General features: G+C 52.5%; 1 protein-coding gene across 1 annotated transcript; it reads right to left on the bottom strand.

Moving 5' to 3' along the window:
- Nucleotides 1–24,049: 24,049 nt before the first annotated feature.
- On the bottom strand, nt 24,050–41,721 carry LOC135192831 (scavenger receptor cysteine-rich type 1 protein M130-like). Its single transcript, XM_064176206.1, has 24 exons — nt 41,604–41,721; nt 41,072–41,377; nt 40,584–40,904; nt 40,185–40,499; nt 39,516–39,830; nt 39,011–39,073; nt 38,612–38,926; nt 38,153–38,217; nt 37,224–37,311; nt 36,714–36,797; nt 36,342–36,494; nt 31,571–31,711; nt 29,922–30,230; nt 29,387–29,692; nt 28,899–29,219; nt 28,500–28,814; nt 27,777–28,145; nt 26,915–27,376; nt 26,485–26,520; nt 26,065–26,202; nt 25,527–25,622; nt 25,017–25,100; nt 24,645–24,797; nt 24,050–24,415 (listed from the first exon to the last, which is right to left on the bottom strand). The coding sequence occupies exons 1-24, from the start codon at nt 41,719–41,721 to the stop codon at nt 24,231–24,233; spliced, it is 5,058 nt and encodes a 1,685-aa protein (XP_064032276.1). The 3' UTR covers nt 24,050–24,230.
- Between the last annotated feature and the right edge of the window lie 29,075 nt (nt 41,722–70,796).

The following is a 70,796-nucleotide window of genomic DNA, read 5'->3' as shown; positions in this document are numbered from 1 at the left end:
GAATTGAGGGGCCCAGAACTGGACACAGCACTTAAGGTGTGGCCTGACCAGTGCTGAGTACAGGGACAGAATAACCTCCCTTGTCCTGCTGGCCACACTGCTCCTGATGCAGGCCAGGATGCCATGTCACAGCCCTCAGCTGTGGGCAGGTAACACTCACAGAACATCCTCCTGTAATCCAGAGGGAAAGTGATTGGTCACTCTGGTGGCCAAAGAGGCCATTCATCTGTGCCCACAGTCCATACAGGTGGGTGCACAGAAGAACCACGTGCTCTGTTCAGCTCAGCTCAGCTCTCTGACCCACCTGCAAGGATCAGACACAGATTCTGACCTTCACCTGGAGCGCTCAGCTGCTCATACTCACACTTTTGGAAGCCATTGCATAGCTCTGATGCTCTCTGAGGCTCAGACCTCATGCATTGATCTCAATCACAGCTTATCTGTCTGCATACCTTAGATGCAGAGCTCATTTAAGCCTGCACATTTATATATATATATAAGGAGCCTGCAGCCTCCTAAACCAGCTGTGCACATCTGCAAGCTATATTGCTTTATCTTTGGAGCTCAGTCTCCCAGCAGCCTGGCACACTTTGCATGCCTGCTGCTTATTGCCTGGAGAGAACCAGGAAGCAGACTTCTGGACTGTCTGCTAACACACCCACGGCCTGAACCCGTGAAGGAATCATGCCAGAGACTGCACAGACATTCTTCTCCTGTTCCTGTAATCCTGCCAAACTGATAATCCCTGGACATGGCACCCAGAAGAAGACAGCAGCATCGAGGCAGAGATCATCCCACACCAGGAGAACAAAGGTTAGAAAACCTAAGACCCCAGAGACTGGGAAGATTCACCTATCTCCCCTCAAGCCAGGAAGATTCCAGCATCCGAGTCCACAGGCAGAGCCCCTGAAGTCTGGACAATGAGCACAGGCTGTGGCACAGCCCCAGGAGGGTGATTAATAATTAATAATAGGACTTGTGAGTAAAGCTTTAATCCCTCTGTAATATAAGTTATCTCTGCCTTAGAGCAGAAAGAGTTTCAGCCCACCCTGCTGGGCAAAGAGCATAAGCTCCCAAGTGGCACTAAGCCAAAGGGGCAACTCCTCTCTCTGTCTATAGTTTGAATGTTTTGCCAGTTAAATAACCAAATCCCTGTATATATTCTGTCCTAAATTGTTTTCATAACCTTGCACAGAACTAAATTTTAATACACAGTGGTTGGGGGTGGCAGAGTTCATAAATATTGAATTTAATCAATTATATTTTTATATACAATTTATACTGCCTCAAATTAATTTCTCACCTCTGCCAAATAGGCATAGGGACAGAAATCCCCCTCTGCAACACTGGTCTTGAACACCTCCAGGGAGAGAGCAGCCACAACCTCCCTGGGCAATCTGTGCCAGTGTCTCACCACCCTCACTGTCAAGAACTTCTTCCTAACATCCAGTTTAAATGTCCTCTCTGCTAGTTTAAGCCCAATCCCCTTCATCCTGTCGTTACAAGACTTTGTCAATAGACCCTCCCCAGCCTTCCTGTAGGGGCCCTTCAGATCCTGGAAGACCACCACAAGGTGTCCTCAAAGCCTTCTCTTCTCCAGGCTGCAGAGCCCCAACTCTTACAGCCTGTCCTCATAGAAGAGGTGCTGCAGCCCTTTGAGCATCTTGGTGCCTTCCTCTGGACTGACTCCAACAGTTCCATGTCCTTCTCGTGTTGTGTGCTAGTTAGAAGCAAGCTGGAATGTTTTGGTAAAAGAACTAGATAACAGGCAGTGGAATGAAAGCATGGTGTCTCCTTCTCTCACAGTCACGCTGAGAACTCTGGGAAGAAGAAGTAAACTTTCTCCATTTTGTCTTTCACTTCTGCCTTTGGCTTCAGACCTAGTCACATCTCATTAACCTTGCTCCTCCTAACCTTGCTCCCTAACCTCTTGGCTGCACCTCTCTTCTTCCTGAGAACTGGGGTAAGGTTGAGAGGGCAAGGGGAGGTGTTGGGGGGTGGTTTGAATGCCCCTCCTGGGGACTCAGGTTTCTGAGAGGGGAGTTGTGCTTCTGTATTGTTTATCCTTTGTATATTTCTGGATATAATTGTATATAACTGTATATATTGTAAATAGCTGCTTGTAAATTCTGCTAGCTGTAAATAAATTGCTTCATCTATATTCCCAGGGTCCGTCTGAGTTAGCTGGGTATCTACAAGTGTGGGGGGGTGGGGTAAACCCCAAACCATCACATTTTTATTGGCACCCAAAGTGGGGCTAGATAGATTTGAGTGATTGGAAATTAGCTCTGGGAATTAAGATGAAGCTAATCAAGCAGCTATTGTATTTGGTTGGGGCATTGCTCTGGTCTGGTTTTGTTTTCTTGGCATACAATTGGATCAAAGATCAAATTGGTTATTTCTTGCTTCATGTAGTTTTTAAGAAGGTCAAAGCTAAGCTTTCAAGCATGTTCTGGAGCTGGGGTGATTTTATTCTTGGTTATGCTGGTTTTAGTGTCACTGAGAATATTACTAGTGATATTGCAGGAGCTTTTGTCAATAATGTGACAATCAATCAAAATTCTGCTTTATCTACTGCTCTCATGAGGGTCATCCAGCCCCAAACTGAAATGCCAAGTCCATGCAAGGATTTTTACAGAAAAGAGATTGTGGCGGGGTTGGTGTGCAGTGATCTGGCTCTTATGATTTTAATTTTCATATTAATTTTGGCATTATGTGTGAAAAATTCAAAACCAGCTTCTGTAAGAGCTAGGAAAAATTCTGTCTCAAAACCAAATTCAGTAACAGTTTCTCAGCAATCTTCTTCCCCCCAGGCAGTGTCTGCACCCTCCTCTGTAGGTTCTGGGAATTCTGCCAATATTCCTGGAGGGAATGTAAATAACAATAACGGGCAGAGTTTGGCAGGAGTCCCAGGAGCACAGACAGGTACCCAAAATCAGAATGTTCCTAGCAACAATGATAACACATCAGGGTTGGCAGGCATCCCAGGAGGACAGGCAAATAATCCCACTAAGCTAATAACACTGCTAATGCTGGGAACACTAACCCAGTCAGTCCAAATCCTAATGACACCAGCTCAGCCAATTCGAACCCCCAGCCAGCAGACCAGAACCAAAATCCTCCTGTTAAAAGCAAGGCAGATTTGAACTCACAAGCTCCAGGTCAGACCCCTAATGATTCAAATGCTCCAGGTCAGACCCCTAAGGATTCAAACCCTCCAGGTCAGACCCCCAATGATTCAAACCCTCCAGGTCAGACCCCTAATGATTCAAACCCTCCAGGTCAGACCCCTAATGATTCAAACCCTCCAGGTCAGACCCCCAATGATTCAAACCCTCCAGGTCAGACCCCCAATGATTCAAACCCTCCAGGTCAGACCCCTAATGATTCAAACCCTCCAGCGGACACATCCAAGTCTGTTGCTGTTCAGGCCTTTCCGGCACCTGCTAAGGCAAAAGCTAAGACAAAGTGTGGTTCACAGGAGGATGGAAAAGAGGGGACCTCTGGTGATCAGCAAGAGGAGGAGGAGATAGTTAGTCTGTGAGACCTTGCAGATGTGCTGAGACAACAATACTCAAGTGAGAGGAGTGCTGTGAGGTTAGCTGCCAGGAGAGAGGATGGTTCCCATGAGTTTAGGAATGCTATGAGGAAGATTGTGTTAGGCCAGGCACCACCAGAACAACAGGGGGAAGAGGAGGTGGAAGATGACATCCAGGGCTCCAAGGATCCACTCAGAGAGGTCAGGGAAGTTAGGAAGGAATACTCAAGGGAATCAGGTGAGCCAATCCTAAGCTGGCTAGTGAGATGCTGTGGCATTGGTGCTAATGCCCTGCAGGTAGGAGACAAGTCTGCCAAGCAGCTGGGACCACTCACCAAGGAGAGTGGAGTGGACAAACACCTAGCAAGTCCTCTTGGTAGGGTTAGCTTGTGGACATGCCTTCTGTTGGCTGTGGCTATGAGATGTCCTTCCCGAGATGATTTGCCATGGGCTGCCAAGAAGTGGAACACCATTGAGCAGGGAATTAAGCTTCTGAAGGAGTTTGCTGTGAAGGAAATGCTTTATGGAGATCATGGCACACATGAGCCTGATGATATTCCTTTGGGAACAGGTCTCATGAAGAAGCTGATTAAGCTTGCTCCTTTATCCTATGCTAACATCTTGGCCAGTAAGTTTCTAGCAAGGAGTGATAATGGAAGATCTTTCACTGTTGGTGAATTCACTGACCAGCTCAGGCAGATAGAGGACAGCTTGTCACATTCTGGTTTAGTCTGTGCCATACAGACTATGACTTCTGAGATGAAGGATAGCACTGAAGATGGCTTTAGAAATGGCATGAAAGAACTGAAGGAGGATCTCAAAAACATTACCAATCTGGTCAAGGATACCATTCCTGCATCATCTGAATGGGTGCATGTTTCTGCAGTCAGGAACAGACGCCCACCTCCTGCAAGGCAATTCCAGCCCAGGAGGAGACAAATTCCACCCAGACAGCAGCAATCACGTGCGTCACTGTGGATACTTCTGCGTGACACATACGGTGAGAACATGAACAAATGGGATGGTAAACCTACTTCAGCTCTTTCAAAGAGAGTCAGAGAACTGCAGAGTGGCAGAAACAGAGGCAATAATGCCAGGAAAGTAGCTGTCACTTCTTCAGCTCCCGAGAGCAACTGCAATTGTTCCAACAGTTGCAATTCCTCTCACAACAACACCAATCACTGTGTACACCCTACATACCATGTTCAGCATTAGGGGTGCCCTGCCTCCAGCCAGGAGGAGGAAAGGGATAGTGGAGAGAACCGAATCTATTGGAATGTATTCATTAGATGGCCTGGCAGTTCAAGAGTTCGGAAATACAGGGCTTTAGTTGACACAGGAGCTCAGTGTACTTTATTGCCATCTAATTGCAAAGGGACAGAGTCCATATCTATTTTTGGAATCACTGGTGGATCTCAAGAGTTAACTAAGATACAGGCTGAGATCAGTTTAACTGGTAAAGAGTGGAAGACACATACTATTGTAACTGGTCCTGATGCGCCTTGCATTCTGGGAATTGACTTTTTGAGACAAGGTTGTTTCAAAGATCCTAAGGGTCATAAATGGGCTTTTGGTATAGCATCTGTAGAGATTGAGGATGATAAATTGAAATTGTCCATTAGACCTGAACTTTCTGATGAATCTGCAGTTGTGGGACATCATGACATAGAGGACCTGGAAGTGCCAATTGCTACTCAAACTGTTCATCATAGGCAGTACAGAACTAACTGTGACTCTTTGTTGCCCATTCATCAGCTGATTCGTCAACTGCAGAGTCAGGCTGTCATCGAGAAAGCTCATTCACCTTTCAACAGTCCCATCTGGCCTGTGCGCAAACCTACGGGCGACTGGAGACTCACAGTTGACTTTCGTGCCCTCAACGAGGTGACGCCACCCATGAGTGCAGCTGTGCCGGACATGCTGGAACTCCAGTACGAGCTGGAATCGAAGGAGGCTAAATGGTATGCAACCATAGACATTGCTAATGCTTTCTTCTCTATTCCCATAGCAAAGGAGTGCAGGCCTCAGTTTGCATTCACCTGGAGAGGAATCCAGTACCAGTTCAATCGTTTGCCTCAGGGGTGGAAACACAGCTCAGCCATCTGTCATTCAGTCATCCACAATGCACTGGAGAAAGGTAAAGCTTCAGAGCACATCCAGTACATCGATGACATCATTGTGTGGGGCCAAACTGCTGAGGAAGTCTTCGAGAAAGGTAACAAAATCATTGACATTCTGTTGCAAGCAGGTTTTGCCATGAAGAGAGACAAGGTCAAAGGACCTGTCAGAGAAATTCAGTTTCTGGGAGTGCGGTGGCAGGATGGTCGCTGTTGCATTCCTCAGGATGTGATTAACAAAGTCTCTACCATGGCAGTTCCCACCAGTAAGAAGTACACGCTATCTTTCCTTGGTGTGGTGGGATTTTGGAGACTACACATTCCTGGTTTCAGTCAGATTGTCAAACCTCTGCACGATGTGACTCGTAAGAGAAACAATTTTGAGTGGGGACTTGAACAACAAGCAGCCTTTGATCAGATCAAACGAGAAATAGTCCATGCAGTGGCCTTGGGACCTGTGAGATCTGGTCCGGACATTAAGAACATTCTGTACACGGCTGCCAGTGACAATGTCCAACTTGGAGCCTTTGGCAGAGAGCTCCAAATGAGACACGTGGTTGTCCTCTTGGTTTCTGGGGACGTTGTTACAGAGGTTCAGAGACAAATTACACTGCAACTGAGAAAGAGATTCTAGCAGCCTATGAGGGAGTGAAAGCAGTTTCTGAAGTGATTGGAACTGAGTCATAATTGCTTTTAGCTCCTAGACTGCCAGTTCTAAACTGGATGTTCAAAGGCAAAGGTTCATCACCGCATCATGCCACAGATGCAACCTGGTCTAATTGGATGGCTTTGATTCCCCAACGAGCACGAATGGGTAATCTTGATCCACCTGGTCTGGTGGAGGTGATCACCAACTGGCCGGAAGGCACAGACTGTTCCAAACCTCCGGAGGAGAAAATAACTCGTGCTGAGGAAGCTCCTCCCTATGGTGATCTCTCTGATCAGGAAAAGAACTATGCTTTGTTCACAGATGGTTCCTGTCGTCTTGTTGGGAACAAGCGAATATGGAAGTCAGCGGTTTGGAGTCCAACCAGGAGAGTTACCGAAACGAAAGATGGAGAAGGAGAATCCAGTCAGTTCACTGAGGTAAAAGCTGTTCAACTTGCTCTTGATGTGGCTGAACGTGAGAATTGGCCTATCCTTTACCTCTACACCGACTCGTGGATGGTAGCCAATGCTCTATGGGGTTGGCTGAAGGACTGGAAGAAGCATGGTTGGCAGAGGAAAGGAAAGCCTATTTGGTGTGCTGATCTATGGCAGGACATTGATGCACGGCTGGAGAGAACGCCAGTGAAGGTGGAGCACGTAGGCGCACACACGCCTAAGAGCAGAGCTACTGAGGAACATCAACACAACCAGCAGGCAGACCAAGCTGCTAAGATTGCTCAAGTTGATACCAACTCTAACCTTGACATTGACCTTGATTGGAAACACCGAGGTGAGCTGTTCTTAGCTCGGTGGGCCCATGACTCATCTGGACATCAAGGCAGAGATGGAACATACCGATGGGCTCGTGATAGGTCAATTGACTTGTCCATGGACGCTATCATCCAAGTCATCTATGACTGTGACATTTGTGCTGCTATTAAGCAGGCTAAGCGAATTAAGCCCTTATGGTATGGTGAGAGATGGTCAAAGTACAAGTATGGTGAAGCCTGGCAGATTGACTACATCACTTTACCTCGATCTCGTTCTGGCAAGCAGTATGTGCTAACGATGGTAGAAGCCAGCACTGGATGGTTGGAAACCTATCCAGTTCCACATGCTACTGCACGTAACACCATTGTTGGTTTGGAGAGACAAATCTTGTGGAGACATGGAACTCCAGAGAGAATCGAGTCAGACAATGGTACTCATTTCAAGAAAAATCTAGTGAAAAACTGGGCCAAAGAGCATGGAATTGAATGGATCTATCACATACCCTACTATGCACCAGCTTCAGGGAAGATTGAACGCTACAATGGTTTGCTGAAAACCACCCTAAAAGCCATGGGGGGTGGAACTCTGAAAAACTGGGACAAACATTTAGCACAAGCTACCTGGTTGGTAAATAGTAGAGGTTCAGTAAACAGAGCAGGACCTGCACAATCAGACTTGGTCCAAACAGTAGACGGTGATAAAGTTCCTGTTGTACGTGAGAAGAATCTGTTAGGGAAAACTGTTTGGGTATTTTCTCCTTCGGGCAAAGGGAAACCTGTCCGAGGGGTGGTATCTGCTGAAGGTCCTGGTCATACATACTGGGTAATGCAGGAGAATGGTGAAATCCAGTGTATTCCACAGAGAAATCTAACCTTAGCTGAGAGAGTTTAAATTCAAACTGTTAGGAGTTTTCTGTTCTAGGTAACATCGGCGCCCAACACTGAGAGAATCTACGATAGAATCTACAGTACGTGAGCATGAACCCAACATCACCTGGGAGTCCCTGTTCTGAGCTTTTGAATCACCTACATCTGATTGAAGTGTGAACTGAACTTGTATATATTGTTTTAGTGTAAATATTGGTTTAGATTAGATTGGATAATTCTCAGCGATACTCTGAGCGAAGTAGACAAGGGGTGGATTGTGCTAGTTTGAAGCAAGCTGGAATGTTTTGGTAAAAGAACTAGATAACGGGCAGTGAAATGAAAACAAGTGATGTCAACTTCTCTCACAGTCTCGCTGAGAACTCTGGGAAGAAGAAGTAAACATTCTCCATTTTGTCTTCACTCTTGCTTTTGCCTTAGACCTGGTCACATCTCATTAACCCTGCTCCTACTAACCTTGCTCCCTAACCTCTTGGCTGCACCTCTCTTCTTCCTGAGAACTGGGGTAAGGTTGAGAGGGCCGGGGGGAGGTGTTGGGGTGGTTTGAGAGCCCCTCCTGGGGACTCAGGTTTCTGGGAGGGGAGTTGTGCTTCTGTATTGTTTATCCTTTGTATATTTCTGTATATAATTGTATATAACTGTATATATTGTAAATAGCTGCTTGTAAATTCTGCTAGCTGTAAATAAATTGCTTCATCTATATTCCCAGGGTCCGTCTGAGTTTGCTGGGGCAAATTCAAAAGTGTGGGGGGGCGGGGTAACCTTAGGGCATGAATCCTGCTAGGCTAATTTGACCACTGCCCCTCCTCCTCCTCCCATTGTAGGGTCCAGGAGTTGAGGAGCAGACAAAACAAACAAGAGGTTGGCTCCAGGAAGGCTGCCCTAAGGTGCAGCTACTCAGCACCAGTGGTGCCAGGTGTCTTGTGCAGCCCCATACCTGCCTTATTCCCACCTGGGAGCTCCCATGAGGCATGATAAATTCTTTGTCTAAGACTTCTGGTGCTTGTGCCTGTTGGCCAGTTTGGTTTTCAAAATGTATTTAAGAGGGGAATGATTTCAAACCACCTTTCTGCAGCCTTTCTTCATCCTTTCTTCTGCCTTTCATAGCCTTTCTTCTACAACAGAGCTGTTCATAGTGTTGATAGCTCAGCAGCCACCAGTCTGCATCAGTAGCAGCTGACAGCGACTCAGCTTTCTTCTCCTTCCCTCTGCTTAGGAATTCTATTTTTCTGTTTTACCCTCAGGATTAGAGTTGCAGTTTTTGGAAGTGTCTGTACAGGAAATGTACCCTGAAAATTGACATCTGACTGAACATGAGCCAGCAGCATGCCCAGGTGGCCAAGAAGGTCAATAGCATCCTGGCCTGGATCAGGAGTACTGTGGTCAGCAGGACCAGGTATATCCTTCTGCCTTGTACACAGCACTGGTTAGACCACACCTCAGTTTAAGAAACACGTTGAAGGTGTCCAAAGAAGGGCACCAAGGCTGGTGAGTGGCCTGGAGAACAAGCACTGAGAGGAGAGGCTGAGCAACTGGGAGTGTGCAGCCTGAAGAAGAGGAGGCTCTGGGCAGACCTCACTGCTCTCTACAGCTGCCTGAAGGGAGGTTGTGGCCAAGTGGGGTTGGTCTCTTCTCCCAGGCAAGCAGGGAGTGAACAAGGGAGGACAGTCTCAAATTGTGCCAAGGGAGGTATAGGCTGGATGTTAGGAAGAAGTTCTTCACAACAAAAGTGGTTGGCATTGGGATGGGCTGCCCGAGGAGGTAGTGGAGTTCCCATCCCTGGAGCCTGCATGAGGCACTTGGTGCCAGGGCTTGGTTAATTAGAAGGTGTTAGGTGATAGGTTGGACTCAGTGATCTCAAAGTTCTTTTCCAACATGCTTAATTCTGTGATTCTGTGAAATCAGTGCTTGTTGTGAGTAAGATTTGGGCTCAGTCTTGTTAATCTCCATAAGTTAAGACCAGAGTTGTTTTGGGCTCACTCAAAAGCATTTGCTCCACCTCATGATCGTTGCAGGTACTGCTTTGTTGTTGCAGACTCAGCATTCTCCTCTTTCTGTGTTCCTGTTCTCCAAGTTCTGACTGCTTTAGACAGTTTGATTCTATGTTCATCCAGACTCTTTGTGTCAATGCCTGCAGTCGACTGAGCCAAACAGAATCCAGGCAAGATGCTGAAATTTGAGAATATTAACAGATAAAAATTATCACAGAATGACAGAAACATTCCAGTTGGAAAAGACCCCCAGGATCTCCAAAACCAACCCAAAACCCTACTCTGCAAAGTGCACCCTTAAACCATAGCCCCAAGCACCACATCCAAAGGACTTTTAGACACATCCAGGGTTGGTGACTCCACCACCTCCCTAGGCAGCACATTCCAATGCCTGACCACTCCTGCTGGGAAAGAATTATTCCTAATACCCAGTCTAAACTTACCCAGTGGCCATTCCCTCTTGTTCTGTCACTATATACCTGTGAGACTAGACCAGCAGCTGTCACCATGCAGTAGTAAAGGACAAAGCAGAGACAACTGTGGATGGATTTCTTGCTGACCAAGGACATGAGTTGACAAACATGAGCAACCAATCACAGTGTCACAGTATCATGAGGGTTGGAAGAGACCTCATAGATCATCAAGTCCAACCCTTTACCACAGAGCTCAAGGCCAGACCATGGCACCAAGTGCCACGTCCAATCTTGCCTTGAACAGCTCCAGGGACGGCAACTCCATCACCTCCCCAGGCAGCCCATTCCAGTGTCCAATGACTCTCTCAGGGAAGAACTTTCTCCTCACCTCCAGCCTAAATTTCCTCTGGCGCAGCCTGAGGCTCTGTCCTCTCGTTCTGGCGCTGGCCACCTGAGAGAAGAGAGCAACCTCCTCCTGGCCACAACCACCCCTCAGATAGTTGTAGACATCAATAAGGTCACCCCTGAGCCTCCTCTTCTCCAGGCTAACCTGCACTTCGAGCTGTGCTGTGAAGAGCGTCCTTGAGCCCATCTCGGAGGCAGGAACTAAGGCGATGAAGCAAACTCCCATGTCCAGCTGCAAAGGGTAGGATCTGCTGGCCACAGGAGGCTGACCCTACAATTGTTTTCTTTAAGCCTTAACCTGTCTGTGCCTTCCACATGTACCAGTCTTAGCCAGCTGAATACTCCTCCTCTAAGTTTGGCATAAAAGAAGCTGTATCACCGCAATAAAGGGAGCACAACTTTAACTGCATTGGTGTCTGCATTGTGGCTCTGGCCATGATTTTCACTGACAGACAACTTCTGCTTTCATGCAGGACCCCCTTTTATTACAGACAGAGCTACTTTTTATGCCATACTATGAAAAGAGCATGAACATTATACAAATGGTGTACAACCTTGCTTTTCCCCTTCATGTCTTGTTTTCCCCAGGCCACCTGCCCTGTTATTCTAGCTGCTGCTTCTCTCCCATGGGGGAGACGTCCTGTAGTGTGATGGTTTGGGTGTTACCTGCCCCCCACACTTTAGAAATCACCCAGACTAGTCTCAGTCGGCTCTGGGAATATAAATGAAGCTATTTATTTACAGCTAGCACAATGTACAAGCAGATAGTTGCAGTATATGCAGTTATACACAGAAATATACAAGGTAAAAGGTAATACAGAAACACAACTCCCCTCCCAGAAACCTGAATCCCCAGGAGGGACTCTCAACCACCCCTGCACCTCCCCCATCCCCTCTCAACCTTACCCCAGTCCTAAAGAAGAATAGAGGTTCAGCCAAGAGGTTATGAAGCAAAGGTGAGTGGCAGGTGAGGTTAGGGAGCTGCAGCTCAGTCAGAAGCCCAGCCAGAGTGAGATGAAATGGCCAGAGTGTTATCTAATGTTTTCCTTTCTTCTCCAACAAGACTCTGAGGGGAGTAGACATCACCATTGTTTTCCTTTCACAGCCTATGATCTACTTTTTCTCACCAAAACATTCTAGCTAGCTTCAAACTAGCACATGTAGCTTCTGGAAATCAAGGCTGGTCATGGCCACCTGTCCTGTTATTCTAGCTGCTGCTTCTCTCCCATGGGGGAGACTTCCTGCAGCTTCTGGAAATCAAGGCTATTCACTCTCCACACAGCTCACTACTTTGTTTTCTTGCAGTTCTTCTTGCATTCCCACAATTCCCCCTTTCTGTTTTAACAATTAAAGACAACCTGATTCGTTTAGGACTCTGTCTAACTGATCTTATGCAGTAAAATTCTACATTAAAAGCTACAATCAAATGATTAACAGAATAAAAGCAAGCCCCATAAAAATCCATGTTCTAAGGTTTAGACCAATAAACCAGATTTTTGGATTCATCTAAAACAGATCCTCCCCAGGAGTTTGAAGTACAGACTCAGTTTGCAGCTGTTACAGCTGCTGTAACTGGCTTTGAAGTTCTTGTTTTAAAGTAGACACACTACCTTTTAATGCCAAGTCAAAAGCTCCTGGTAAATGCAGTCTTAGGTTAGTTGACTCTAAGGTTTGTGTGCATGGCTGTCACTGCCATAGCCTTCACTGGCCACTGTCATCAAAGGAAGGGACTTCAGGTGCATGGGTGTCACAGGCCGTGCTGCCATAGCATTAGGGGGCTAATAAGAGACAGGGCAAGGGCCTGATACAAGCCAATCCAAATCCAAATCCATTTATTGCACTCCAAGCATGGGGTTATGTACTTTTCTATCACAAGGCTACATAAGAAGGTTACAAAGCCATCTCAGACTCCAGCTGGTTATGTGCACCTGCGTTAGGACTACATTGGGATTACACACTGCTTGGCAGACATTCATCATGTTCTCTCAACACCACCTATATTGTGTCTGACAACTCTAAGTCAGCAGAGATAGGCAAAAACCACAGACTCCAGGCTTACACTTGCTTACATTTGCTACACCATTCTCTAAGGTCATTCCAACCCTGCACTTTATCTCTAACTCAGCACTTACTGAACTCTCTCCTGTCCATGGCTGGACAATAGGTGCACCACAGTCACTCAATTCTATAAAATCACTGCATTTAATACTACCCTATCCACCATTTCCCCTTTTTCCTGTTTTATTAAAAAATAAAGGCAGTGTGGTGGAGGGGCCAAAGGCCTGAAAATAGAGGCCTCTATATGCCTCTACATGCCTGGACAAGTTGTTCTGCCAGGACCCATGGTAGTAAACAGGTTGTGTAACACACATACACCCAGTCTGTGCATCCCTGGGGTCCGCCCATGAGATCCCCATGTTTGGGAGGGTCCAGGCAAACAGCCTCTGGCAATTAAGGTAAGCTTTGGCTTACTGCCAACCTGATTGGTCACTTTGGATGGCCAAAGGGCCATGAATCTCGGCCCACAGTCTATAAAGAGGGGTGCAAAGGAGCACCATGTGTTCAGAGTGTTCAGACTTAGCTGTTCAGAGTATTCAGACTCAGCTGCTCAGACTCAGCTCTGGTCAGATCTGTTCAGATTCAGCTCTCTGACCCTGCCTGCAGTGCAGCTCAGCTCTCTGATCCACATAGCAGCATCCTGCTGCCCTGACTTGCTTGCAAGGCCTCGACATAGAGTCTGGCCCTCACTTGCATGCTTTCCGAGGCTCAGACCTCATGCATTGATTTCAATTCGCAGTTAACCTGTCTGTGTACTTTAGAAGCAGAGCACATTCAAGCCTGCACCTGATACATATATGGGGAGCCGATAGCCCCCTAAGCCTAGAGCCAGCTGTGCATACTGGCCACCTATCTTGCATTTATCTATGGAGCACAGACTCCCAGCTTTAGCCTGGAGAACCAGGACAGCAGAACTTTTAGATTGTCTGCAAGCCCACAAACACAGCCTGCTAGCTGTGAAAGGACCATGCCAGAAGCTGCACGGACAACATCCTTCTCCTGTTCCTGGAATCCTGCCAGCTGATCATCCCTGGATACAGTACCCAGCAGCATCGAGGCAGAGACCATCCCACACCAGGAGAAAAGGTTAGAGAAACCTGTTTACCCCAGAGACTGGGTAGATTTATCATCCCCTCTCAAGCCGGGAAGATTCCAGCCCCACAGAGATCCAGACACTGGGCACAGGCTGTGACACAACCCCGAGAGGGTGATTAATAATTAATGGCAACACTCCTAAGTGAAGCTTTAATTCCTCTGTAATATAAGTTATCTCTGCCTTAGAGCAGGCAGTTTCAGTCCCTGCTGGGCAGACAGCATAGTTCCCAAGCAACATTAAGCCTGAGAGAAATCTCTCTCTGTCTATAGTTGATAATTTAACAGTTATTAGCCAGATCCATATGTATCTCATATCCAAATTGTTTTCATAACCTTGCATTAGAACTACATTTTATTACACAGTGGTTGGGGGTGGCAAGAGTTTGTAAACATTAATTTTAATAAATAATTCTAATAAAAAATTAATACCTCCTCAAATTAATTTCTCACCTCCCCCTAATAAGGGAGGCATAGAGAAACCCCCCTGCAGCAGGCAGTGCTTCCTATCTTCCTGCAAGGGCCTTTTGCAAAAAGACAACAAGTACAGCACTTTAAGCACTGCTGACAAAACAGTTGTTTCCCATCTTTACCTGTGAGTGGGGATTGTTTGAAACACATGAAAATACCTAGATTAAGCCTGATCAAAACCTATGACCTGCCAGTGGAGCACCTGGGTAAAATGACTCTGGGTTCACCAATATGGTCAGATGGTTATAGTCTGCTTAGTTCTGGTCCTACAGAGCCTTAGATGCTTTCCTGCAAGAGGTGTGCACAACTAAGACTGGTTACATATAGAGGGTACAGGGTTACAGGTGAGGCATGGATAGGGTGACTTAACCATGACAACCTGAGGGTCAGCCTCTGGGGCTGGCTAACTCTGCCCATGTGCAGCTGGCACTCCACCCCCTGCAGCTGCATGTGGGGGGTTGGCTTGGGTTCTAATTTAAATTCCCAGAATTTGATAGAACCAACAACAATTTGTAGAGTGCCCTCCCCTCTTCCCCCTTCTTTCCCAAAGGAAGGGGTTATATATAGAGAGAAAGGTAAACACACCCAAACAAATCAATCTCACTCAATTTGGAAGTTAAAAAGAAAAGTTTAACAATAACTTAGAAGGGTATCTGAGGCAGGGAGGTTTCCAAAGGATAGGGAAGGGAAAAAATAGCAAAATACAAAATGTCTAAATCCAACCCGAGTTGTGTGATGGTGACTTTGCCTCGTGTCTGCCACGTGGTGTGGTGCTATGAAGGGAGAGATGTGCAGAGAGAAAGAGAGAGAGGAACAGGAAGTCCCCCTCCTTTTATAGCACAGAAAGTGGGGGGGGGAGTGGGCTAACCCCTGGGGAGGGTCAAGACCCCTAGGGTCAGGTTCAGGGTTACTCCCTCTGGAGTGTTAACCCTATACAGAGTTGCTACCCAGTGCCTGGTATCTTAACTCCCAAGATGGGTCCAAGGACACTTCTCAGCACAGGTTGCTCCAAAGAAAGAGAGGGAAATGTTGGAGAATTTCTTGCTAGCAGAGGACATGAAATGATAAACATGAGCACCATGTTTCCAGTACAGACTCTGGACAAATGTTCTCTAAGATTTTTTCTGGGTTTTTACAGTTTTGCTGAGCCCAAATTATATCAAGTCCTGTGATTAGGCATCCTTCACTGGGAAGAAATTCTACTGTTGAACTACCCTGCTTAAGCTGCACCATTAATGTTGTGAAGGCAGGGAATTAACGTGGCCGAGTCAGGAATATGCATAAAAATAGAACTAATTTATTTTCCTGAAACCCATCCCCCAAAAGTACACACAGAAATTAAGTGAGTTCAATCAGCAGCCTCAGTTTCATTGACAATATCTTACAAAGGCCACTACAGATAAACTTCACTATTTTAGAAGTCAGGAAATGGAAAAGGCTAAGCTACAAGCACAGCTTTTCCCCATCATTAATCAGGCTGAGCAGAAAGTTTACTCACAGGTGAGCCAGGCTGGCTGAGAGAAAGGGCACTCCAGATGCTTGTCCACTCACTCTCTTTCAAAAGACATCTGAGGCTCCTTAGGCCTATTAAGTTTGCATAAGAGGGGAGCTTACAATGGGGAGCTGTCCTAAGCAGGGGCTGCCCAGTCCCTCAGGAGCTTATTCTTCACAGCACCAGGGGACTCTCTCTCTGCAGGAACTATCCAGGCAGAGGCCACAACAACCCCATGCAGAGATACAGGCTAGGGTTGGAGTGGCTGAGAGCAGCCAAAGAGAAAGGGATCTGGGGGTGCTGATTGATACCCGCCTGAACATGAGCCAGCAGTGTGCCCAGGTGGCCAAGAGAGCCAGTGGCATCCTGGCCTGCATCAGCAATGGTGTGGCCAGCAGGAGCAGGGAGGTCATTCTGCCCCTGGACTCTACACTGGTTAGACCGCACCTTGAGTGCTGTGTTCAGTTCTGGGCCCCCCAGTTTAGGAGGGACATTGAGGTGCTTGAGCGTGTCCAGAGAAGGGTGACGAGGCTGGTGAGAGGCCTTGAGCACAGCCCTACGAGGAGAGGCTGAGGGAGCTGGGATTGTTTAGCCTGGAGAAGAGGAGGCTCAGGGGTGACCTTATTGCTGTCTACAACTACTGTGATACTGTGGTAACTCTCAGGCAGGAAGCCCAAGGTGGGAAGTCCCCCAGTATTTATACCTTTCCTAGGCAAAGAGTCAAGTTGCCGTTTCCTAGGCACGAAGAGCACAGCCAATCACCAGCCTGATTCCACAGCGGGCATCTGCATGGGGCACCCCTCTTGCTGGAAGGGCCCTTTGCTCCCCCCACACGTCAAGCCTGCAGGGCAGGGGGAAAATGCTTTTTGCGCCTTTCCTCTCCCATTCAAACCATAGAGGGAAGGGAATTTTGGAGTATCCAGGACTCCAGGACCTTACAGCAGCATTTCAGTATCTGAAGAGGGCTACAAGAAAGCTGTGGAGGGTCTGCTTCTGAGTGATTGTATGGACAGGACAAGGGACAGGGGTTTTAAACTAGAGCAGGACAGATTCAGATTAGACATTGGGAAGAAGTTCTTTACTCTGAGGGTGGTTTGAGCACTGAAATAGGTTTCCCAGGTTGCTGCTGGACACCCCACCCTTGGAAACATTCATGGTCAGACTTACAGGGGCTCTGAACAACCTCACATAGTTGGGAATGTCCCTGCTGACTGCAGCAGGTATGGGCTAAATGACCTTTATTAGATGTCCCTTCCAAAACAGTCCCATGTCTGATCCTCTGCCATGGAGGTGTCCTGGAGGGTGGAGCTGGTCATAACCCACCCCACAGCCAGGCTGAGCAGCCAGCACTGGAAATGAGCAGTGTGAGTGGCTGCCCTGTGTTTAGCCTGGAGAAGAGGAGACTCGGGAGTGACCTCATTGCTGCCTACAGCTACCTGAAGGGAGGCTGTAGCCAGGTAGGGGTTGGTCTCTTCTCCCAGGCAACCACCAACAGAACAAAGGGACACAGGCTCAAGTTGTACCAGGGGAGGTCTAGGCTGGATGATAGGAGGAAGTTCTTCACAGAGAGAGTGATTGGCATCGGAATGGGCTGCCCAGGGAGGTGGTGGAGTTGCCATCCCTGGAGGTGTTCAAGCCAAGCCTGGATGAGGCACTTAGTGCCATGGTCTGGTTGAGTGGATAGGGCTGGGTGCTAGGTTGGACTGGATGCTCTTGGAGGTCTCTTCAACCTTGTTGATTCTATCATGATTCTAAGTGTCCCTCAGCAGCTTCCCTGTGCATCCAGGGAGTGAATCACTCTCATCACAACAAGCTGCAGATATTATTGCCACCTGTCCAGCGTCTACCACAGGAATTTCAGGAGTGAACCCACACAGTCTTCAAAGCTTACAGCTTTGGCAAAGAGATGTAACTCATTTTGCTGAATTTGGCAATCCTAAATATGTGCATGCAGCTATTGGTACCTTCTCTGCTGCTCTTTATGCTTCTGGTCACTCTGGGGAAAAATCTAAAGATGTTCACAGACATTTTTTGTGAGCTTTTGTGACTTTAGGAATTCCTGAAAGCATTACACCTGACGAGGAGCCTGCCTGTGTCTTGGCAGCCACTCAGACATTCTTTTCTGCCTGGGGGATTACTCACATGACAGGCATTCCTCATTCCCTAACAGGACAATCGATTACTGAATGTGCTCATCGAACACTGAAGCATCTTTTGCTTAGACAGAAAGGGGGAATGGGGGCAGCCACCTGTGGAGGGCCTGGAGGCCTGAAAATAGGTTTTTTTATGCCTTGCCCTGCCTGCACATGTTTTCCTGCCTAAACCAGAGGTAAACACATAACGAGCACAAAGAGGGATGACAGACTTGGTGCCACGGAGTCTGGCCTGCTCAGGGTCTGTGTTGCATAAGGTGTTTGTAAACAGGTTGCGTAAGCCCCCACACACCCAGCTTGTGCTTTCCTGGGGTAAGCCCATGTGATCCCCATATCTGGGGAAAGTCCAGGCAAGTGCCTTTTGCCTATTGTGGTAAGGTTTGGTTGACTGCCAACCTGATTGGTCATTCTAGTGGCCAAGGGGCCATTTATCTCGGCCCACATTCAGTAAGTAGGGGTACTGTCTTGGGTTCTAATGCAAGTTCCCAGAGACTCTAATAAATTTGATAGACTCAATAACAATTTATAGAGTGCCCTCCCCTCTTTCCCCTCCTTTCCCAAAGATAGGGATTAGATATAGGGAGAGAGAGAGGTAAGCACACCCAAATAAATCAATCTCTCTCATTTGGAAGTTAAAAGGAAAAAAAAGTTTAACAATAACTTAGAAAAGGTATTGGAGGTAGGGAAGTTTACAAAGGATAGGGAAGGGAAAACAGCAAAATACAAAAAAGGATAAATACAACCCAAGTGGTGTGATGGTGTCTCTGCCTCGTGGTTGCCATGTGGTGTGTTGGTATGAAGGCAAAGCTGTGTGTAGTGTGTGTGTGTTGAGAGGGAGCAAAGCGAGAGAGAGAGAGAGAGCAGGAAACCCCTCTCTTTTATAGGACAGGAAGTGGGGGGGAGTGGGCTAACCATCACCTGGAGTGTGGCCCACCCCTGAGGAGGGGCCAAGACCCCTAGGGTCAGGTTCAGGGTTACTCCCCCTGGAGTGTTAACCCTATAGAGGTACACAGGTAAACAACCTGCTCGGACATCCCTGCTCACGCTCACTTGCAGCTCAGACTCCCCTGCTTGTGTACCTTAGTTGCAGAGCTCACTTAAGCCTGCCTATATATATGTGGAGCCCACAATCTCCCAGCCAGCTGTGCAGAGCTGAATGCCACTGTGTTATCAGGACCAGATCCTGTATTGCCTGCATTTACCTACAGAGCTCAGACTCCCAAGCAGCTGTGTACATCTTGCATGCCTGCTGCCTATCATTGCCTGCTGAGTGCCACTGCCACTGAGTTACCAGGAAGCAGACTCTGAATTGTCTGCACGTGATCGGCCTGCTAGCCACATGAGAACCGTGCTGAGACAGCACAGCATCCTACTCCTGCACCTGAGATCCTGCTAAGAATCCCTGGACAGAGCATCCAGAAGAAGCCAGGAGACAAGGGCAGAGATTGCATCCTTCGCCTGGAGAACCAGGTCAGAGACTGTCATTTCCCCTGAAGCCAGGAGGATTCCAGCCTCAAAGTCTGCGGGCAAAGACTCCCCTGAAGTTTGGACACTGGCATAGGCTGTGACATAGCCCCAGAGGGTGACTGATGATTAATCAGAGTTGTAAGTGAATGCTTTAATGCCTCTGTAATATCTCTTGTCTCTGCCATAGAGCAGAAAGAGTTTCCAGCCCTCTCTGCTGGGCTTATAGCCTATAGACCCCAAGCGGCATTAAGCCACAGGGAAAACTCCTCTCTCTGTTTATAGTCTGAATGTTTGCTGGTTATTAATGAGTTACTGTAGATACTTATCCTAGAACGTTTCCATAACCATGTAGAATCCATTTTCATGTTAATATACAGTGCTTGGGGGTGGCAGAGTTCAGAATATTGAGTTTAATAAATATCTATTTTTATAGAATATTGTCTCACCCCAATTAATTTCTCTCCTCTGCCACAACCAGCATAAGCGACAGAATCCCCCTCCACGACACCACCCCAGAAGAGATGTTACAAAAAGCCTTATCTGTTTTCAGGTATTTTAATTGCTCTCTCATGGATAAGGACCCCCCTGATCATTAGACACTTTAATGGCAGTGAATCTTTTGAGAAAAAAGAGAAGCCACCTGTTATGATTCCTCGCTTAGAGTCTGGGGAAAAATTTGGGTCCATATCTATTAGTAACTGTCACGGAAGGTAGTTTGGGAGGTTATGAGGGAAATACGTGAAGGCTCACTTGTGGATTTTAAGTGATTTATTGCTCAAACACGGAGATCCCCCACCCGAACTAAATTCCCCACGTGAATTCTTTTAGGATTGAGGTTGTAGAATAACAGTTCAGAAAATAGCAGATAAAGGAGAGTCTGTGATTTCTTTAGAGTTCTTTTGAGCCTTTAAAGTTATTCAGTCTTTAGGTGAGGAGTTCTTTCTTTGGTTTACTCACGATTCAGCGGTTCAGATCAGCAGGATTCGAAGTTTGGGCGGTGTCCCTTTGTTCGTCAGGATCAGGCCCAAGCGGGTTTCAGGCCTCTGCGGGCCCCTCGTCGGGCAGGGCCGATCAGAAATGAGAGGTCACCGCGGCAGGAGCGAGGCAAGCAGGCAGGCTAGCGAGCGAGCAGGTGGGAGCAGGTACCAGCAAGCTCAAGCAAGCAAGCAAGCAAGAGCTTCGATCCAGGCAGGCACACCATTTTTATAGTATTCAAAAGAGGTAACCCTCCAGTCTAGGCTATTTTATGTTATTCTTACAGATTGGCACAAATTACAATTAACCTGTATAATTGGACAGTCCTTACCAAAACAACCTGTAGGCCCACCCAAAGCTCGGCCCATCAGCAGGTGGTCAGTGTGCATGAGAACCAAGGCCGAAAGTTGGAAAACAAGGCCAATGTTTACCTTTTATCTCCTCTAGGGAGGAAACTTCTCATGGGACTAGAAGATTGTTTTGGTTTTATGATGCTTCTGGCTTAAAATGTGAGACACTGCAACTTTTACAACAGGGAGGCCTGCTAAGGGCTTCTGCTACCCTCCATGACAGTAACATGGGGCAAAGGTTATGCTGTGACTCTACAGAAAACAGACCACGGTGGCTTCTGGCAAAGAACATACATCCATTTCAAGAGAGACTGTTGAACACTGAAGACTGAACTACAGCACAGCCTCTGGACAGATGTTACCCACAGAAGAAAATTGTATTACATTCTATATCTTCTCTTTGTGTGCAAAAGAAACTTTTCTTTTCCCTTTACTTTCTTCTTTGCACAAAACCAATGTTTGGGTTACTCTTGCTAATGTAACAGGACAGAGTTCTCTTTGTTTAGCCACAGCATCCTCAGAAAATCCCTTTTCAACATGTCCGGTAGGATTGCAGAGCACTGTAAAAACATTAGTCTATGCTTTTGCTGTCTTTGCTTGTATTGTTTCTCTTTTTTCCATGCTTATTTCCATGGTCTGGTTGACTGGATAGGGCTGGGTGCTAGGTTGGACTGGATGAGCTTGGAGGTCTCTTCCAGCCTGCTTGATTCTATGATTGCAATGTATTCAGAAAATGATAGTACATTCCACTGCTGAATTTCTCTTTGTTCAACAGAGAGGGGGAGATGTTTGGTACAGTTATGTTACATACAGTGATTTTATAGTGATGTCTGAATTTGGTAGACTGACGCATGAGCCATGGGCTTGAAAGCAGGCTGCTGAGCTGGGTGAAAGTGTCTCTGAAAGAATCATAGAATCATAGAATCAACCAGGTTGGAAGAGACCTCCAAGATGATCCAGTCCAACCTATCCCCCAGCCCTATCCAGTCAACCAGACCATGGCACTAAGTGCCTCATCCAGTCTTTTCTTGAACACCTCCAGGGATGGCAACTCCACCACCTCCCTGGGCAGCCCATTCCAATGCCAATCACTCTCTCTGACAACAACTTCCTCCTAACATCCAGCCTATACTTTCCCTGGCACAACTTGAGACTGCATCCCCTTGTTCTGTTGCTGCTTGCTTGGGAGAAGAGGCCGCCCCCCACCTGGCTACAATGTCCCTTCAGGGAGTTGTAGACAGCAATGAGGTCGCCCCTGAGCCTCCTCTTCTCCAGGCTGCACACCCCCAGCTCCCTCAGCCTCTCCTCTTCCTGATGCAGGCCAGGATGCCATTGGCTCTCTTGGCCACCTGGGCACACTGCTGCCTCATCTTCAGCCTACTACACACCAGTACCCCCAGGTCCCTTTCCTCCTGGCTGTTTTCCAGCCACTCAGTCCCCAGCCTGTAGCGCTGCTTGTGGTTGTTGTGGCCAAAGTGCAGAACCCTGCACTTGGCCTTGTTAAATGTGGTTTGTAAAACAAGAGGCCTCCAGTCTAATTGTTTCATGGCCTTCACAGCCTGGTACCATTTGGTGCCTGTTTTCTTACTTAGACACCATAACTGCCTCCTTAGGATTAAGGTGATTAATCCTCTGAAGGACTAAGGTAACACAGCTTTGCTAAGAGAAGTTCTTGTGCCTTGTTGGAAGGTAAGAAATACGTAGCTGATATGTCCTAGCAATTGCTGTGTAACCCTAACGTAGTCCTAACCTAGATGTACATAACCAATCAGAGTTTAACATGATTTGTAATCCTCCTATGCAGCCTTCTGATAGAAAGTATCTAAACCCATGCTTAGGTGTCATAAACTGGAACTTGCTTATGTTAAGCCTTCTCCCCATCTCTTGTTACCCTATTACTGATGGTAACTGGCCTGTGGCAAAGCACCACACCAATCTTCTCTGCTGCACCTTCCTCACCTGATGTCTCTCCAACAAGTCCTTGCTCTGTACTATGAGTGCAGTGCTGTGAGCCCACACACTCCCTGCTCACTCTGAGAAGCTCAGTGCTCATCTCAGGTTTCCAGACAAGCTCAGCTGGTTCCAAGCTCTCCCCAGGACCTGCCACAGGGAGCTGCAGAGCTCTGGCATGTCCCCACACAGCCAGAGCTGCTCTGAAGGGCACAGCAGTCCTGGGAAGCTGGGCAGGAGGGGCATCAGGAAGAAAGTGCCATCCCTCCCCTCCCATCAGTGCCAAGACTGGAGGCCAGCACTGGCAGGAGCAAATGGATGCCAGAGACTGCCAACCATCAGCCAGCAATGTGCCCATGCGGACAAGAAGGCAAAAGGCATCCTGGGGTGGAACAGGGGGGCTGTGGTTAGAGTTTGAGAGAAGTTCTCTTTCTCAGGAATATTGTGCCCAGTGCTTGGACCCTCAGTTTAGGAAGAACCCCAGGGAACTGCTTGAAAGAGTCCAGTGCAGAGCCACAAAGATCATTAAGGCAGTGAAGCTCTCCCTGCTGAGGGCAGGCTGAGGGAGCTGGATCTGTTCAGCTCTGAGAGGAGGAGACTGAGAGGTGCCCTCAGTCATGATTCTATAGCTCTGCAGGGCAGAGTTAAAAGGATGGAGCCAGACTCTACTCAGTGATGTCCAATCACAGCACAAGGGGCAATGGCTGCCATCTGCAGCAGAGGAGGTTCCACAGGAACAGGAGTGTTTTTAACTGTAAGGGAGACAAAACATTGGAGCAGGCTCCTCAGATCTTGTGGAGTCTGTTTCTCTGGATACATTCAAAACCCTCCTGGATGTGTTCCTGTGTGACCTACTCCAGGTGATCCTGCTCTGCTGCAGGGCTTGGACTGGATGAGCTTTTGAGGTCCCTTCCACCTCTAAGGTTTTTGTGGTTCTGTGATTCTGCCTTGCCTCCAGGATCATCCTCACCCACACAGCTTTTGCCACTCCCTCCATTCCTTCTTCAAGACCCACTCCCAAGCACATCACTCCCTGGGGAGCATCACAGAGAACCTTTGCCGTTGGGACCTGTGACTGGCAGGATGGAAATGTCTCTGCCAGCAGGAACAGTGCCTGGGGACCAGGGGCTCTCATGGCCCTGCAGCCTCACCCTGAGCCTGCTATCCCCACACGTGTCCCTTCCCCACCACCATGTCTTTGTGCTCTGCTGATCCCAGGCAGCTCAGGCAAGCACCCACCCCCAACCCCCAGGCAGACAGCAGCAGCTCTGGGCCAATCTTCCAAAATCTTTTATTCAGAACCAGTGTGGAGGGCTCAGAGTTGGGGGGAAAGCAGAAGCATTGCCCTGCTGCCTCTGCTGGGAGCCAGAGCCAGTTCCTGGTGCCTGTGTCTCTCCCAGCTGCACAGAGTTCTCCTCCCTCACAGCTGCAGCCAGCCCAGTGGCAGGGATGGGCTCAGCTGGCTGAGGACTCAGGGAGCCTTGTGGCCTGATCTGTGCTGTTGCCCCCTGTGCCCTCAGGGGGATGTGCAGCAGGCAGCTCTTCAGCATCCTCATAGTCTGTGCTCTGAGGGGACAGGGTGCAGGTATCTGGCCCAGCTCCAGGGCCCTCAGCACTGCTCTGTGAGCACAGATCTGCCCCTGCAAGCAGCAAGACAGCAACTGGGCATTGGCCCAGAGGTGCCCCTCCTCCTCTGGGCATCAATTCTCTCCCTTCCTCCTTGCACTTCTGAGACATTCAGCTCTCTCACACCCTGATGCCAAGGAGAAAACCTGGGGCAGGTTTCCCCATGGGCTGCCAGCCTGATGGTGATTCACCTGGTTCCAGGAATGGCTCCCCAGGAGCCAGCAGCAATCTCTTACTTCTCACCTCCAGGTGTATCTCTGGGTCCTAATCCTTCCTCTGCCCCTCTGGGCATTTCCCTGGCTCCCTGCCCGAACACAGGAACCTGTGCAGGGTCAGAAATCTCCCTGGCATCATCATAGCCATCCACTGGGTCATCTCCAGCCAGGACAGAGACATCTGGAAGGAGAAAGGTGCTGGTGACAGTCAAAAGACAGATCCTGCTTAGGAGTGGACAGGAGGAAGTGCAGAGATCTGGGGCTCAGACATTGGTGTTGGCAGCACCAGAAGGCAGCCCTTCCCATGTCCTGCCCAGCTCCTGTGATGACACTCAGTGACACCACTGCTCTTCACCTGCCTGCAGGGAGCAGACACCAACCTCTCCCTGCCCCCCGTTACCTGCTGTTGACTCCAGGCCATCCTCCTCCTCTCTGTCACCAGGCTTGGGCTGCAGCTGACCCATGGATCCCTCTAAACAGGAGCCTGGAGAAGGTGCAATAGGCATCAGTGAGCACTCTGGGGACCTGGCTTGTGGGCAGTGCTGGCAATGTGGGAGCCATTGAGCCAGGGCTGAGTGAGGAGAAGTGCTCAGGGCTCACTGTGCTGCCCCAGGACAAATCCTGTCTCAGAAGGGCTCTGCAACTGCTCTGGGACAGCCTCTTGCCTTAACCCTTGGGTGCCACCTGGGGTGCATGGGCAGGCAGACAGAGCTTGTCCCTGGTGAGAACAGGCAGAAATGGTGAGGGGGAAACTTCTCACCCAGGTGCAGCCCCTGGCTCCTCTTCCTAGTGTCCTGGCAGCCCTTCAGCTGTAAGGACTAGGGTCCAGGGGGATACAGGAGCCAACCCGAGGAGAGGGGTATGGTAAAGAGCCCTGGAGATGTGTTCCCCATGATGGACACAGACTCACCTGAGTCACTGAACCTCTCCTGCTTCTCCCACGAAGGGCTGGATCCAATGTCCTCGTACACAGCCTCAGGGACGGGCTCCCAAGTGGTCTGGGCAGCTGGGGACAGAGTCAGGGCTAGCAGAGGTACAGGCAGGCAGGCTCAGGACCTCACTCTGCTCCTCTAGCCCTGTTCCCCAGAGGCAGCTCACAGCTGTCCTCACAGCAGAGCACTATTGTGGGGTTCTGCCACCACTGGCACTTCCTTAATGCTGGCAGTGACCACAAAGAGGTGACCTGAGGCAGCAACAGCCTTGCACATTCCCCCCAGGCACAGCCCTTGTGCCACTCTGGCTCCTGAATCAGGAGTGCTGGGGCAAGCTCCCACCTTTACGTCCTGCTCATGCTGCCCCCTCTCTGCTCCAGGGATCGGCACAAGCACCTGGGCAGGCAGCAGCACACACTCTGGTCACTGTTCTGCCCTTGCCACTCAGTGCCACACCACAGCACCCTTGGCCTTTCAGGAGGCATCTTGCCCTGGCACCACGGGGGAAGCACCAACCTCTGCGCCCAGCCCTGGCACTTTGCACTTGTCCAGCCAGGAGGGCCAGGAGCAGGCAGAGAAGGGCTCCCAGGACGATGCAGATGATGACAGGCACTGAGACACTGCTGCTGCTGGTCCGACGGCCCCCAGGGGCACCTGCATGGGCAGCAGCAGAGCAAGGGCAGCAGCAGGCCAAGGACAATGTGTGGCCAGCACACCCCAGTGCTTAACCCACTACACTGAGTGCAGACAACCGCAGGGGTGAGCAAAGGGAAAGCTCCCACCCTAGAGGGGAAGAGACAGCCCTGCCCAGCCCCACACCACTGCCCCAATGCCATCTTTGGAGATTTCACCCCCCAGAAAGGAGCCAATTCCCTCCTGATGTGGGTCAGAGCCTGGCCCTGGGCACATGCAGCCCTGGCAGGGAGGAGAGGTTACCTGCTTGGGGGGTTGGTGCTTCTGTGCTGGGTGCATCTGCAGGGGAGGAGAAGGAGAGCTGGGCTGAGAGGGTGCTTGTGCAGGGAGCAGGGAACCTCCTCTCTGACACACTGTGTGCAGGTGGGAACAGCCCTGACACATGCCAACAGAAATGCTCCTCCTGTGGGGCTGCTCAGGCTGCCCAGCACACAGCACTGGGCCCTGCTCCAGGTTGTGCTAAGATGGCACAGGCAGTGCAGGAACTGCCCGGGGGCTGCAGGGCTCTGCTCACAGAGGCTGGAGAACATCCAGCCAGACAGCAGCTGCTGCCCACTTGGCACCAGGCTGCCATGGCCTTGTTCTCTCTGGGGCCATGAAGGCACCCAATGGGGAAAATGCTTTCCCAGCTCCTTGCCCCTAGCCCAGAGAGGGCTCCCTGCCCCTCACTCACCTGAGCAGCTCACAGCAGCATCCTCCTTGTGCCGGCAGACACCGCTGTCCCCAGGCCGGGCCCAGCACTCCTGCAGAGATGGCTCTGTGCCCTGGCACTCCACCTGCTCCAGCCAGATGGGGCCTGTCCCCTCCCCAAAGGCAGCCTCCCCCGGGGCAGACAGCACAGGCCCACAGCCCAGCTGCCTGCATGCCACCTGGGCATCCTGCCTGTCCCAGGAGTCGTCGCACACCGTGCCCCAGGAGCCGTGCAGCCAGACCTCCACTCTGCCTGAGCACCTGTGCTGCCCTCCCACGGCACGAATCTTCTCCCTGGCTGGAGAAGGCAGAGCCCTGCCAGGGCAGCAGGAGAGCAGGCAGAGCCCTGCCGGCTGAGAGGGGTGTGCAGAGGAGCAGCTACCTGTGCAGTTCCTGGGGTCTGGGCATGGGGCTGAGAGATCTGCAGACACTTCTGGCTGTTTCCCTGCAGAAGGAAATGCTGCAGTGGAAGGGCTGCTGGACAGGGGTGCTGCAGCAGAGAGGGGGGCTGAGCTGAGCTCGTGATTCCCCTGTGCCTTCCTTCATGGCAGTAACTAAATGTGCGTCACTTAATGGGGACACATAGCATTGTGGGACCCCTGGTTCCCAGAGCAGTGACAGTGTGCTCATGAGTTTTCCTCAAATCCATGTCTGGTCTTTCCTGAGACATTGCCAGGAGACAACTTTGCCTCGCCAAGGTGGGTTTGGGGGAGTAGAACCCCAGCTAGGACCTGCTTGGGAAGGTGTTGGACTCTTGGAGCTGCAGTCCCAACTTTGCTACAAGCAGGAGAAGGATATGGGACACCAAGGGCCTCTCTTGGCCCTGCCTTTGTGCTTGTCTTTACCCAGTTGGGAGTAGAATCTGGGGGCATGCTGGTGCCCATCTAGCTCAGAATTACCATTGCAGATGATGTGGGTCTCATCTCGCAGGTCTTCACAAGAGTGCAGGTGCCAGGGAGCAGAGGGACACTGCCAGAAGGAGCTGTTTCTCTCCCCACACTGCACTCGATCCAGCCAGGCAGCAGTAGACACCCTAGCAGAGGGCAGGTTTGCATCCAGGTCCCCTGTGTCCCCACAGCCCAGCTCCTTGCATGCCAGTGAGACAGTTCTGGGAGTCATTGAGTTGGAGCAGACATTGCCCCAGGTGCCATTGTAGAACACCTGCAGGCGCCCGGAGCAGTTGCTGCTCTTCTCCAGCCTCAGGGCCATGAACTCTGGGAGGAAAGGGCTCAGATGGGACCAGGCTGGTCTGGGACTCTGGGAGCAGGGACACTCCTGCACCTCCCAGGCCCTCAGCCAAACGAAGTCACTGCTGACATCAACCCCTGGAAGTGTTAGGCAGAGAAAAGACCCTGAAAGACAGGGAATCCTGCACTCCCTGCTGGGCCTTGAGGACAGCTGATCTCATCAGGTTACCCAGTGGCACTGAGGGGACACCTGAGTGCAGTGGCATCCTCAGGCTTGGCTTGGGCAGGGGCACAGAGGCAGCAGGAAGAGCCTTGTCCATTGCTCTGCCCCTTCCCAGCCTGCCCAGGCCCTGTGCTCCCAGCACAGCTCCCAGCACACACCTGAGCAGATGACTCCGGCGTCCTCTTTGTGCCCGCAGTCGTGCTGCCCCCAGGGCCCTGCCGGGCACTCCCAGAGAGCAGCTTCGGCCCCGGAGCAGTTGACCCCATCCAGCCAGATGTGCCCAGAGCCTGCCCCGAAGCCAGCGGAGCCAACCGCCTGCAGCGCCCCTCCGCAGCCCAGCTGCTGGCAAACGACGCTGGCATCGGCCAGGTCCCAGCTGTCATCGCAGACGCTGCCCCAGCTGCCCTGCGAGTAGATCTCCACTCTGCCCTCGCAGCGCCCGCGGCCCCCTGCCAGCCGCACCTGCCGGCTCCCTGCAGCAGGAAGAAGCCCCAGCTGCTGTCAGGGGCTGCTGCCCAGCCAGCACACAGCCTGGGGGCCCTAGCAGTGCCACTCACCACTGCAAGCGACCCCCACATCCTCTGCAATGCCTGCTGCCAGCACGCTCTGGGGCAGGGAGGTGTTGCAGAGCTGTAGGCTGGCCTCGTGCCCTGCACACCGCACCCCTCGCAGCCCCACGGGGCCCTGCCCTCTCTCAGCCTTTGGCAGGGTGTAGGCTGCCTCTGCCTCTCCGCACCGCAGCTGCCGGCACACCACGCTGGCCTCCTGCAGGTGCCACTGCTCTGCCAGGACCCTGCCCCATGTCCCACGCCGCAAGATCTCCACTCGTCCATCGCAGCGGCTCCCTCCACCCACCAGCCGCAGGGAACCGGAGCCAGCTGGGCCTGGGGAGAGCAGCCCTGCAGCAGCCCTTGGGGGCACCCAGGAGCCCAGCAGCCTGTGCCACATCTCCATGCTCTGACACCACTGCAGGCCCTTGCAGATCTCCTGCCCTGCCTCAGGCAAGGGCAGACTGCAGCTCTGCCAGCATTTGGCCAGCGCTCACCTGAGCAAATGACAGCAGCGTCCTGCTCATGGGAGCACAGAGAGGCCCCCAGGCTGCTCACGGGGCACTGGCCCAGCTGGGCTTCAGTGCCAGCACAGTGGAAGGAGTCTCTCCAGACAGGGCCTGTGCCTCTCCCAAAGTGGCCTCCTCCAGGAAGAGACTCAGCAAAGCCACAGTTGAGGTGACGACAGAGAACGTGGGCGTCCAGCAGGTCCCAGTGCCAGTCACAGAGGGTGCCCCAGGTGCCCTGCACTTGGACCTCCACCCTTCCCTCACAGCCTCTGCTGCCATTCACCAGCCTGTATTCTGTGAAATCACCGACAAAGAAAGAGAGAAAGGGTGACTTTTGCTCTTGCACCCTCCAGAGCTGCAGGCCAGGGCACAGGGGCAGCCTGCCAGCCTCCTCCTGCTACCTGATCTTAGGGCTGCAGGCAACCTAATCCCCACTCCTGCCCTCACACTCAGCCCAGCACAGGCCCTGCTCGCCTTCCTCAGCACACTCTTGCTGTCCAACTCCAAAACCCTGAGTCCTTACGTGTGCAGGTGACTCCAACAGCATCTGCATGGCTGCAGGGCTGAGTCCTGGGGGATCCCCTGGGGCAGGATATAAGAAAAGATTCATTCCCCACACACTGCAGGTCTCTGTCCCACATGGGACCATCCCAATCTCCAAACTGAGCTGCCCCATGCACAGACAGGGCTGTGCCACACTGCAGCTCCCTGCAGATCACGTTGGCAGCTCTCAGATCAAAGGCTGAGGCACAGACAGGTTTCCACTCCTTCCCATCATCGATCTCCACACGTCCTGAGCAGGGACTGTCCCCTCCAACCAGCTGGGCAAAGCCTGGAGCAACCAAAGACCCCTGTGAGATCCCAGAGCCCTCAGGCACTTGGATGCTCACAGCCCATCTCGTAGTCATGGAGACCGAAGCAGAGCCACACAAACACCTCAGCTTCTCCCACTTGATCTTGGTGTCACAAATATATCAAAATGCCTCTTCTGCTCTGCAGCCCCTCCTCTGATAGCAGCACAGGAATGTGGTCCTCAGACAGGGTCAAAGGACAAGGCCAGACTGACAAATCCCCATCACTGGGTTGGCAGAGAGCAGGAGAGTAGGAAGGGGATTCCCCAGTGCAAGGACAGGCACCCAAAAAGACAGCAAGCACTGCCCAGTCCCTACTGGTGCAGGGCAGCCAGCAGATGGGCCAGGCAGCAGAGGCTGGGCAGCAGCTCAGCACTGCCTGAAGTGGGTCATATCCCTGTGGGCTGGCTCCCAGGGAGTGCCCCTGGAAGAGGGATGATGTGGCCATGGACCACCCTGTTCTTCTGCCTGAGCCTAATGACCTTCCCGTCTTAGCTGCCACTCTACTCTGGGGACTCGTTTCTATCAGGGGACAACCCACAAGTTCCTGATCATCTTGGGACCATCCCAGAACAGTTGTTGGCCCTTGGAGCCTCTGACATGGAGGGATCCAGTCCTCAGTGCTGCCAGATTGCAGCTGTATGTGTAAGGGATAAAACTGACTGCATGACCAAATTTCCCAGTCCCTGGCACTAACCAAGGGTGGATTGAGCCACACTGGGGGCACTGCCAGCAGACATCCCTCAGGATGCAGGGAAAGCAGCAAGGACAGTCTCAAGTTCTGCCAGGGTAGGTATAGGCTGGATGTTAGGAAGAAGTTCTTCACAGAGAGAGTGATTTCCCATTGGAATGGGCTGCTCGGGGAGGTGGTGGAGGCAAAGTCCCTGGGGGTCTTCAAGAAAAGACTGGATGAGGCACTTAGTGCCATGGTCTAGTTGACTGGATAGGGCTGGGTGATAGGTTGGACTGGATGATCTTGGAAGTCTCTTCCAACCTGGTTGCTTCTATGATTCTATGACAGCCCCAGCTCAGCAGTGTCAGCAGCTATACCAGGACCTTCTCCAGTGCCCCCTTGTTTCCCTGAGGGCACAGCCAGCTGTCATCCCCCATCCCAGTCACAAGGGGATGGAACAGGATGTCCCTGTACCTGAACAGGTCACTCCAGCATCCCAAAGATGGTTACAGACTCTCTGAGCCTCATTCGAGAATCTGCAGTCAGACAGGGCAGACTCAAAGCCATCACACTCAACATGAACCTCAATAATGGGGCCGCGTCCTGGCCCAAAGTGTGCATATGAATGAGCTTCCAGAGCAGATCCACATTGCAGCTGCCTACAAACCACTGCAGCATCCTTCATGTCCCAGGAGGAACCACACACAGTCCACCACTGTCCCTCGTGTTTCACTTCCACTCTCCCAGCACAGCTCCTGCCGCCATTTGCCAGCCTCACCTCCAAGGTGCCTTCAAACACAGACATGGGAATTGTCAGGAGAGTTCTGAGCAGCAGACTGCAGGTCTGGAGGCTTCCCATGCCCAGAATTTGACAAAGTCACCAGGATAGGAGCCCTCCACAGCCTGCATTGTCCTTGGGAGATGGGAGGTTCCATCTCCTCCTCACAGGCTGCAAAGAAGTGAGGGTGCCCAGCACAAGCCCTGCAGTGCCATTGCCTACCCCACAGGCTGTGCCATCTCACCTCAAACCAACATCTCTTTCCCAGGCTCAAACTCAAACTATGTCTGGCCCTGCACAGTGAACCCTCTCCTCTCCTACCCAGCACACCCTGTGCAGCCCTGTGCCCCAGACTCACAGCTCCCTCTCCCAACCAGGCAGAGGGCAAGGCACACACTTGGTTGATTGCAGCACCTTCTGCTTTTCTCCCCACTGGCACATGCAAAGAAACCTCATTCCCAGGCCTTCCCCAGTGGCCATGCTGGTGCCCACCTTCCTCAGGCCATGGCACAAGGGGAGCAGCACTTACCCCTGCACAGCTGCACCCAGAGCTTGAGCCACAGAAGCCAAGCGAGCAGGAGTCCTCCTGTGCCCATCCTGAGAGTCCTGCCCTGCTGGCACAGCTCCTGGCAACTCACACAAAGAAATATGCTGGGAGGGTGAACTCTCTCTGCGGGAGGCTGAACTATCTCTGGGGCAGATAAGCAGCTGCAGGAGGAGCCAATCGAAGCAGCAGCACTTTTCAGACGCTATCGGCAGCTCGCTCCCCTCCGACACAGCCCAGCCCTCCAATGAGCTTCTCCAGCGCCCTTCATGACCATATATGAGGGACAGATGTGTCCTGCTGTGGGTGTCAGGGAGGCTGTGGCAGGGGATTGTCCTGGGACAGTGTGGCTGTGCAGGGCAAATGGCTCTGTCACCCCTTGCACCCCACTGTGTGGACTGGGAGCACTCAGCAGCTCCTACACAGGCCTCATCCTAGAAGCCAAGGGGCAAGTGTCCAGCTGCTCCTGAGCTGTGGGAACCATGGAGGTGGGGCTGCTGTGGGGTCTGTGTCAGGATGGGAAGGCAACAGCCTCTGCCTTTGCTCCTGCCTCCACTGTGCTGCTAGTAGCAGCTGGCAAAGGTCCTTGTCTAGGGCAAGGTCTCCATGGCAGGAGTGCTGCTGGCACATCCCTTGCACAGAGCCCCACAGGGAGTCCCTGTCAGGAGCTGGGGCTGGGACATGTCCCTGCCCTGGCAGCAGCAGAGCTGCAGGCTGAGGCTCAGCCCTGTGCCTGACTCTCAGCATGTCACCAAGGGGCAGTTATTCCCCACAGGCACATCAGGAGCTGGAGCTGCAGGTGCACAGACCACAGCCCACGTCACCTCGCAGCGCTGCCTGCGCTCCCCCTGCAGTACCCAGGCAGGAAGTTGTGGTTTCCTCCTGGCACTCTGCCCAGGAACATCCCTGCTGTACCCCTGAGCCACCCCAACCCTGACTACTGCAGCCAGGGCTGTAGGGGATGCTCCTTTAGCCTCACAGACACAGGCAGCTCCTGACCACCATGGTAACACCATGGTGGCTCCTGGCTGCTCTGTACCTGGCCCCACAGCTACAGACCACCACTAGGGACATGACCTCACAGCTCCTGCTGCCACCCACTGCATGTTCAGTACTTGTCCTGACAGTGACCTCACACCCTCGGACTTCTGCTGCCATGTCCTCTGCACTCACTGTCTCACAGGGCCATGCACAGGCTGAGCTGCTGCCATTGGTGGTTCTCCCCAGGGGACACTTTGAGGGATCCCTGAATGTTCTGTTGGTGACAGCAGCCCCCACAGCAGCCCTGTGCCTGCTCCTGCCTGAACAGCTACTCCAGCACTGGTAACATCACCAGCTGGGCATTCACAAGCCAGGGGCCTGCTCCTGGCCTATGCAACACTCAGACACAGCTGATGTCAGAGCACCTAAACCTGCCCTGAGCCTGCTCCTGGCCCCTCAGCTATTCAGGCACCAGTGACCTCACAAGACACAGTATCATAGTATCACAGTATCACAGTATCATCAGGGTTGGAAGAGACCTCACAGATCATCAAGTCCAACCCTTTACCACAGAGCTCAAGGCCAGACCATGGCACCAAGTGCCACGTCCAATTCTGCCTTGAACAGCTCCAGGGACGGCGACTCCACCACCTCCCCGGGCAGCCCATTCCAGTGTCCAATGACTCTCTCAGTGAAGAACTTTCTCCTCACCTCCAGCATAAATTTCCCCTGGGATAGCTTGAGTCTGTGTCCTCTTGCTCTGGTGCTGGCCACCTGAGAGAAGAGAGCAACCTCCTCCTGGCTACAACCACCCTTCAGGTAGTTGTAGACAGCAATAAGGTCTCCCCTGAGCCTCCTCTTCTCCAGGCTAAACAATCCCAGCTCCCTCAGCCTCTCTTCATAGGGCTGTGCTCAAGGCCTCTCCCCAGCCTCGTCGCCCTTCTCTGGACATGCTCAAGAATCTCAATGTCCCTCCTAAACTGGGGGGCCCAAAACTGGACACAGTACTCAAGGTGTGGTCTAACCAGTGCAGAGTACAGGGGCAGAATGACCTCCCTGCTCCTGCTGGCCACACCATTCCTGATGCAGGCCAGGATGCCACTGGCTCTCTTGGCCACCTGGGCACACTGCTGGCTCATGTTCAGGTGGGTATCAATCAGCACCCCCAGATCCCTCTCTGTCTGGCTGCTCTCCAACCACTCCGACCCCAGCCTGTATCTCTGCATGGGGTTGCTGTGGCCAAAGTGCAGCACCCTGCACTTGGAGCTACTGAACACCATCCCCTTGGACTCTGCCCATCTGTCCAGGTAGTCAAGGTCCTGCTGCAGAGCCCTTCTGCCCTCCAACCCAGCCACATCTACTCCCAGCTTGGTGTCATCTGCAAACTTGCTGATGACTGACTCCATGCCCTCATCCAGATCATCTAGGAAGATGTTAAAGAGGATGGGGCCCAGCACTGATCCCTGAGGGACACCACTAGTGACAGCTGCCAGCTGGATGTGGCACCATTCACCGCCACTCTCTGGGCTCGGCCCTCCAGAAATCATTAAGGCAGCAGAGGAGATTCCACAGGAACAGAAGGAAAATGTTTTTCACTGTAAGGGAGACAAAAGAGTGGAACAGGCTCCTCAGAGATCTTGTGGAGTCTTTTTCTCTGGAGACATTCAAAACCCTCCTGGATGTGTTCCTGTGTGACCTACTCCAGGTGATCCTGCTCTGCTGCAGGGCTTGTACTGGATGAGCTTTTGAGGTCCCTTCCACCTCTAAGGTTTTGTGGTTCTGTGATTCTGCCTTGTCTCCAGGATCATCCTCACCCAGACAGCTTTTGCCACTCACTCCATTCGTTCTTTGTTGGAAAACACGTTCGGTGGAGCGCTATGGGAAGATGACTCTTTGGTCACCAATATAGTTAGATGGTCAAATCCACTTTATTTCTGTGATACAGTGACTTATATGCACTTGTAGCAAGAGGCTGCTCCACCAAGATTGGTTACAGTCAGAGGGTCCAGAGTTACATGTAAGGCATCAATAGGTCAGCATACCATAACAATCTGAGGGTCAACCTCTGGGGCTGGCTAAACTCTGCCCACCTGCAGCTGCACTCCACCCCCTGCAGCTGCATGTGGGGGGAAGCTACCATGTGCCTGCTATCTAAACTCCCAAGATGGATTCAAGGACATTCCCAGCACGGGTTGCTCATTGTTTATCAATTCTTGAGTGCTGTGCTAAAAAGAATTTCTCCAACACTTCTTCCAGACCCACTCCCAAGCACAGCACCCCCTGGGGAGCATCACAGAGAACCTTTGCTGCTGCCATCTGTGACTGGCAGGATGGAAATGTCTCTGCCAGCAGGAACAGTGCCTGGGGACCAGGGGCTCTCGTGGCCCTGCAGCCTCACCCTGAGCCTGCTATCCCCACACGTGTCCCTTCCCCACCACCATGTCTTTGTGCTCTGCTGATCCCAGGCAGCTCAGGCAAGCACCCACCCCCAACCCCCAGGCAGACAGCAGCAGCTCTGGGCCAATCTTCCAAAATCTTTTATTCAGAACCAGTGTGGAGGGCTCAGAGTTGGGGGGAAAGCAGAAGCATTGCCCTGCTGCCTCTGCTGGGAGCCAGAGCCAGTTCCTGGTGCCTGTGTCTCTCCCAGCTGCACAGAGTTCTCCTCCCTCACAGCTGCAGCCAGCCCAGTGGCAGGGATGGGCTCAGCTGGCTGAGGGCTCAGGGAGCCTTGTGGCCTGATCTGTGCTGTTGCCCCCTGTGCCCTCAGGGGGATGTGCAGCAGGCAGCTCTTCAGCATCCTCATAGTCTGTGCTCTGAGGGGACAGGGTGCAGGTATCTGGCCCAGTTCCAGGGCCCTCAGCACTGCTCTGTGAGCACAGATCTGCCCCTGCAAGCAGCAAGACAGCAACTGGGCATTGGCCCAGAGGTGCCCCTCCTCCTCTGGGCATCAATTCTCTCCCTTCCTCCTTGCACTTCTGAGACATTCAGCTCTCTCACACCCTGATGCCAAGGAGAAAACCTGGGGCAGGTTTCCCCATGGGCTGCCAGCCTGATGGTGATTCACCTGGTTCCAGGAATGGCTCCCCAGGAGCCAGCAGCAATCTCTTACTTCTCACCTCCAGGTGTATCTCTGGGTCCTAATCCTTCCTCTGCCCCCCTGGGCATTTCCCTGGCTCCCTGCCCGAACACAGGAACCTGTGCAGGGTCAGAAATCTCCCTGGCATCATCATAGCCATCCACTGGGTCATCTCCAGCCAGGACAGAGACATCTGGAAGGAGAAAGGTGCTGGTGACAGTCAAAAGACAGATCCTGCTTAGGGGTGGACAGGAGGAAGTGCAGAGATTTGGGGCTCAGACATTGGTGTTGGCAGCACCAGAAGACAGCCCTGCCCATGTCCTGCCCAGCTCCTGTGATGACACTCAGTGACACCACTGCTCTTCACCTGCCTGCAGGGAGCAGACACCAACCTCTCCCTGCCCCCCGTTACCTGCTGTTGACTCCAGGCCATCCTCCTCCTCTCTGTCACCAGGCTTGGGCTGCAGCTGACCCATGGATCCCTCTAAACAGGAGCCTGGAGAAGGTGCAATAGGCATCAGTGAGCACTCTGGGGACCTGGCTTGTGGGCAGTGCTGGCAATGTGGGAGCCATTGAGCCAGGGCTGAGTGAGGAGAAGTGCTCAGGGCTCACTGTGCTGCCCCAGGACAAATCCTGTCTCAGAAGGGCTCTGCAACTGCTCTGGGACAGCCTCTTGCCTTAACCCTTGGGTGCCACCTGGGGTGCATGGGCAGGCAGACAGAGCTTGTCCCTGGTGAGAACAGGCAGAAATGGTGAGGGGGAAACTTCTCACCCAGGTGCAGCCCCTGGCTCCTCTTCCTAGTGTCCTGGCAGCCCTTCAGCTGTAAGGACTAGGGTCCAGGGGGATACAGGAGCCAACCCGAGGAGAGGGGTATGGTAAAGAGCCCTGGAGATGTGTTCCCCATGATGGACACAGACTCACCTGAGTCACTGAACCTCTCCTGCTTCTCCCACGAAGGGCTGGATCCAATGTCCTCGTACACAGCCTCAGGGACGGGCTCCCAAGTGGTCTGGGCAGCTGGGGACAGAGTCAGGGCTAGCAGAGGTACAGGCAGGCAGGCTCAGGACCTCACTCTGCTCCTCTAGCCCTGTTCCCCAGAGGCAGCTCACAGCTGTCCTCACAGCAGAGCACTATTGTGGGGTTCTGCCACCACTGGCACTTCCTTAATGCTGGCAGTGACCACAAAGAGGTGACCTGAGGCAGCAACAGCCTTGCACATTCCCCCCAGGCACAGCCCTTGTGCCACTCTGGCTTCTGAATCAGGAGTGCTGGGGCAAGCTCCCACCTTTACGTCCTGCTCATGCTGCCCCCTCTCTGCTCCAGGGATCGGCACAAGCACCTGGGCAGGCAGCAGCACACACTCTGGTCACTGTTCTGCCCTTGCCACTCAGTGCCACACCACAGCACCCTTGGCCTTTCAGGAGGCATCTTGCCCTGGCACCACGGGGGAAGCACCAACCTCTGCGCCCAGCCCTGGCACTTTGCACTTGTCCAGCCAGGAGGGCCAGGAGCAGGCAGAGAAGGGCTCCCAGGACGATGCAGATGATGACAGGCACTGAGACACTGCTGCTGCTGGTCTGACGGCCCCCAGGGGCACCTGCATGGGCAGCAGCAGAGCAAGGGCAGCAGCAGGCCAAGGACAATGTGTGGCCAGCACACCCCAGTGCTTAACCCACTACACTGAGTGCAGACAACCGCAGGGGTGAGCGAAGGGAAAGCTCTCACCCTAGAGGGGAAGAGACAGCCCTGCCCAGCCCCACACCACTGCCCCAATGCCATCTTTGGAGATTTCACCCCCCAGAAAGGAGCCAATTCCCTCCTGATGTGGGTCAGAGCCTGGCCCTGGGCACATGCAGCCCTGGCAGGGAGGAGAGGTTACCTGCTCGGGGGGTTGGTGCTTCTGTGCTGGGTGCATCTGCAGGGGAGGAGAAGGAGAGCTGGGCTGAGAGGGTGCTTGTGCAGGGAGCAGGGAACCTCCTCTCTGACACACTGTGTGCAGGTGGGAACAGCCCTGACACATGCCAACAGAACTGCCCCTCCTGTGGGGCTGCTCAGGCTGCCCAGCACACAGCACTGGGCCCTGCTCCAGGTTGTGCTCAGATGGCAGAGTCAGTGCAGGAACTGCCCGGGGGCTGCAGGGCTCTGCTCACAGAGGCTGGAGAACATCCAGCCAGACAGCAGCTGCTGCCCACTTGGCACCAGGCTGCCATGGCCTTGTTCTCTCTGGGGCCATGAAGGCACCCAATGGGGAAAATGCTTTCCCAGCTCCTTGCCCCTAGCCCAGAGAGGGCTCCCTGCCCCTCACTCACCTGAGCAGCTCACAGCAGCATCCTCCTTGTGCCGGCAGACACCGCTGTCCCCAGGCCGGGCCCAGCACTCCTGCAGAGATGGCTCTGTGCCCTGGCACTCCACCTGCTCCAGCCAGATGGGGCCTGTCCCCTCCCCAAAGGCAGCCTCCCCCGGGGCAGACAGCACAGGGCCACAGCCCAGCTGCCTGCATGCCACCTGGGCATCCTGCCTGTCCCAGGAGTCGTCGCACACCGTGCCCCAGGAGCCGTGCAGCCAGACCTCCACTCTGCCTGAGCACCTGTGCTGCCCTCCCACGGCACGAATCTTCTCCCTGGCTGGAGAAGGCAGAGCCCTGCCAGGGCAGCAGGAGAGCAGGCAGAGCCCTGCCGGCTGAGAGGGGTGTGCAGAGGAGCAGCTACCTGTGCAGTTCCTGGAGTCTGGGCATGGGGCTGAGAGATCTGCAGACACTTCTGGTCGTTTCCCTGCAGAATTAAATGCTGCAGTGGAAGGGCTGCTGGACAGGGGTGCTGCAGCTGAGAGTGAGGCTGAACTCTGATTCTGCCTCCCCCTGCCTTTTCCCTCATGGTAGTAACTAAACCTGTATCACTCAGGGAGGGAATACAGCAGTGTGGAGACTCTGATTCCCAGAGCACTAGAAGGCTGCCCATGGTTTTCCCTCAAACTTTCTAGTCTCTAATATCACCTTGACTGGAGACATCTCTACCTTACTCATTGCTGCTGGGAACCCAGCTGGGGCCTGCTGGGGAAGATGTGGGGGTCTGAAAGCTGAAATCTCCCTTGTGATATGAGCAGCAGAAGGTATGGCAGGTACAGGTCCCATCTGAGCCCTCTCTTGGTGCTTGACTGGAGCCAGCTGGGAGCAAGATCTGGGGGCATGCTGGCGCCCATCTAGCTCAGAATTACCATGGCAGATGATGTGGGTCTCATCTCGCAGGTCTTCACAAGAGTGCAGGTGCCAGGGAGCAGAGGGACACTGCCAGAAGGAGCTGTTTCTCTCCCCACACTGGACTCGATCCAGCCAGGCCACATCAGACACCCTAGCATAGGGCAGGTTTGTATCCAGGTCCCCTGTGTCCCCACAGCCCAGCTCCTTGCATGCCAGTGAGACAGTTCTGGGAGTCATTGAGTTGGAGCAGACATTGCCCCAGGTGCCATTGTAGAACACCTGCAGGCGCCCGGAGCAGTTGCTGCTCTTCTCCAGCCTCAGGGCCACGAACTCTGGGAGGAAAGGGCTCAGATGGGACCAGGCTGGTCTGGGGCTCTGGGAGCAGGGACACTCCTGCACCTCAAAGACCCTCATCCAGACAAAGTCACTGCCGACATGACCCCCTTGAAGTGACAGGCAGGGAAAGGGCCCTGAAGAACAGGCAACCCTGCACTCCCTGCTGGGCCCTGAGGACAGCTGATCTCATCAGGTTACCCAGTGGCACTGAGGGGACACCTGAGTGCAGTGGCATCCTCCGGCTTGGCTAGGGCAGGGGCACAGAGGCAGCAGGAAGAGCCTTGTCCATTGCTCTGCCCCTTCCCAGCCTGCCCAGGCTCTGTGCTCCCAGCACAGCTCCCAGCACACACCTGAGCAGATGACTCCGGCGTCCTCTTTGTGCCCGCAGTCGTGCTGCCCCCAGGGCCCTGCCGGGCACTCCCAGAGAGCAGCTTCGGCCCCGGAGCAGTTGACCCCATCCAGCCAGATGTGCCCAGAGCCTGCCCCGAAGCCAGCGGAGCCAACCGCCTGCAGCGCCCCTCCGCAGCCCAGCTGCTGGCAAACGACGCTGGCATCGGCCAGGTCCCAGCTGTCATCGCAGACGCTGCCCCAGCTGCCCTGCGAGTAGATCTCCACTCTGCCCTCGCAGCGCCCGCGGCCCCCTGCCAGCCGCACCTGCCAGCTCCCTGCAGCAGGAAGAAGCCCCAGCTGCTGTCAGGGGCTGCTGCCCAGCCAGCACACAGCCTGGGGGCCCTGGCACTGCCACTCACCACTGCAAGAGACCCCCACATCCTCTGCAATGCCTGCTGCCAGCACGCTCTGGGGCAGGGAGGTGTTGCAGAGCTGCAGACTGGCCTCGTGCCCTGCACACCGCACCCCTCGCAGCCCCACGGGGCCCTGCCCTCTCTCAGCCTTGGGCAGGGTGTAGGCTGCCTCTGCCTCTCCGCACCGCAGCTGCCGGCACACCACGCTGGCCTCCTGCAGGTGCCACTGCTCTGCCAGGACCCTGCCCCATGTCCCACGCCGCAAGATCTCCACTCGTCCATCGCAGCGGCTCCCTCCACCCACCAGCCGCAGGGAACCGGAGCCAGCTGGGCCTGGGGAGAGCAGCCCTGCAGCAGCCCTTGGGGGCACCCAGGAGCCCAGCAGCCTGTGCCACATCTCCACGCTCTGGCACCACTGCAGGCCCTTGCAGCTCTCCTGCTCTGCCTCAGGCAAGGGCAGACTGCAGCTCTGCCAGCATTTGGCCAGCGCTCACCTGAGCAAATGACAGCAGCGTCCTGCTCATGGGAGCACAGAGAGGCCCCCAGGCTGCTCACGGGGCACTGGCCCAGCTGGGCTTCAGTGCCAGCACAGTGGAAGGAGTCTCTCCAGACAGGGCCTGTGCCTCTCCCAAAGTGGCCTCCTCCAGGAAGAGACTCAGCAAAGCCACAGTTGAGGTGACGACAGAGAACGTGGGCGTCCAGCAGGTCCCAGTGCCAGTCACAGAGGGTGCCCCAGGTGCCCTGCACGTGGACCTCCACCCTTCCCTCACAGCCTCTGCTGCCATTCACCAGCCTGTATTCTGTGAAATCACCGACAAAGAAAGAGAGAAAGGGTGACTTTTGCTCTTGCACCCTCCAGAGCTGCAGGCCAGGGCACAGGGGCAGCCTGCCAGCCTCCTCCTGCTACCTGATCTTAGGGCTGCAGGCAACCACATCCCCACTCCTGCCCTCACACCCAGCCTAGCACAGGCCCTGATGACCCTCCCCACCACACTCTTTCTGTCCAACACTGCCCTGTGTCTTTACCTGTGCAGGTGACTCCAACAGCATCTGCATGGCTGCAGGGCTGAGTCCTGGGGGATCCCCTGGGGCAGGATATAAGAAAAGATTCATTCCCCACACACTGCAGCTCTCTGTCCCACATGGCACCAGCCCAATCTCCAAACTGAGCTGCCCCATGCACAGACAAGGCTGTGCCACACTGCAGCTCCCTGCAGACCACGTTGGCAGCTCTCAGATCAAAGGCTGAGGCACAGACAGGTTTCCACTCCTTCCCATCATCGATCTCCACACGTCCTGAGCAGGGACTGTCCCCTCCAACCAGCTGGGCAAAGCCTGGAGCAACCAAAGACCCCTGTGAGATCCCAGAGCCCTCAGGCACTTGGATGCTCACATCCCATCTTGTAGTCATGGAGACCAAAGAAAGCCACAGAAACACCTCAGCTGCTCCTACTTGATCTTGGTGTCACAAACATACCAAAATGCCTCTTCTGCTCTGCAGCCCCTCCTCTGATAGCAGCACAGGAATGTGGTCCTCAGACAGGGTCAAAGGACAAGGCCAGACTGACAAATCCCCATCACTGGGTTGGCAGAGAGCAGGAGAGTAGGAAGGGGATTCCCCAGTGCAAGGACAGGCACCCAAAAAGGCAGCAAGCACTGCCCAGTCCCTACTGGTGCAGGGCAGCCAGCAGATGGGCCAGGCAGCAGAGGCTGGGCAGCAGCTCAGCACTGCGTGAAGTGGGTCATATCCTTGTGGGCTGGCTCCCAGGGAGTGCCCCTGGAAGAGGGATGATGTGGCCATGGACCACCCTGTTCTTCTGCCTGAGCCTAATGCCCTTCCCCTCTTAGCTGCCACTCTACTCTGGGGACTTGTTTCTATCAGGGGACAACCCACAAGTCCCTGGGCATCTTGGGCCCATCCCAGAACAGTTGTTGGCCCTTGGAGCCTCTGACATGGATGGATCCAGTCCTCAGTGCTGCCGGATAGCAGCTGTATGTGTAAGGGATAAAACTCACTGCATGACCAAATTTCCCAGTCCCTGGCACTGTCCAAGGGTGGATTGAGCCACAATGGGGGCACTGCCAGCAGACATCCCTCAGGATGCAGGGAAAGCAGCAAGGACAGCCCCAGCTCAGCAGCGTCAGCAGCCATACCAGGCCCTTCTCCAGTGCCCCCTTGTTTCCCTGAGGGCACAGCCAGCTGCCTTCCCCTATCCCAGTCACAAAGGGATGGAACAGGATGTCCCTGTACCTGAACAGGTCACTCCAGCATCCCGAGCATGGTTACAGATTCCCTGAGCCTCATCTGAGATTCTGCAGTCCAAGGGGAAAGACTCAGAGCCATCACACTCAACACGAACCGCAATAATGGGGCCAGATCCTGGCCCAAAGTGTGCATTTGAATGAGCTTCCAGAGCAGATCCACATTGCAGATGCCTACAAACCACTGCAGCATCCTTCATGTCCCAGGAGGAACCACACACAGTCCACCACTGTCCCTCGTGCTTCATCTCCACTCTCCCAGCACAGCGCCTGCCGCCATCTGCCAGCCTCACCTCCAAGGTGCCTTCAAACACAGACATGGGAATGGTCAGGAGAGTTCTGAGCAGCAGACTGCAGTTCTGGAGGTTTCCCATGCCCAGAATTTGACAAAGTCACCAGGACAGAAGCCCTCCACAACCTGCATTGTCCTTGGGAGATGGGAGGTTCCATCTCCTCCTCACAGGCTGCAAAGAAGTGAGGGTGCCCAGCACAAGCCCTGAAGTGCCATTGCCTACCCCACAGGCTGTGCCACCTCATCTCAAACCAACATCTCTTTCCCAGGCTCAAACTCAAACTATGTCTGGCCCTGCACAGCGAACCCTCTCCTCTCCTACCCAGCACACCCTGTGCAGCCCTGTGCACCCAGACCCACAGCTCCCTCTCCCAGCCAGGCAGAGGGCAAGGCACACACTTGGTTGATTGCAGCACCTTCTGCTTTTCTCCCCACTGGCACATGCAAAGAAACCTCATTCCCAGGCCTTCCCCAATGGCCATGCTGGTGCCCACCTTCCTCAGGCCATGGCACAAGGGGAGCAGCACTTACCCCTGCACAGCTGCACCCAGAGCTTGAGCCACAGAAGCCAAGCGAGCAGGAGTCCTTCTGTGCCCATCCTGAGAGTCCTGCCCTGCTGGCACAGCTCCTGGCAACTCACACAAAGAAATATGCTGGGAGGGTGAACTCTCTCTGCGGGAGGCTGAACTATCTCTGGGGCAGATAAGCAGCTGCAGGAGGAGCCAATCGAAGCAGCAGCACTTTTCAGACGCTATCGGCAGCTCGCTCCCCTCCGACACAGCCCAGCCCTCCAATGAGCTTCTCCAGCGCCCTTCATGACCATATATGAGGGACAGATGTGTCCTGCTGTGGGTGTCAGGGAGGCTGTGGCAGGGGATTGTCCTGGGACAGTGTGGCTGTGCAGGGCAAATGGCTCTGTCACCCCTTGCACCCCACTGTGTGGACTGGGAGCACTCAGAGCTCCTACACAGGCCTCATCCTAGAAGCCAAGGGGCAAGTGTCCAGCTGCTCCTGAGCTGTGGGAACCATGGAGCTGGGGCTGCTGTGGGGTCTGTGTCAGGATGGGAAGGCAACAGCTTCTGCCCTTGCTCCTGCCTCCACTGTGCTGGTTGCAGCAGCTGGGAAACGTCTCCATGGCAGGAGTGCTGCTGGCACATCCCTTGCACAGAGCCCCACAGGGAGTCCCTGTCAGGAGCTGGGGCTGGGACATGTCCCTGCCCTGGCAGCAGCAGACCTGCAGGCTGAGGCTCAGCCCTGTGCCTACTGCAGCCAGGGCTGTAGGGGATGCTCCTTTAGCCTCACAGACACAGGCAGCTCCTGACCACCATGGTAACACCATGGTGGCTCCTGGCTGCTCTGTACCTGGCCCCACAGCTACAGACCACCACTAGGGACATGACCTCACAGCTCCTGCTGCCACCCACTGTATGTTCAGTACTTGTCCTGACAGTGACCTCACACCCTCTGACTTCTGCTGCCATGTCCTCTGCACTCACTGTCTCACAGGGCCATGCACAGGCTGAGCTGCTGCCATTGGTGGTTCTCCCCAGAGGACACGTTGAGAGATCTCTGAATGTTCTGTTGGTGACAGCAGCCCCCACAGCAGCCCTGTGCCTGCTCCTGCCTGAACAGCTACTCCAGCACTGGTGACATCACCAGCTGGGCATTCACAAGCCAGGGGCCTGCTCCTGGCCTATGCAACACTCAGACACAGCTGATGTCAGAGCACCTAAACCTGCCCTGAGCCTGCTCCTGGCCCCTCAGCTATTCAGGCACCAGTGACCTCACAAGCACCTGCAGTAGCTCTTGTTCTGCTCCTAACCCAGCAACTACTCAGGCACCAGTGACCCCACAAGACACCACACACCCCATGGCCCTGCTCTTGTCTGGTCAGATACTAGGCCAGCAGTGACTCCAGAAGCACCACACAACCATGGGCCTGATCCTGCACTGTCAGCTGATTGGTCACAGGTGACCTTGCGAACACCTACACAGCAGAGCTGCTTCCTCCTGGCCTACCACGTTCCAGGCACCTGTGACCTCAAATGCTCCAACACAAGATGTGTCTCTCCTGGTCTCCTCAGGCACCTCTGACATCACAGGGACATTCCCAGTTGTTGTGGAAGGGCAATATAGGCCTAAGAGATGTCCTGGCTTGTCCAGACATGACCCCATGATCCACTTCCCTCTCTGCTGAAGTGGGCAGCAACACAGCAAAGAAGACAAAAGGCCTGGAAACACCCAGAGTGCTTTGGGGAAAAACAAGGTGCACAGACTTGTTGGTGCATGGCCTGTGTTGGCCCAAATAAGGATCAACCATTCTCCTGGTGTCACCTAACATGACATTGGCAAAGTGCCATTCTGATTGGCTAGTCTCTGTGGCCAGATGGAGCCATCACACTTGGGTGGTTGATAATAGATATGGGTGAGGTACAACAACCTGCTCTGCCTCAGAGTGCTTTGCTCTGCCTCATCAAGCTCTGCCTTGCCATGCTCCAGATCAGCTTTGCTGTATAACTACAAGCTTGGACACTTCAAACTTGTCCACCTGGAAGCTTTGCTATGCCTTAATTTACCAGGGAGAGGCATTAAGTGCCTTGACACTGTAGGCAAGAATTAGCCACCAGCAAGACACCTGTCTGCCTGCACACCTGCAACCCTTCGTGAGGAACTGGGAACTCTGGAAGTATCAAGAGCAGGTCAGAGACCTTCTCACCTCCAGCATCCTGCTAGAGCCCTGGGGAAAACTTCAACATCCTTCAAGAGCTACCAGACTGCATGCAGGGCATAAATCCTGCCAGATTGGTTTGGCCACTGCTCTCCTCCTCCTCCCCTGTTCCAGGGCCCAGGAGTTGAGCTGATGAGCAGACAAAACAACAGAAGGCTTAGCTCCAGCAAAGCCCTTAGGGTTAAGAGTTTAGCACCACTGAGCCAGGTGCCTGGAGTCCATTTAGGCCAGATACTTGCAGCCACATGAGGCACAATACTTTGAATTCATTGGCCAAAACTTCTGCTCCTTGTGCCTATTTGTCAGTTTGATTTGCAAACAATGGATTTCATGGAGGAATGATTTGAAAAGCCTTTCCAGGGCCTTTCCACTGCTGTTCTCCAGCCATGCTCCAACAGTATCACAGTATCACAGTGTCACAGTATCATCGGGGTTGGAAGAGACCTCACAGATCATCAAGTCCAACCCTTTACCACAGAGCTCAAGGCTAGACCATGGCACCAAGTGCCACGTCCAATGCTGCCTTGAACAGCTCCAGGGAGGGTGACTCCACCACCTCCCCAGGCAGCCCATTCCAGTAGCCAATGACTCTCTTCAGACTGGAATCTTAGGCTCATTTTCCTTTTTCAACAGCCAGGCTGAGTCCCCATTAGCAGATCATTTAGCTGCATCCCTGCCTGCAAAAAGGCTTTGTTTCAGTGGGGCCTGCCACTGACTTCAATGCCATGGGCATCAGAAGAGATGGGGGGTGTGATGGTTTGGGTGTTCCCTGCCCCCCCCCCGCCACTTTAGAAATCACCCAGACTGGTCTCAGTCGGCTCTGGGAATATAAATGAAGCTATTTATTTACAGCAGCACAATATACAAGCAGCTATTTACAGTAGATACAGTTATAGACAGAAATAGACAAGGTAAAAGTAGTACAGAAGCACAACTGCCCTCCCAGAAACCTGAGTCCCCAGGAGGGGCTCTCAACCACCCCTGCACCTTCCCCCTGCCCCTCTCAACCTTACCCCAGACCTAAGGAAGAACAGAGGTTCAGCCAAGAGGTTAAGAAGCAAAGGTGAGTGGAAGGTGAGGTTAGGGAGCTGCAGCTCAGTCAAAGCCCAGGACAGAGTGAGACAAAATGGCCAGAGTGTTATCTAATGCTTTTGTTTCTTCTTCAGCAAGACTCTGAGGGGAGTAGACATCAGCACTGTTTTCCTTTCACAGCCTATGGTCTAGTTCTTCTCACCAAAACATTCTAGCTAGCTTCAAACTAGCACAGGGCAAAGGCCTGACACAATCCAATCCAATCCAATCCAATCCAATCAGTTTATTACATCCCAAACATCTGCTTCTAGACCTTTCAGCAGAAGGCTACAAATTGTGTTAAACTGCAACTGGTTCCATGTACTTGGGTTGGAAATCACATAGTGATTGGTGTAGACATTCATCATATTCTGTCAGCAGCTCCTGCATTGTGTCTGAGCAATCCAAGTCAGCAGAGAGAGGTGAAACCCACAGCCTCCAGGCTTACATTTGTTTGTATTTGTTACACCAATCTCCGAGGCCATTCCAAGCTTCTATCAGTGCTTCTGAGCTCCTGCACTCTCACCTGCTCATGGCTTCTGTTCCAGTATTTCAATTTCCAGTAGCTGCACCATTCCAACATTGCTATACAATCACTACATTTAATTTTCCTATTCCAAACATTTCCTCTTTTCTGGTTCTTTTCTAAACAAAGGCAGTGTGGTGGAGGATTGCACAAGCCCCAAATGACTGTGTTTACAAACCTATTAATGCCCAGACATGTTGTCCCCCCAAAGGGTGTTACCCTGCCTAAACTTGGGGTTAACAAGTTAAGGGGGACAAAGGTGCACAATAGCACTGGTGCCTTCAAGTCTGGGTTGCCTGCTTGAGGGTTGCAGTAAACACGTTGTGTAAGCTCACGTGCCTAGGGTGGGGAATCCACCTGAGCCCTCTCCATATTTGGGGGTACCAGACCCCCGGACTTCACCTTATTTGGTATGTTTTGGCCTGTTGCCAAGCCCTCATTGGACAGAATTGTAGCCAAGGACCATCAATCGCAGGGTCAAAACTCATAAAAAGGGACAATTCAGTGTCCCTGCTATCTCGCACCTCGCTCCTCTTCTGCCACCCTCTACCACCCACCTGCTGCTGCTAGCCACTTCCAGCCGCTTTTGGGGACCACTGCCGCTGCATGACTCCAGCCCACGGCACCAGCCCAGGGAACTGACTAAGGCGCTCCTGGCCAGCCGCCGCTTCAGCCACCGCTCCCAGCTTGACTGTGCCCATGGAAGTTCCAGGCAGCGCGCCCCAATAACCCCTGAGCTGAACTATTCAAACCCACTATATTTGGGACCATTGGAACTGACTCCAGCCAGTGAGTAACTGAGCAAACTCGATCTAAGCCAGCATAAACTCTCAATAACTTACCAGTGGCATTTTCATGCCACAGACTCTCTAATTCCTTTCAAACCTTTGCTACATTTGCTGTACATAGACATTCTGTAATATAATCTTGGAACCACATACAAAGAACTTGTGTGGGGTAGCTGTAAAGAAGTTTGGGGAAGGAGAATTCCTTGCGTATATAATATGAAATTATTTAAACCCTTTTAAAATTCAGCCTCATATTTCATTCCCCCAAACCCAGACAAACCCCTTCACAACAGGTAGTGCTTCCCAGCTCCCTGCACGGTGCCTTTTGCAAAGAGGCAGCAAGCACAGCACTGAACACTGCTAACAAAGCAGCTGTTCCCCATCTCTGCCTGGGAGTGGGAATTGTTGGCAGCTCATGAAAATACCCAGATTCATTAATTGTGATCAAGACCTATGACCTATGCAAACACAACTGTTATCCCAGCACTCCTTTCAAGTTCCTAAAAGGAGCCAGCAGTGTGCCCAGGTGACCAAGAGAGCCAATGGCATCCTGGCCTGCATCAGGAAGAGTGTGGCCAGTAGGACAAGGGAGGTTATTCTGCCCCTGTACTCAGCACTGCTCAAGCCACACCTTGAGTGCTTTGTCCAGTTCTGGGCCTCTCAATTCAAGAGAGATGTTGAGGTGCTGGAGCATGTCCAGAGAAGGGCAGCAAAGCTGGTGAGGGGCCTGGAACACAAAGCCTATGAGGGGAGGCTGAGGGAGCTGGGAGTGTGCAGCCTGGAGAAGAGGAGGCTCAGGGGGGACCTCACTGCTGTCTACAACTACCTGAAGGGACATTGTAGCCAGGTGAGGGGTGGCCCCTTCTCCCAGGCAACCACCAATAGAACAAGGGGACACAGTCTCAAGTTGTGCTGGGGTAGGTATAGGCTGGATGTTAGGAGGAAGTTGTTGGCAGAGAGAGTGATTGGCACTGGAATGGGCTGCCCAGGGAGGTGGTGGAGTCACTGTCCCTGGAGGTGTTCAAGAAAAGCCTGGATGAGGCACTTAGGGCCATGGTCTGGTTGACTGGATAGGGCTGGGTGCTAGGTTGGGCTGGATGATCTCGGAGGTCTCTTCCAACCTGGTTGATTTTATGATTCTATGATCTGCCCTCTGAGCTGGTATCCATCAGAAGCCTGTGACCATGCATGAACAATCACATAAACAGACACAAACACACTGATTCCCTAGGCCCCATCAGCCTTCTTTAGGGTTGAATCTCTCTGTATGATATGACCAGAGAATGTTCCAATTTTTCCTTCTCTCTCTTTTCTCAGAAGAATCCTTGGCATTAAAGCCTCTGATGATCAGTTGTTGTTATCCATAAGAAAGCAGTTAAAAAACTTAAAAAATATATGAGGTTTTCTTTTTGCACTCCCCCTTTCAGGGTGGTGTTGTGGAGGGCCTGGAGGCCCAAAAGCAGGCTTATGTATGCCTTGCCCTGCCTGGACATGACTCTCTGCCTGCACCAGGGGTAAATGAGCATAGAGGGGCACAACAGACCAGGGCCATGAAGTCAGTTGCCCAGGACACCTGATTGTGTAAGCCCCCACACGCCCAGCTCATGCCTGCCTAGTGCTAGGCCCACATGATTCCCATATTTGGAGTCCAGGCCTGCAGCTTTTGCCTAGTATGGTAAGGTTTGGCTGACTGCCAACCTGATTGGTCATTCCAGTGGCCAATGAGACCATTAACTCTCGTCCCACAGTTAATCAATAGGGGTAGACAGGCTCATGTGCAGCCTGCCCCACATTGCCTGCTTGCCTGCCTGCATACTTCCTTGCAGCGCTCACCTATGCCTGCCTTTATATGATTGCCTGGTGTGTGCCATTGCCACAGGCTGCCAGGAGCAGACCCTTGTCTGCATTCGATCAGCCTGAGGAGCCAGCGTTAGACCCGTGCTCAGGCTGCACTGAATCCTGCCTCTGCACCTGGAGATCCTGCCTACAAATTCCCTGGACAGAGCATCCAGAAGGATCCAGCAGCATAAGGTCAGAGAGTGCCATTTCCCCTGAAACCGGAGGATTCCAGCCTCAAAGTCCACAGGCAGAGACCCTGGAGAATTCGACATTCCTATAGGCTGTGACGTGGCCCCGGAGGGTGGTTGTTGATTAATCAGAATTGTGAGTAAATACTTGAATGCCTCTGTAGAATCATAGAATCATAGAATCAACCAGGCTGGAAGAGACCTCCGAGATCATCCAGTCCAACCTAGCACCCAGCCCTATCCAGTCAACCAGACCATGGCACCAAGTGCCTCATCCAGGCTTTTCTTGAACAGCTCCAGGGACAGTCATTCCACCACCTCCCTGGGCAGCCCATTCCAGTGCCAATCACTCTCTCTGCCATCAACTTCCTCCTAACATCCAGCCTAGACCTACCCCGGCACAACTAGAGACTGTGTCCCCTTGTTCTATTGGTGGTTGCCTGGGAGAAGAGGCCACCCCTCACCTGGCTACAATGTCCCTTCAGGTAGTTGTAGACAGCAGTGAGGTCTCCCCAGAGCCTCCTGCCATAAAGCAGAAAACAGCTTTCAGCTCACCCTTGCTGGACAAATAGTAAATAGACCCCAAGTGGCATTAAGCCGCAGGGAAAACTCTCTCTGTTCATAGTTTGAATGTTTTCTGGTGGTTATAATAGTTAATGTTTGATGTATTCCCATAATGTCTTCATAACCATGCAGAACAAATATTAATATTAAAGTTCAGAGGTTGGGAGTGGGGAGAGTTGAAATATTGAAGCTAATAAATATATATATTGTTATAAATATCCTCTCTCATTCATTCATTTCTCCCCTCCGCCACCATCGGCGCAGGCAGCAGAATGCCCCTCCGTGACACTCTTCCACATCCAAGGAGGAATAGGGCAGGGAAAGGCAGGTGAACCCAAGCTCCACCACTGAGATAGGCACTGAGCATGCCTCAGTTTCCCTACATACCCCATGGAGGCAATGCTATTGCCACACAGGCTGTTGGCAAAAAGCCTCTGGAGGCCAACACCCAGAGGGATTCATTAGCAGGGAGCAGGAGCTGTGGGACGCCTGCTTTGCTGATAATTCTCATCCTGAGGCAGGTGTCTGCAATAGCTCCTGTGACTCACAGTGCCAAGAAGGGCCAAAGAGTTCCTGACAACACCTCAGGGGCCATGGAGTTTGCCTTGGGATGGGATGTGAGGCAGATGCCGCCTCCAAGGCTGCAGCTCTTCACATCCCTGTGGCCAGCCTGGCCCCAGCTCCTTGGGTGGCTTTTCTCCTCAGTGCTGATCTGTGTTTTCCAAGCCACAGCAGATGTCTGGCTGCTGCTCCCCTCCCATTCTCAGAAAGGGACATGGAAAATGTAAATGTTGCCTTTGCTGTGGCTCCAGGCTCCCTTGGCCTCTCGGCAGCACCAGGGGCCTTAGCAGGAAGCCACGGCTGGGAGGCACACTGCAAGTGGGGGTGCTGCTGGACGAGAAGCTCAACATGAGCCAGCAGTGTGCACTTGCAGCCTGGAGGGCCAACCAGATCCTGGGCTGCATTAGGAGAAGTGTGGCCAGCAGGTCGAGGGTGGTGATTCTCCCCCTCTACTCCACTCTGCTGAGACCCCACCTGGAGTACTGTGTCCAGTTCTGGAGCCATTGTGTCTCCTTACACAGGGAGATGCAGGATGGGATGGAACAACAAAGACTGCAATTTCCTGTGTCCACCCCCTGGACACCACCTGGTACTGTTGAGGGATTTCTCTGTGGTCCTCAACCTACAACAATGTGGGGTACAGGGGGACACAGGATGCACAGAGGATGAGGAGAAGGACATGAGTGACATGGCAAGTAGGGGTGACACTGGGTGCAGTGCTGACACTGGGTGTGTGTGGGGACATTGGGTGCAGGGGGGATAAAGGGGATGTGGGAGATGTGGGGGTAAGGTGAGGACATAAGGGCAAGAAGGACACAGGGTGGAGGGAGGACATGAAGTGCAATGGAGACATGGGGTAAAGAGGGCCATGGGATACAAGGAAGGATATAGGAGTGCATGGGAGTCTTGGGGCACAGTAGGCACATGGGGTGCAGCAGGAGCATGGGGAAAGGGGGGTAGGGGGTGCAAGGAGTATATGGAGTGCAGAGGTGACATGGGCTATAGGGGGGGACATGACAGTGGCTGGAAATTAGCCAGCAGAGAAAGATCTGGGGGTGCTGCCTGACAGCTGGCTGAGGATGAAGCAGCAGTGCCCAGGTGGCCAAAAAGGGCACCAGCACCCTGGAGTGGGTCAGCAATGGTGTGGCCAGCAGGATCAGGGCAGGGATTGTTTCTCTGTGCTCAGTACTGGTGGGGTCATAGCTTGGGTTATGTTTTTGGCCACTCACTCCAAGTGCTGGAGCAGGTCCATAGAAGGGCAATAAAGCTGCTGAAGGGTCTGCAGAACAGGGCTGGGGGCGAGGAGTAGCTGATGGAGCTGGAGATGTTTAGCCTGAAGAAGAGGAGGCTGAGGGAAGGCCTCATTGCTCTCTACAGGTGGAGAAAAACCTCTTCTTGAGTCTCCTCCCAGGGCAAAGCCCTGCTCAGGTCTCCTCCCAGAGCAAACCACTGCTTGAGTTTCCTCCAAAAGGAAACCACAGCTCAAAACTCCAAGAGCAAACCACAGCTCAAATCTTCTCCAAGAGCAAACCATCACTGAAGTCTTCTCCAAGAACAAGCAATTGCTGGAGCCTTAAAGACCATTTTTATTTTCACAAATGCACCCAAAAATAACAGTTCAAGAGAGAAATTTTAGCTGTCCAGGTGCCAAATGCCTCCTGCAGGCAGCCCTGGGTCACTCCAGAGTGACCACCCAAGCTGGGCATGGAGCTGGGTGGTGGATTCAGTGACGCAGCTCTGTGGAGATGAGGTGGTCTGGGGCCCTTGGTGAGAGAGAGCTGTGTGGCAGAGCTGCAGCACTGCAGTTTGGCCGGGGGCTGGTCACAAGCTCTGCTGAGCTCTCTTGTTCTTGGCATCTCCAGCAGGAGCCACCTTGGCTGCCACTTGCTGTTCCTCAGGCGTGGAGATGGAGGTGTAGGAGACCTGCAGCTCCTCCATGCGCATGAACCCTGCAGGCCAGGATGGGTCAGGTGGGTTTGCTCCTCAGGGCCTCAGCTCTCTCCTTTTTACCAAGGCCAGCTGGGGATGCTCACTCCATTGCAGACAGCTTTGGCTTGGCCAGCGATGGTGGCAGCACAGAGTGCGACAGCATCACCCCTGCGAGCACTCAGACATGAAGCCTGCTCTGCAGACACCACCCTTGAGCCAACCTCTGCTCCACACAGCACCCTTGAGCCAGAATTTACACCAGACAGCATCCTTCACAGTATCACAGTATCATCAGGGTTGGAAGAGACCTCAGAGATCATCAAGTCCAACCTTTTACCACAGAGCTCAAGGCCAGACCATGGCACCAAGTGCCACATCCAATCCTGCCTTGAACAGCCCCAGGGACAACGACTCCACCGCCTCCCCGGGCAGCCCATTCCAGTGTCCAATGACTCTCTCAGGGAAGAACTTTCTCCTCACCTCAAGCCTAAATTTCCTCTGGCGCAGCCTGAGGCTGTGTCCTCTCGTTCTGGTGCTGGCCACCTGAGAGAAGAAAGCAACCTCCTCCTGGCCACAACCACCCCTCATGTAGTTGTAGACAGCAATAATGTCACCCCTGAGCCTCCTCTTCTCCAGACTAACCAATCCCAGCTCCCTCAGCCTCTCCTCATAGGGCTTGTGCTCAAGGCCTCTCACCAGCCTCATCGCCCTTCTCTGGACATGCTCAAGCATCTCAGTGTCCCTCCTAAACTGGGGGGCCCAGAACTGAACACAGGACTCAAGGTGTGGTCTAACCAGTGCAGAGTCCAGGGGCAGAATGACCTCCCTGCTCCTGCTGACCACACCATTGCTGATGCAGGCCAGGATGCCACTGGCTCTCTTGGCCACCTGGGCACACTGCTGGCTCATGTTCAGGTGGGTATCAATCAGCACCCCCAGATCCCTCTCTGTTTGGCTGCTCTCCAGCCACTCCAACCCCAGCCTGTATCTCTGCATGGGGTTGTTGTGGCCAAAGTGCAGCACCCTGCACTTGGAGCTTTGAACCCCATCCCATTGGACTCTGCCCATCTGTCCAGGTAGTCAAGGTCCTGCTGCAGAGCCCTTCTGCCCTCCAACCCAGCCACATCTGCCCCCAGCTTGGTGTCATCTGCAAACTTGCTGATGACTGACTCCATGCCCTCATCCAGATCATCTATGAAGATGTTAAAGAGGATGGGGCCCAGCACTGATCCCTGAGGGACACCACTAGTGACAGCTGCCAGCTGGATGTGGCACCATTCACCACCACTCTCTGGGTCCGGCCCTCCAGCCAGTTCCTAACCCAGCACAGAGTGTTGCCATCCAAGCCGTGGGCTGACAGCTTAGCCAGCAGTTTGCTGTGGGGGACAGTGTCAAAGGCCTTGCTGAAGTCCAGACAGACCACATCCACAGGCCTCCCCACATCCACCAAGCGGGTCACCTGATCATAGAAGGAGATCAGGTTGGAGAGGTAGGATCTGCCCTTCCTAAACCCATGCTGGCTGGACCTGAGCCCTTTGCCATCCCTCAGGTGCGCTCTTATCACCCCCAAGCTAGTCTGCTCCATCAGTTTCCCTGGCACTGAGGTCAGGCTGATGGGTCTGTAGTTCCCAGGTTCCTCCATCCGACCCTTCTTGTGGATGGGGACCACGTTGGCAGTTTCCAGTCTCCTGGGACCTCTACGGTGAGCCAGGACTGCTGGAAAATGATGGAGAGCAGCTTGGCCAGCTCAGCTGCCAGCTCTCTCAGCACCCTGGGATGGATCCCATCTGGTCCCATGGACTTGTGGGTGTCCAGATGGCTCAGCAGGTTCTGAACTAATCCCTCATGAATTTCCAGGGGAACACACTGCTCCCTGACCCCATCCCCCAGTACAAGAGGCCACTTGCCCTGAACTCCTCCCTCCTTGCTGTTGAAAACGGAGGTGAAGAAGGCATTCAGAACCTCAGCCTGTTCTTCATCATCAGTTATAGTGTTCCCCTCCTGGTCCAGTGAGCAGTGGAGGCTCTTCTTGCCCTTCTTTTTAGCACTGATACATTTATAAAAGTGGTTTTTTTTATCTTTAACGGAAGTGGCAGCCTAAGTTCTAGCTGGGCCTTAGCCTCTCTCATTTTTCTCCTGCATAATCTGGCTATCTCCTTAAACATGTCAGGAGAAGCCTTCCCCTCCTTCCAGAGGTGATACACCCTCTTTTTTTCCCCCAATTCCTTCAGGAGCTGTTTGCTCATCCAGGCTGGTTGCCTTCCCCGCTGGCTCATCTTTCGGCACATGGGAACTGCCAGCTCCTGTGCCTTCAAGAGCTCCTGTTTAAAGTAGGTCCAACCATCCTGGACCCCTTTGTTCTCAAGGACTGCTGCCCAGGGGACTTTGGAAATAAGTTTCTTAAGCAAATTAAAGTTTGCCCTCCGAAAGTCCAAGGTGTAGGTTTTGTAGTGCCTCCCTACCTCCCTGCATATTGAAAACTCCACTAACTCGTGATCACTACACCCCAGGCAGCCTCCCACTGCCACATCTCCTACCAGCCCTTCTCTGTTGGACAGCAGCAGGTCAAGCTGAGCTTGACCCCTAGTAGGCTCACTTAACAGCTGGCTCATGAAGCTGTCCTCCATGCACTCTAGAAATCTCCTGGACTGCCTCCTCTCTGCTGAATTAAGTTGAGCCAGCCTTTGCTCCACACACCACCCTGGAGCCAGCCATTGCTCCACACACCACCCTGGAGCCAGCCATTGCTCCACACACCACCCTGGAGCCAGCCTTTGCTCCACACACCACCCTGGAGCCAGCCATTGCTCCACACACCACCCTCGAGCCAGCCATTGCTCCACACACCACCCTCGAGCCAGCCATTGCTCCGCACACCACCCTCGAGCTAGCCTTTGCTCCACACACCACCCTTAAGCCTGCTTTTACCCCACATCAGCATCTCTCCACACAACAGATGTCCAACAAGACAACGTCAGGATGTTCACCAGGGACAGCCCCAACCCCTCAACAGCACTTCCCAAGAATCTCCTCCACAGCCCTACAACTTCAGGAGCAGATCCAAGTCCTGCTCAGTCCTCACCCCTCAGCTCAAAGGGAGGACATCCCTTGCCAACTGGGAGCTGGGAACCCCCAGAGCCATCCTGTGCTCAGAGCTCCTGGCTGATGGGCAGGCAGCACAGGCAGTGTCTGAGGAGGCTCCAAGGCTCATCCTACCCCTTGAGAGCATCCAGAACCAGAACCACAGAACCACAGAAGGTCAGGGGCTAGAAGTGACCTCCAAAGCTCATCCAGTCCACCCCCCCTGCCAGGGCAGGATCACCCAGAGCAGATCACACAGGAACACATCCAGGCAGGGTTTGAATATCTGCAGAGAGGGAGACTCCAGAACCCCCTGAGCAGCCTACTCAAGTCTTCTGTCACTCTCACAGGGAAAAAATTCCTCCTCCTGTTTCCATAGAACTTCCTATGCCTCAACTTGCACCTTTGCCCTTTGGCCTGGCATCAGGTATTGCCCAACAGAGCCTGGCTCCAGCCTCCTGGCACTCACCCTGCACACATTCATACACATTGATGGGGTCACTTCTCAGTCTCCTCCTCTCCAAGCTCCCAGCCCCAGCTCCTTCAGGCTCTCCTCCTACCAGAGCTGTTCCATTCCCTTCATCATCTTTGTGGCTCTAAGCTGGACTCTCTCACACAGTTCTGTGTCTCTCTTGAATTAGGGGGCCCAGATCTGGACACAGTACTCCAGATGTGGCCTCACCAGAGCAGAGTAGAGGGGCAGGAGAACCTCTCTTGATCTCCTAACCACAGCCCTGTTAATCCACCCCAGAATGGCACTGCCCCTCCTGGCCACAAGAGCACATTGCTGGCTCATGGTGTCAAAGGGAAAGGGGAAGAGTGGTCAGAAAGAGGAGCAAGGGATGGGTGGAGGTCACAGCAGGAAAGGAAACTCCTTCCAGCACCAGCCCCAGGCAGAAGCAAACCTTCTGCCCCAGCTCTGCTGATGTGGCAGCTGGTTTCCAACCACACTCCTTCTGCAGACTCTGGTGTCCTCTTCACCAGCAGCAGAACTCACCTAGGGGGTTGTTAAAAGTGCTGCTCTGCATCTGCTGCCGCCGCCGCCTGCTCTGGTACAGAAGAGCCCCAAGGATCAGTGCCAAGGCTGCAAGGATGACTGGGAGCAGCAGAGGGAGCAGTGGGAGAGGCTGTGGGGGTGTAAGAGAGCCTGTGGGGAGAAAGAAAACATCTCCTCACCCAGAGCTGAGGTATGGAAACCCCCTGAAGATGAGGAGGAACTTCTTGAACCTAGGGGTGCTGGAGCCCTGGAGCAGGCTGCCCAGAGAGGTGGTGGAGTCTCTGTCTCTGCAGACATTCAAACCCTGCCTGGATGTCTTCCTGTGTCACCTTCTCTAGGTGACACTGCCTTTAGAGAGGGGTTTGAACTTAGTGATCTCCAGAGCTGCCTTCCAACCCCTACCATTCTGTCACTCTGCTGCAAGACACCTCCAAGATCATCAACTCCAAGCACCAACCCAACACCACCATGCCCACTAAACCATGGCCCCAGGGGCCACACATTGTTTGGACACCTCCAGGATGCTGACTCCACCACCTCCCTCCTCAGGAGATGAAAGGACATCATGAGGACATGAGGAAACAGGCACAGGGTACACCCTGGCACACTCCCATTGGGTAGCACAAAATGCTCCTTCCCCCCATGAGGATGCTCAAATATCAGAGCAGAGGTGAGAAAGGTGTTGGGATCTCCATGCTTGGGGATTGGCACAGCTCCACTGGACAGGGCCAGGAACAACAGGGTCTAGAGTAAGACCAGAGGTCTCCAGAGATCCTTTCCAACCTGCACTCTTTTGTGGCCACCATTCAGCAAAGGAGATACAAAGCAAAGCTCCTGCTAAGACTCTGACACCGCCAGGCACAGACCCCTTGGTGCTGCAGCACCTTTGGCCTGCTTGTGGCCACTCAAGGCCCACATCCATGCACCATCTGCTGCATCACAACAGCTCCTTCTGCCTGTACAGACCCACATCCAAATGGTGCCTTCTGCAAACCTCATCCCATGGTTGTCTCTCTACTCAGAGAAGCCACAGGGAGAGGGTAAGGCAGAGGTGTACCAGGGATGTACCACCAAGGGGACTGGGGAGGCCTCATCTGCAGCACTGCCCAGTTTGGGGCTCCCCAGGACAGGGAACTGCTTCGGAAGGCAGAGCAAAGGGCTGGAGAGATGCTGAGGGCACTGGGACATCTCTGGAGAGGAAAGGCTGAGGGACTTGAACCTTTTGAGCATGGAGGGGAGCAGGGGAGCAGCCTGAGGGGGGATCTGATCACTGCTGCTCAATACTTCAAGGCTGGGTGGCGGGAGCGTGAAACCAGGCTGTGTTCAGTGGTGCCCAGTGACAGGAGAAGGGCAAAGGGGCACAAACTTGACTGTCAGAAGTTCCATCTGAACACGAGGAAGAACTTCTGTAATTGAAGGGTGAGGGAACACTGCAGCAGGCTGCCCAGGGGGATGGAGTCTCCATCTCTGGAGACAATCAAAGCCCACCCAGGTGCCATCCTGTGTAATCTTCTCTGGGTGAACCTGCTCTAGCAGGGGGGTGGACTCAATCTACAGAGGTCCCTTCCAACTCCACTACTCTGTGATTCGAGTCCAGGTGGTTCCCAAGCAAATGCACCCAGTTCTTTATGACCCACTGGGTGCAAACAACCTCCTTAGTGGGACATGGGGGTATTTTTCTGACCCCATGTCTTGGGTTCAAATGCAAGTTCCCAGAGACTCTTATAAATTTGGTAGACCCAATGACAATTTATAGAATTTATAGAGTTTATAGAGTGCCCTCCCCTCCTCCCCCTCCTTTCCCCAAAAGACAGGGAGAGAGATAAGAGGTAGGGACACCCCCAATAAATCAATCTCACTCGATTTGGAAGTTAAAAAGGAAAAGTTTAACAATAACTTAGAAAAAAAGGGATTGGAGGTAGGGGAGTTTACAAAGGATAAGGAAGGGAAAACAGCAAAATACAAAACAGGGATGGATACAACCCGAGTAGTGTGATGGTGTCTCTGCCTCGTGGCTGGTATGCAGTATCAGTGTGTGTGTGTGATCATGAACGCAGGAAGAGCGAAAGAGCAAGAGAAAGAGAGCAAGAGGGCGAGGAGCAGGAAGTGCTCCTCTTTTATACCGCAGGAAGTGGGGGGAGTGGGCTAACCATCACCTGGAGTGTGGCCCACCCCTGAGGAGGGGCCGAGACCCCTAGGGTCAGGTTCAGGGTCACTCCCCCAGGAGTGTTAACCCTATACATTCCACCCCTTGGTTAGACCACTTCCACCTTCCTATGAAACAGTCTTCTTCTCCAAAGATGGGAAAAGTGTCCATGGGTTAAGAGTTCGTGAAGTCCTTCTTGGTCCCCAGCTGTATCTCAAGGCGATGTGCTCCTCTGGTCCGGTGCAGGTTGGTGAGATGTGAGCAGGGCAGGAACGGAAGAAAAGTCAGTGAAGCAGGGACAGTTCTTGTTGGAACTCAGGAAAAGAGTCTTTTCCCTCTGTGAAGAAAACATCAGGAACAGTCTCTTGGTGTCTGGCATCAGGGGAACAGGTGTGGATGAGATGGCTGTAGACATCCTCTGGAGGGAAAATCAGGAACAGTCTCTCACTGCAGGGCATCAGTGACGAATCAGATGCAGGGTTCTGGTTGGACGCCGTGGTGTGATGCGATGTTGTAGGACTCTGGATAGCTGCTGCTGTCATGTAGGTTCTGTTGGACGCCGTGTAGTGGTGAGGGTATAACTACAAAAACAACTTGTAACCCCTTATGAACTATAATACAAGTATTGCACAACTATGATACAAGTATTGCACAACTATGATACAACTATAATACAACTATAATACAAGATAACCTGAAAGTATCTGGAACACATGGAATCAACTCTGAGATTTCAAAACCTTTTCAGCTAAAGAGAGATTTCTCTGAGGGACACACTCGATAACACCAGTTTCCATCATCACCCAGTATGTGTGACCAGGACCCTCTGCAGATACCACCCCTTTGATAGGTTTTCCCCCACCAGAGGCAGGAGCAACCCACACAGTCTTTCCCAGTAGATTCCTTTCACAGACTACAGGAACTCCATCTCCCTCAACTATGGGCAGTAGGGCAGACTGAGCAGGACCAGCTCTGTTAACTGATCCCCTGCTGTTCACCAGCCAAGTGGCTTCTGCAAGGTGCTTCTCCCAGTTTCTGAGAGTTCCACCTCCCATAGCCTTCAGGGTGGTTTTCAGCAGGCCATTGTGTCGCTCAATCTTTCCTGCAGCTTGTGGGTAGTATGGGATGTGATAAACCCATTCTATCCCATGCTCTTTTGCCCAGTTGCTTACAAGGTGGTTCTTGAAATGGGTCCCATTGTCTGACTCAATTCTCTCTGGGGTACCGTGTCTCCACAGGATGTGGCTCTGCAGACCCAGAATGGTGTTACGGGCAGTAGCATGAGGTACTGGGTAGGTTTCCAGCCACCCCGTGCTTCCCTCCACCATGGTTAACACATACTGCTTGCCACTGCGAGACCGAGGCAGAGTGATGTAATCAATCTGCCAGGCCTCCCCATACCTGTACTTTGACCACCTTCCCCCGTACCACAAAGGCTTCATGCGCTTGGCTTGCTTTATGGTGGCACAGATGTCACATTCATGGATAACCTGAGTTATGGCCTCCATGGATATGTCCACGGATCTGTCTCGGGCCCATTGGTATGTGGCATCTCTTCCTTGGTGACCAGAAGAGTCATGTGCCCACCGAGCTAAGAACAGTTCACCTTTGTGCTTCCAGTCCAGGTCAATCTGGCAGATGTGGGCAGCCAGGTCAGCTTGGTGGTTATGCTGCTGTTCTTCAGTGGCTCTGCTCTTTGGGATGTGAGCACTGATGTGTCGGATTTTAACTGGTCGGTTGTCCAGGCGTGCAGAAATGTCTTGCCAGAGGTCAGCAGCCCAAACAGGCTTCCCTTTTCTCTGCCAATCATTTCTCTTCCACTCCTTCAGCCACCCCCATAAGGCATTTGCTACCATCCATGAGTCAGTGTAGATGTATAGCATTGGCCACTGCTCTCGTTCTGCAATGTCCAGGGCCAGCTGGATGGCTTTCACCTCAGCATACTGGCTGGATTCACCTTCTCCATCTCTTGCCTCTGCAACCCTGCATGTAGGGTTCCAGACGGCAGCCTTCCATCTTCGCTTGCTGCCTACCAGGCGGCAGGATCCATCTGTGAAGAGAGCATATGCCTTTTCCTCCTCAGGGAGGTCACTGTATGGGGGGGCTTCCTCGGCACGGGTCACTGCCTTCTCTTCTGCTGGCTTTCCAAAGTCAGTGCCCTCTGGCCAGTTGGTGATGACCTCCACAATGCCTGGACGCTCGAGAGTCCCCATCCTAGCCCTCTGAGTTATCAGAGCCATCCACTTACTCCAAGTGGCATCTGTGGCATGGTGCAGAGTTGAACCCTTCCCTTTAAACATCCAAGTCAGGACTGGAAGCCTTGGAGCTAAAAGGAGTGGTGACTCCGTCCCAATCACCTCAGAGGCAGCTCTAACTCCCTCATAGGCAGCTAGGATTTCTTTCTCTGTGGGGGTATACTTGGTCTCTGAGCCTTTGTATGCCTTGCTCCAGAACCCGAGTGGGCGGCCTCTTGTCTCATCAGGAGCTTTCTGCCATAGGCTCCAGCTAGGACCATTCTCTCCGGCTGCTGTATAGAGAATGTTCTTAATCTCTGGGCCGGTTCGAACTGGTCCCAAGGCCATGGCAGGGACCACCTCTCGTTTGATCTGGTCAAATGCCACCTGCTGCTCAGGTTCCCACCCAAAGTTATTTCTCTTTCTTGTAACGTCAAAGAGGGGTTTCACAATTTGACTGTACCCGGGAATGTGCATCTTCCAAAAGCCCACAGACCCCAGGAAGGATTGTGTCTGCTTCTGGTCAGTGGTTCCACCATAGTGGCCACTTTATTCACCACATCCATAGGGATGTGGCGTCGGCCATCCTGCCATCAAACTCCCAAGAACTGGATCTCTCTGGCAGGCCCTTTCACTTTGCTTCTCTTAATGGCAAAACCAGCATCCAACAGGATATTAATGATCTTCTCACCCTTCTCGAAGACCTCCTCTGCTGTCTCACCCCATACAATGATGTCATCGATGTACTGCAGATGTTCCGGAGCTCCACCCTTCTCCAGTGCAGTCTGGATGATGCTATGGCAGATTGTAGGGCTGTGCTTCCACCCTTGAGGCAGTCTGTTCCAGTGGTACTGGACTCCTCTCCAGGTGAAGGCAAACTGTGGCCTACATTCCTCTGCAATGGGGATGGAGAAGAAAGCATTAGCAATGTCAATTGTGGCATACCATTTGGCCTCCTTCGTTTCCAGTTCATACTGCAGCTCCAACATATCAGGCGCGGCTGTGCTGATTGGAGGAGTCACTTCGTTCAGGCCTCTGAAGTTCACAGTCAGTCTCCATTCCCCATTCTCCTTCCACACTGGCCATATGGGGCTGTTGAAGGGCCAGTGGCTCTTGCTGATGACAAGCTGCTGCTCCAGGCGGCGAATCAGCTGCTGTATGGGTAGCAGGGAGTCTCTGTTGGTGCGGTATTGCCTGCGATGAACTACACGAGAAGCAATAGGTAACTTAACATCTTCCACCTTGTGGGTACCAACCACGGAAGGGTCATCTGACAAGCCAGGCATGATAGACAGCTGCTCTTTGTCCGCAGTCTCTACAGCTGCTATGCCAAAAGCCCACTTGTTCCCCTTCGGATCTTTAAAGTACCCTTCCCGGAGAAAGTCGATCCCCAGGATGCAAGGTGCATCAGGGCCAGTTACTATGGAGTGCTTCTCCCACACATTCCCGGTGAGGCTTATCTCAGCCTGCAGCACAGTCAACTCCTGAGACCCCCCTGTGACTCCTGCAATTGTAACAGTTTCTGTCCCCCTGTGGCTGGAGGGTACCAGAGTGCATTGGGCACCGGTGTCTACCAACGCTCTGTACTTCTCGGCTTCAGAAGTGCCAGGCCATTTCACAAACACGTCCCAATATACTCTGTTATCCCTGGCCTCCGCCTGGCTGGAGACAGGGCACCTCTAATGCTCAGCAGTGTGACCGCATGAGGCACATGGACCTGAGTTACTGGCTTCACCATCCCTTGGGCGAGAGGGCTGCCTGCGGGACACTGGGGCAACCCCTCTTCTGGAGGAGTTATTCCCTGCGTTTGTCCCCTGCAGTTCCCTTACCCTGGCCCATAGAGCTGAGGTGGGCTGGCCATGCCATCTGTCCATGTTTTCCCCATGTTCACACAGTGTTCTCCAGAGTGACCCCCTGTGTGTACCCTGTCTGCTCTGGGCTGGTCTCCTGCGGGGAGGAGGAGGAGCACGGCGTGTGTTCCTTACAGCTGAGACTTGCACCCATTCTGAAGGTGAAGAGCAGTCATCCTCTGCCTTCTGCAGTTCAGAGAAAGAGGCTTTAGGCTCATTCACTTCTTGGGTGAGGGTCTCTACAGCGGCAATTAAGGTTTTGCTCGACAAACTGTCTTCAAACTGTCTCAGGTCATTCACAAACTCCCTGATTGTGGGAAGGTTGTTGGGGTCTCTGCCCAGCAGCAGTGCTCCCAGTGTAAGGGCATATGTGGAAGGGGCACACTGGGTCAGTTTCTTTAAGAGGGCTGGCTTCATGCGGACATCATCAGGGTCCGAGGGCATCTGGCCATCTCCATAGATTATCTCCTGTACAGCCATTTGCCTCAGGTATGAGATCCCCTGTTCCATATCTGTCCATTTAAGGGGATGGAAAATCATGTCATCCTTAGTCGGGTACCTGTACCTGTCGGCAATGAGAAGCCTGGTCCAAAGTGAGTGGGTACCATCGAGCCTCCCCAGCTCTTTATCCACACCCCCATCCCTCGACAAGGATCCCAGCTGCTTTGCCTCTCTCTGATCTAGGTCCACGGTTTCTGCTCCTGCATCCCAACATTTCAAAAGCCAGGCTAAAAGGGGCTGTCTGTTTGCCCTTGCATACTCCTGCCTTGTGTGCCTGATTTCCTTTGTGGGCATGGACCTGATAAGGATAACTCCATTATCAGGTCCATTTCCATCTGGTTGCTGTTGCTGGGGGGTGCTGGTTCCCGAAGAGGTCCCTTGCCCTGGATCTGTGTCTGTGGGAGGGTTCGGGTTTGATCTGACTTGCCGTGTGGTAATTGGAGCCAGATGGAGGGGGCTGGGCAGTGGGGGCAGGGTCTGGGGGGCTGCCCTGGGTGGGACCGGAGGCAGAGTTCGGGGCGGAGCCGCGCTAGGGGCGGTGCCTGCGCTCGGGGCTGCCGGACCCGTCGGACCAGTCTGACCTGTCACCCACCCCCCGCAGCTGCAGCTCGGGCAGTGTGCACCACCCCTCCCCCTAAGCATCCTAATGGCGGCGCCCACCCGATACTTCCACGTGTTCAAGTTCAGAACCACCTTGTTAATTCCCAAACCCACATTTACACACAGTGAAATAACAGCTATCCAGTACCATTTCTCCCCCAAAATATCTGGAGCTTCTGTGCTCCAATGCATATACTCAGATTGATTCCATGTTCCAGAAACATTTCTAAACACAGTGATATTACTAACAGAATTCAGGAAATAGGCATAGACTCGGACAGGCAAATGCTTAGAATATTCCCAGAGCATATCAATGACAATCCAGAAGACATGGGAACTTATAAACTTTAACAGACAGCCCCAAAACAGCCATGCAAAAGCCTGAATGATTAAGACTCTCAGAATATCCTTTTTTTTTTTTTTAACTTCCAAATCTTCTCTGAAAAAATTCTTTCTACCTAGCCCCACGTTGAGATGCCAAATAAATTGTCTTGGGTTCAAATGCAGGTTCCCAGAGACTCTTATAAATTTAGTAGACCCAATGACAATTTATAGAATTTATAGAGTGCCCTCCCCTCTTCCCCCTCCTTTCCCCAAAAGACAGGGAGAGAGATAAAGGTAGGGACACCCAAATAAATCAATCTCACTCGATTTGGAAGTTAAAAAGGAAAAGTTTAACAATAACTTAGAAAAAGGGATTGGAGGTAGGGGAGTTTACAAAGGATAAGGAAGGGAAAACAGCCAAATACAAAACAGGGATGGATACAACCTGAGCTGTGTGATGGTGTCTCTGCCTCGTGGCTGCCACGTGGTGTGCTGGTATGCAGTATGAGTGTGTGGTCATGAGTGAACGCAGGAAAAGAGGATGAGGAGCAGGAAGTGCTCCTCTTTTATACCGCAGGAAGTGGGGGGAGTGGGCTAACCATCACCTGGAGTGTGGCCCACCCCTGGGGAGGGGTCAAGACCCCTAGGATCAGGTTCAGGGTTACTCCCCCAGGAGTGTTAACCCTATACAGTCACATCTCATTAACCTTGCTCCTACTAACCTTGCTCCCTAACCTCTTGGCTGCACCTCTCTTCTTCCTGAGAACTGGGGTAAGGTTGAGAGGGCCGGGGGAGGTGTTGGGGTGGTTTGAGAGCCCCTCCTGGGGACTCAGGTTTCTGGGAGGGGAGTTGTGCTTTTGTATTGTTTATCCTTTGTATGTTTCTGTATATAATTGTATATAACTGTATATATTGTAAATAGCTGCTTGTAAATTCTGCTAGCTGTAAATAAATTGCTTCATCTATATTCCCAGGGTCCATCTGAGTTAGCTGGGGCAAATACAAAGTGTGGGGGGGCGGGGTAACCCCCAAACCATCACATTTTTTAATTGGCTTTCCCAACGTGGAGCCAGAGATATTTGAGTGATTGGAAATTAGCTCTGGGAATTAAGATGAAGCTAATCAAGCAGCTATTGTACTTGGTGGGGATTATTGTGTGGCCTGTTTTCTGTTTTTTTGTGTACAACTGGATCAAAGATCAAATTGGTTATTTCTTGCTTCATGTAGTTTTAAGGAGGTCAAAGCTAAGCTTTCAAGCACGTTCTGGAGCTGGGGTGATTTTATTCTTGGTTATGCTGGTTTTAGTGTCACTGAGAATATTACTAGTGATATTACAAGAGTGTTTGTCAATAATGTTACAATCAATCGAGAGTCTGCTTTATCTACTGCTCTCATGAGGGTCATCCAGCCCCAAACTGAAATGCCAAATCCCTGCAAGGATTTTTACAGAAAAGAGATTGTGGCGGGGTTGGTGTGCAGTGATCTGGCTCTTATGATTTTAATTTTCATATTAATTTTGGCATTATGTGTGAAAAATTCAAAACCAGCTTCTGTAAGAGCTAGGAAAAATTCTGTCTCAAAACCAAACCAGTTTCTCAGCAATCTTCTTCCCCCCAGGCAGTGTCTGCACCCTCCTCTGTAGGTTCTGGGAATTCTGCCAATATTCCTTGAGGGAATGTAAATAACAATAACGGGCAGAGTTTGGCAGGAGTCCCAGGAGCACAGGCAGGTACCCAAAATCAGAATGTTCCTAGCAACAATGATAACACATCAGGGTTGGCAGGCATCCCAGGAGGACAGGCAAATAATCCCACTAAGCTAATAACACTGCTAATGCTGGTAACACTAACCCAGTCAGTCCAAATCCTAATGACACCAGCTCAGCCAATTTGAACCCCCAGCCAGCAGACCAGAACCAAAATCCTCCTGTTAAAAGCAAGGCAGATCTGAACTCACAAGCTCCAGGTCAGACCCCCAATGATTCAAACCCTCCAGGTCAGACCCCTAATGATTCAAACCCTCCAGCAGACACATCCAAGTCTGTTGCTGTTCAGGCCTTTCTGGCACCTGCTAAGGCAAAAGCTAAGACAAAGAGTGGTTCCCAGGAGGATGTAAGAGAGGGGACCTCTGGTGATCAGCAGCAAGAGGAGGAAGAGGAGGCAGTTAGTCTGCGAGACCTCGCAAATGTGCTGAGACATCAATACTCAAGTGAGAGGAGTGCTGTGAGGTTAGCTGCCAGGAGAGAGGATGGTTCCCATGAGTTTAGGAATGCTATGAGGAAGATTGTGTTAGGCCAGGCACCACCAGAACAACAGGGGGAAGAGGAGGAGGAAGATGACATCCAGGGCTCCAAGGATCCACTCAGAGAGGTCAGGGAAGTTAGGAAGGAATACACAAGGGAATCAGGTGAGCCAATCCTAAGCTGGCTAGTGAGATGCTGTGGCATTGGTGCTAATGCCCTGCAGGTAGGAGACAAGTCTGCCAAGCAGCTGGGACCACTCACTAAGGAGAGTGGAGTGGACAAACACCTGGCAAGTACTCTTGGTAGGGTTAGCTTGTGGACACACCTTCTGTTGGCTGTGGCTATGAGATATCCTTCCCGGGATGAATTGCCATGGGCTGCCAAGAAGTGGAACACCGTTGAGCAGGGAATTAAGCTTCTGAAGGAGTTTGCTGTGAAGGAAGTGCTTTATGGAGATCATGGTACTCATGAGCCTGACGATATTCCTTTGGGAACAGGTCTCATGAAGAAGCTGATTAAGCTTGCTCCTTCATCCTATGTTAACATCTTGGCCAGTAAGTTTCTAGCAAGGAGTGATAATGGAAGGTCTTTCACTGTTGGTGAATTCACTGACCAGCTCAGGCAGATTGAGGACAGCTTGTCCCATTCTGGTTTAGTTTGTGCCATACAAACTATGACTTCTGAAATAAAGGGCATGAAAGATGGTTTTGAGGATACCATGAAAGAACTGAAGGAGGATCTCAAAAACATTACCAATCTGGTAAAGGACACCATTCCTGCATCATCTGAATGGGTGCATGTTTCTGCAGTCAGGAACAGATGCCCACCTCCTGCAAGGCAATTCCAGCCCAGGAGGAGACAAATTCCACCCAGACAGCAGCAATCACATGCATCACTGTGGATACTTCTGCGTGACACATACGGGGAGAACATGAACAAATGGGATGGTAAACCTACTTCAGCTCTTTCAAAGAGAGTCAGAGAACTGCAGAGTGGCAGAAACAGAGGCAATAATGCCAGGAAAGTAGCTGTCACTTCTTCAGCTCCCGAGAGCAACTGCAATTGTTCCAACAGTTGCAGTTCCTCTCACAACAACACCAATCACTGTGTACACCCCACATGCCATGTTCAGCATTAGGGGTGCCCTGCCTCCAGCCAGGAGGAGGAAAGGGATAGTGGAGAGAACCGAATCTATTGGAATGTATTCATTAGGTGGCCTGGCAGTTCAAGAGTTCGGAAATACAGGGCTTTAGTTGACACAGGTGCTCAGTGTACTTTATTGCCATCTAATTGCAAAGGGACAGAGTCCATTTCTATCTTTGGAAGCACTGGTGGATCTCAAGAGTTAACTAAGATACAGGCTGAGATCAGTTTAACTGGTAAAGAGTGGAAGACACATACTATTGTAACTGGTCCTGATGCGCCTTGCATTCTGGGAATTGACTTTTTGAGACAAGGTTGTTTCAAAGATCCTAAGGGTCATAAATGGGCTTTTGGAATAGCATCTGTAGAGACTGAGGATGATAAATTGAAATTGTCCATTAGACCTGAACTTTCTGATGAATCTGCAGTTGTGGGACATCATGACATAGAGGATCTGGATGTGCCAATTGCAACTCAAACTGTTCATCACAGGCAGTACAGAACTAACAGTGACTCTTTGTTGCCCATTCATCAGCTGATTCGTCAATTGGAGAGTCAGGCTGTCATTGAGAAAGCTCATTCACCTTTCAACAGTCCCATCTGGCCTGTGCGTAAACCTACGGGCGACTGGAGACTGACAGTTGACTTTCGTGCCCTCAACGAGGTGACGCCACCCATGAGTGCAGCTGTGCCGGACATGCTGGAACTCCAGTACGAGCTGGAGTCGAAGGAGGCTAAATGGTATGGAACCATAGACATTGCTAATGCTTTCTTCTCTATTCCCATAGCAAAGGAGTGCAGGCCTCAGTTTGCATTCACCTGGAGAGGAATCCAGTACCAGTTCAACCGTTTGCCTCAGGGGTGGAAACACAGCTCAACCATCTGTCACTCAGTCATCCACAATGCACTGGAGAAAGGTAAAGCTCCAGAGCACATCCAGTACATCGACGACATCATTGTGTGGGGCCAAACTGCTGAGGAAGTCTTTGAGAAAGGTAACAAAATCATTGACATTCTGTTGCAAGCAGGTTTTGCCATGAAGAGAGACAAGGTCAAAGGACCTGCCAAAGAAATTCAGTTTCTGGGAGTGCGGTGGCAGGATGGTCGACGTTACATTCCTCAGGATGTGATCAACAAAGTCTCTACCATGGCAGTTCCCACCAGTAAGAAGGACACACTTTCTTTCCTTGGTGTGGTGGGATTTTGGAGACTGCACATTCCTGGTTTCAGTCAGATTGTCAAACCTCTGCATGATGTGACTCGTAAGAGAAACAATTTCGAGTGGGGACCTGAACAACAAGCAGCCTTTGATCAGATCAAACGAGAAGTAGTCCATGCAGTGGGCTTGGGACCTGTGCGATCTGGTCCGGACATTAAAAACATTCTGTACACGGCTGCCAGTGACAATGTCCAACTTGGAGTCTTTGGCAGAGAGCTCCAAATGAGACACGTGATCGTCCACTTGGTTTCTGGGGACGTTGTTACAGAGGTTCAGAGACAAATTACACTGCAACTGAGAAAGAGATTCTAGCAGCCTATGAGGGAGTGAAAGCAGCTTCTGAAGTGATTGGAACTGAGTCACAATTGCTTTTAGCTCCTAGACTGCCAGTTATAAACTGGATGTTCAAGGGCAAAGGTTCATCACCACATCATGCCACAGATGCAACCTGGTCTAAATGGATGGCTTTGATAACCCAACGAGCACAAATGGGTAATCCTGACCGACCTGGTCTGGTGGAGGTGATCACCAACTGGCCGGAAGGCACAGACTGTTCCAAACCTCCAGAGGAGAAAATAACTCGTGCTGAGGAAGCTCCTCCCTATGGTGATCTCTCTGATCAGAAAAAGAACTATGCTTTGTTCACAGATGGTTCCTGTCGTCTTGTTGGGAACAAGCGAATATGGAAGTCAGCAGTCTGGAGTCCTACCAGGGGAGTTACTGAAGCGAGAGATGGCAAAGGAGAATCCAGTCAGTTCGCTGAGGTAAAAGCTGTTCAACTTGCTCTTGATGTGGCTGAACGTGAGAATTGGCCTATCCTTTACCTCTACACTGACTGGTGGATGGTAGCCAATGCTCTATGGGGTTGGCTGATGGACTGGAAGAAGAATGGTGGGCAGAGGAAAGGAAAGCCTATTTGGTGTGCTGATCTATGGCAGGACATTGATGCACGGCTGGAGAGAACTCCAGTGAAGGTGCGGTACGTAGATGCACACATGCCTAAGAACAGAGCTACTGAGGAACATCAACACAACCAGCAGGCAGACCAAGCTGCTAAGATTGCTCAAGTTGATACCAACTCTGAACTTGACATTGACTTGATTGGAAACACCGAGGTGAGCTGTTCTTAGCTCG

Source organism: Pogoniulus pusillus, chromosome 44 (genome assembly GCF_015220805.1).
Source record: "Pogoniulus pusillus isolate bPogPus1 chromosome 44, bPogPus1.pri, whole genome shotgun sequence".
In the NCBI taxonomy this organism is placed as follows: domain Eukaryota; kingdom Metazoa; phylum Chordata; class Aves; order Piciformes; family Lybiidae; genus Pogoniulus; species Pogoniulus pusillus.
The sequence above is the reverse complement of the archived record's forward strand: the minus strand, read 5'-3'. Positions and strand labels throughout refer to the sequence as shown.

Coding starts and splice junctions, on each gene's coding strand:
- LOC135192831 (XM_064176206.1), bottom strand. CDS start 41,721: ATGTGGGACAGAGAGCTGCAGTGTGTGGGGAATGAATCTTTTCTTATA. Junction 38,218..38,611: donor TGCTGCTGTGAGCTGCTCAG/GTGAGTGAGGGG, acceptor CCTCCCCTGCAG/ATGCACCCAGCACAGAAGCA. Junction 26,521..26,914: donor TGCTGCTGTGAGCTGCTCAG/GTGAGTGAGGGG, acceptor CCTCCCCTGCAG/ATGCACCCAGCACAGAAGCA.